Source organism: Camellia sinensis, chromosome 3 (genome assembly GCF_055761805.1).
Source record: "Camellia sinensis isolate YWXY chromosome 3, ASM5576180v1, whole genome shotgun sequence".
NCBI lineage: Eukaryota > Viridiplantae > Streptophyta > Magnoliopsida > Ericales > Theaceae > Camellia > Camellia sinensis.
The window spans coordinates 210275732-210347820 of NC_138963.1; the positions used below are offsets into that span (position 1 = coordinate 210275732).

General features: G+C 34.0%; 1 protein-coding gene, 2 long non-coding RNA genes and 2 pseudogenes across 6 annotated transcripts; 4 read left to right on the top strand and 1 right to left on the bottom strand.

Moving 5' to 3' along the window:
• The first annotated feature begins 1403 nt into the window (after nt 1-1403).
• On the top strand, nt 1404-6162 carry LOC145821262 (uncharacterized). 2 transcript variants are annotated; one of them, XR_014363286.1, is made up of 5 exons: nt 1404-1586; nt 1700-1728; nt 3416-3469; nt 4496-4746; nt 5990-6162. It is a non-coding gene; the product is annotated as an uncharacterized LOC145821262 (long non-coding RNA). The 2 variants fall into 2 exon arrangements; XR_014363285.1 differs by having other exon boundaries at nt 4583-4746.
• Nucleotides 6163-15854: 9692 nt separating this feature from the next.
• LOC145822199 (uncharacterized) lies at nt 15855-19270 on the top strand (annotated as a pseudogene).
• A 154-nt stretch (nt 19271-19424) lies between these two features.
• On the top strand, nt 19425-23354 carry LOC145822200 (uncharacterized). Its single transcript, XM_082918803.1, has 12 exons — nt 19425-19724; nt 19803-20032; nt 20215-20275; nt 20356-20472; nt 20557-20955; nt 21048-21176; nt 21263-21517; nt 21606-21682; nt 22158-22251; nt 22528-22623; nt 22716-22810; nt 23066-23354. Exons 1-11 carry the CDS (start codon nt 19425-19427, stop codon nt 22800-22802), a joined length of 1845 nt encoding a protein of 614 aa, XP_082774929.1. The 3' UTR covers nt 22803-22810; nt 23066-23354.
• A 1740-nt stretch (nt 23355-25094) lies between these two features.
• Nucleotides 25095-31411, top strand: LOC114299898 (cytochrome P450 CYP82D47-like; annotated as a pseudogene). The gene is made up of 4 exons (XR_014365185.1): nt 25095-25712; nt 26041-26042; nt 26561-26900; nt 30535-31411. The product of XR_014365185.1 is annotated as a cytochrome P450 CYP82D47-like (transcript).
• A 4586-nt stretch (nt 31412-35997) lies between these two features.
• LOC114306694 (uncharacterized) lies at nt 35998-38545 on the bottom strand. 2 transcript variants are annotated; one of them, XR_014363287.1, is made up of 4 exons: nt 38497-38545; nt 36696-36768; nt 36425-36604; nt 35998-36331 (listed from the first exon to the last, which is right to left on the bottom strand). It is a non-coding gene; the product is annotated as an uncharacterized LOC114306694 (long non-coding RNA). The 2 variants fall into 2 exon arrangements; XR_003644794.2 differs by lacking the exon at nt 38497-38545 and adding an exon at nt 37864-38000.
• Nucleotides 38546-72089: the final 33544 nt, after the last annotated feature.

Here is a 72089-nt window from a genome sequence, read left to right on the forward strand (position 1 = left end):
AAATTAGATTGATAATTTAATCACACTTAATTTGATTGAGTGTGATAATATTTATATTTTATGTCACCTTTCAATTAAGTGTGATTATATATACATTTTTTTAATCACACATTCTCATTAAAGTGTGATTACATATACACTATTACTTTTTAATCACACTTTTTAAATAAGTGTGATTATATATATATATATATATATATATATATATTTTAATCACACATTCTAATTAAAGTGTGATTATTTATATATTTTTTAATCACACCTTCTAATTAAAGTGTGATTATATATACACTACTACTTTTTAATCACACTTTTTAAATGAGTGTGATTATATATATATTTTTTAATCACACATTCTAATTAAAGTGTGATTATTTATATATATTTTTAATCACACATTCTAATTAAAGCGTGATTATATATACACTATTACTTTTTAATCACACTTTTTAAATAAGTGTGATTATTTATATATATTTTAATCACACATTCTAATTAAAGTGTGATTATTTATATATTTTTTAATCACACCTTCTAATTGAAGTGTGATTATATATACACTACTACTTTTTAATCACACTTTTTAAATAAGTGTGATTATATATATATATATTAATCACACATTCTAATTAAAGTGTGATTATTTATATATTTTTTAATCACACCTTCTAATTAAAGTGTGATTATATATACACTACTACTTTTTAATCACACTTTTTAAATGAGTGTGATTATATATATATTTTTTAATCACACATTCTAATTAAAGTGTGATTATTTATATATATTTTTAATCACACATTCTAATTAAAGTGTGATTATATATATACTATTACTTTTTAATCACACATTTTAAATAAGTGTGATTATTTATATATTTTTTAATCACACATTCTAATTAAAGTGTGATTATTTATGTATTTTTGTAATTAAAATGTGATTATATCTACATTACTACTTTTTAACCACACTTCCTAAATAGGTGTGATTGTATAAAATATTTCAAATTAATTTTTATATAAAATATACAATTTCCAAAATTTTTAATCACACTTAATCTGATTAAGTGTGATAATATTTATTTTTTATGTCATTTTCTACTTAAGTGTGATTATATATATATATATATATATATATTAATCACACTTCTAATTAAAGTCACTACAACAAAAAACACATTTTATAGCATTTTTTTATAACATTCTTTTAAAAATGCTATTAAATGTGATGCATTTGTGGCATTTTATAATAAAATAGCATCTGGTGAGAACATTTCAATTTTTATAACATTTAATATAATTTTAATAGCTTTTCATACATGTTGTGAAATATTTCATAAATTTAAGATTTTAATTACAATGTATAAATGCTATAAATAAAAATATAATGCTATCAATTATATTAAAATGAAAAGACCCAGATTTTTTGCGCTAAAATCTGGCGCCCTTATTTTTCAGCAAACCCACTCCCAAATCAGTTTCCTATTTTTTCTCTCATTGTGATGATCAACAACAATACTTCGAGGACTACTTCTTACCCTACGTTTTTGTGAAGCTTTGTGATTTTTAGTGTTTAGTTGTTTAAAGGTAATGTTCTCTCTTCTTTCCGATTTCCTTCATCAATGATTATATATATGTATTGATTACAGTTTCTATTTTTTTTGTTTATATGAAATCCTAAAAATTAATCTCAAGTACAGCCGAAAAGAGAGAATTTTGGGAACAGATTGTAAGTATTTTCTCTAATTTTTTTATATTGATTGATACATGCATGTTGTTTTTTGTGTATAATTTTTGGGCTGGATTGATTTTGCTTGTGCGTGTATATATATATATGTGGATTGGGTTTTGATTTTGCTGATTGTATGGATTGGGTTTTGATTTTGTTGATCGCAACGACGCTTGTGGAGACCTCAAAGTGTAGTCACGCAGTCCCCAAAACCATTCATCACCATTGTTAAGAATATTTCTCTCTCTCTCTCTCTCTCTCTCTCTCTCTCTCTCTCTCTCTCTCTCTACTATAAAACAGAGATGAGATACAAATCTATATGACCCAATAACCAAAACAAACTACACACAACAAAACAACTCTACATTAAGAGTCCATAGTTGCAATTCAGAAGTTTGTTCAGCATACCCATACCAGACCCACCTCTTTCAATCTTATTTATTATCTAAGTTGGTTGCTCCCCACCATTAATCATGGTGTCTGCAATTTGTTTTTTGTTTGTTTAAATCATTTGTCTCACTCTCACAGAATAAAAAAGAAAAGAAATAGAAAGAGTCATACTGGAATAAAATAGAATAGAATTGAATGATTATATTCAATTTATTATAGTGAACTACTTTGTCTTGGAGTCTTGTAAGGTTAATTAAAAAAGTGAACCATTCTCGTCTTCATCTTATTAACTTATTGTAGTGTTTGATTTCACCATAATAAAATAGAATCATCATTCATTAATTCATTTTTTTTTTATAACGGCGAATAATAATTCTATTTATAGTGCAATTTTATATTTTTTTATTGAACAAAACGTGAAAATAGGCATATATTAGAATGTTGTTGATTGTTGAATGTTGTTGATTTGTGTTCATGCTGATGTTTAGTCTGTCTTAGTTGCTGCTAATGGTTAGGGGCTGATTGCTGAATGTTGCTGATTTGTGTTCAAGGTCAGATTAGCCTTTTGGCTCAAGGCCTTTATCAAGGACTTCCTTTTTCTACACCCACAAATTTGTACCTCATTCATCTCTCTCTTTCACTCTTTCCCTACCCACTGACCTCCCTTTGAACTCACTGTTTGTAAACTAATTAATCATATACTTGTGAACTCAATGATCCTATATAAAGTGGGTTGATCACCAAGTGTTTGACAAAATTACCATGAATAATCTGCACTATGACAACAAACTATAGTTGTAAGACTAAGTTGAAAATCTACTAAAGTCATACACATGGGAGAATGTATAACCTGGGCAATTTTAAATTTTAGTTAATGAATAAGACCAAAAAAGGTTTGCCCAATTCAAAAGCTTCCTAGTAGATTTATTATATTTGTTTCTATTTCTCTGTTTGAATGTATGCATTTGCCCTCATTGAATTCTAGGACTTTATATAGATAAAAGTTGGATTAATTTTTCATGTGTTATTGTTGAATGCATTGCTTCGACTTACCAGCTTCATGTAGGGTGACTTAATTTTTTTGGAATTTTTTTCCCCTCAAAGCAAATTTGAGAATAGATTTTGTGGTTGATGGGCAGGGCACCATAAAGAGGTGTATTTCACAATCTCTCTCTCTCTCTCTCTCTCTCTCTCTCTCTCTCTCGGGAAGAGTGTAAAATGCATGTATTTTGATTCATTTACTTACACTATATTTTTCTTTTCTTGCTAATTCATTTTTCTTTATTTTTCAAACTAGCCAAAAGGTGAAGAAGTTGATGAGAAAAAGGATGAGCTGTCAAGAGCACTAGTGGTATGTAATTTGCTCCTAGCGCTTTCAGCGATATTCTTCTCTTTTTGTTAATGATATTTTCTACTTGCATAGGCTTGTGGTTTGTTTTACCTATATTCCCACAATTTCTATGCACAAACTTATTAATAGAAACACTGTTGTTGCAAAAAGTGAATTTTGATTAATTCCTGATTATATTTTCTCTTTTAGTCAAATGTCAGGGCTTTCTTTGTACGCCCTTAGAAAGTGGTTGCCTACTATAGATAAACAACAGATGTTGAGCTATTAATTACGAAAATGACTTGAAAAGTATAGTTTATGTAGCCAAAGTTAAGTAGCTTGAAGCTCTGCTAAGTTGTCTTGGTGTGTGAATTTGATTTTGTACATTATTGTCAGAAATGATAATGTTGACCTTGCCTTGTTATTGTTTATTATTTAATACTTTGTTGTTCAACTTGGATTGGAAGAGGTGTTGGATTAATAAAATAAAATAGATAATATGCATTTTGAAAACCGAACAATCCAAACAACATGTTTCAAAGTTTAATCTGTATTTGTTCATAAAATCATATTTATGTGCTGCTTAAATGCTTTTATAAACTGGGAGCAGCAAAGAAGTGTAATTTTCTTGTCATCAAAATATGTGGATAGAAAAGAAAACTTTCATTTGGTAATCATTTTAAAGCTAATAATTGTTGCTTTTCTAGATTGAGTTATTTTACATTTCCCTCTATAGTGTGGCTTTCAAAAGGGCTACAATTCTTTGCTTTTTATCAAGCTTCTTCGGTACACTAGAAAGTTATATTTCCTTCTTAGTTCTTAACCAACACCTATTTTTCACCTACAAGATGGCATTTGCTTCTACACCTCTTTTTGAGCCATTTGCCATTCCATTGTTTCTGGAAAAACTTGCTTCTTCTCTATTGTTTGCAAAGGTTGGTAAAAACAAATTGCATCTCTAGCTTTGTTCTGTAACTAGTATATTCCATCATGCTAAACTAAAACATTATCTATGTCCATTTCCTCAATGACTTTCTATGCCCACAGGTTGAGTCTTTGAGATATCTTAGCTATTGCAGCGTGACGTATGGAGCCCTATATATATCTTTGCATTGAACTCCTTGCTGCATGCAGATATTTGGTTTTGAGCTGTGAAGAAAGTTCAGTTGCTGTGTCTACACATGAGAAATGGTGCTGCACGCATCAGAGTTTTTGCTACTCATTAACTGAAGCCTTATGTTGTACCTCAGTAACAAGTACAGATAAAGACATTCAGAATGCTTATATTCACTCTGGAGGTATTTTGTGTGGCTCAACATATGGTTGATTTTATATCTGTATTTAATTGTTAACACCTTATTTGCCATCCTGATCAACATGTTTTCAACTCTTCCACAGAATGTCATTTAGCATTCAATCAAACATCCTAAAACCCTAATCATAAGGTCAAAATGGAAAGGAAGGGGAACTTGGCAAGTAGTATACATAGGATCACCCCAAACAAAACTTTTTTTGTATCAAAACATTTCAACTTGTGTAATAGAAGTAAAATATCCAAGAAAATGGAATCGTTATAATGCAATAGAAGTACACTTTATTAAGAGATAAGACAATACAAAGAGGAGTAAGGAATGCTTGATATTACAAAAGAAATAACACATTTTAAAGCGATAGGATATTACAAAAAGAAGAGTAAGCTAAAGCCCAAATGTGTCAAGAAGTCAAATCAACAAGTATGAATTAGTTAGCAAGATAACAACATAACAACTAATACAAAACTCCACAAAAACTTCTAATTAAACAACATATTACCCATCATGAAAACACTAATATTGCCATTATAAGATCCAATCTAACTTGAATAGCTTTCTAGTTTTTGTGTCTTCTACTCCCACATTTCAAGACTAGCAATCATCAATGCAGAAAAATAATCCCTCTTGTGTTGCCTTCACCAAAAAGTTGCTCAAACTTTTACCATCTCCTTAAGTTCATAACAGTCACATCTATGTCTAATTGAAAACAGGGTAATTCCTTGAGAACCAAATAATTGACAAAACTACATAAAATAAAGATTTTCAAATACATTTCATCGCATCATCATATCCATTACAAGCCACTATGTTGCCAACTCTTAAAATTTTTTGGACGAATCTGTGACACTCCACCATTTTAGAATATTTAAGAAATTTTTCAGCTTCTATCACAGAATAGCAATAAGTGAGCACATGTTTGAGCCTTTTGCAGAAAACTAAATATAAAAATACATACACATGCACACAAACATAAAGCTTGCATGTACCGGTAAAACATTCATTTTTTTTTTTTCAAAAAATTCTTAATGGCAATTCTCCTTTGCATTCACTCTGTCACTATGTATTTCCTTACATGCTTTTGAAAGGGAAATAAAGTAGAGATATAAGCATTAGGTAGAAATACTTTGTTTATTGATATAATTTTATTTTTATTTTTCCTTTTTAATGATATAGACTCCATTTTTAAACTGATTATACTTACTGTTACATGTTGATTATTGTTTTGTAGTTATTAGCTTTGGAAAGAAGATGGGACCAATAGAAGTCAGCTTGGAAGTTTGTGGGTGCAGAAAAAGGAATTTGAATGTGTCATTATGTCTTGTACATACCGACATTATGGCTTTAAGTTTTTGTTTATATCTTTCTAAACATAGTGAGAGATTGTGTTTTGGTACTTTATTAAGACAATGTTATGACAATTTTATTATTTCTTGAAATTTGTGGTGATGAGTTATTTTTCAAATGATGATAGTGTTTTGTATGTGATGGATGAAAATGTGTTTGTTGCATTTACAGGATTTAGGTTTTCAATATTGGTGTTGGAATGGATTTTTATTATATTTATAAATACTATATGATAGCATTTAAAATTGCTATCATAATGAGGAATTTATAGCATTAAAAAAATGTTATCAAAAAGTTTGTTGACATGCTTTATTATAACATTCTTAGTTAGTTATGATATAGCAAATTGTAACATTACTAGATTTCTATAAAAGCAATTTCATAGAATTAACAAACTGTTATCCTTTGGTATTTTTAGTAACTTTCAAATATTTCATAACATTCAAAAATTGTTATAATATATTTACGCTAGCATTCAACCATAACATTTGATAAATGTTATCAAAAATGATACACCTTTAATAACATGGGCAAACATAGCATTCCAACGAATGCTATTGTTTACTTTCAATAGCATTCATCGAATGCTATTAAATGTGTTTTTTGTTGTAGTGAGTGTGATTATATATACATACATATATATAGGGTAAATTACACTGACACCCCCTGAGGTTTATGTTTATTACAGTTCTCCCCTCACGTTTTGGAAATTACATCTCCCTCCCTGAAGTTTAAAGTTTCATTGCAGATTCCCCCCTCAACAATTTAATTTTTTTAAAATACTAATTTTGCCCTTACTAGGTAAATTACATTGACACCCCTTACATTGTAGAAATTACAATCCCCTCCCTAAGGTTTAAAGTAGAATTACCAATTGCCCCCTCGGTTAGTATTAGTTCGAAAAAAAATTCATTGAAAAAAAAATAATTAGAAAAAAAATTACTGGAAAAAAAATAAATTGAAAAAAAAATTGTTAGTAAAATTTGTAAATTTCTATTTAAAAACCAACATAAACTTATTTTTTGAATTTATGTTTTTTCCTCAAATTTACAAATTGAGACAACCATTTATTAATCAAAAAAATTATCAAATAAGTTTTTATAACAGTTTTTAAAATTTTTGTAAATATAAATTGAAAACTGAAAACGAAATGGTTACTAAACAGGCTTCAGATGGTAAAAATGTCGTAAAATTAACAAATAATTAATACGTTACCAATATAAGAAATGACTTATCAAAAGATTCTTAGGCTATGTATGGTTTGATTTTTAGAAAAAAAAATTTAAAAATTAAAAATTAATTTGGTTAAGAAATAAAAAATAAAAAAATAATTATCATTTTTATATAATTTTTATCTTTCGAGTGGTTAGAAATAATTTTTTACAAATTAAATTGAAACAACTATACGTATGTATATAACCTGCTGAAAAGTTAAAATGATAATTATTTTTTACCCTTGAATGATAATTATTATTATTTTTTATTTCTTAACCAAATTAATTTTTAATTTTTAAAAAGAATTTCTAAAAATCAAACCATATATATATGGTCTAAGAATCTTTTGATAAGTCATTTTTACGTTGGTAATTTATTTAATTATTTGTTAATTTTACAACATTTTTACCATCTAAAGCCTGTTTGCACCATTTCATTTTCAGTTTTCAATTTATATTTACAAAAATTTTAAAAACTGTCATAAAAACTTGTTTGATAATTTTTTTTGTTTATAAATGGTTGTCTCTGTTTGTAAATTTGAGGAAAAAAACGTAAATTCAAAAAATAAGTTTACGTTGGTTTTTAAATAGAAATTTAAAAATTTTACTAGCAAAATTTTTTTTCAATTAATTTTTTTTCAAATAATTTTTTTAGGTAAATTACACTAACGCCCCCTGAGGTTTATGTTTATTACAGTTCCTCCCTCACCTTTTAGAAATTACATCTCCCCCCTGAGGTTTAAAGTTTCATTAGAGATTTCCCCTTTTAACAATTTAATTTTTTTAAATACTAATTTTGCCCTCACTGGGTAAATTACATTGACACCCCTCACATTTTAGAAATTACAATCCCCTCCCTAAGGTTTAAAGTAGCATTACCAATTGCGCCATTGGTTAGTATTAGTTGGAAAAAAAATTCATTGAAAAAAAATTATTTGAAAAAAATTTAATTAAAAAAATTAATTGAAAAAAAAAATTTGTTAGTAAAATTTTTAAATTTCTGTTTAAAAACCAACATAAACTCATTTTTTGAATTTATGTTTTTTCCTCAAATTTACAAACTGAGATAACCATTTCTAAATCAAAAAAATTATCAAACAAATTTTTATGACAGCTTTTTAAATTTTTGTAAATATAAATTGAAAACTGAAAATAATGGTAAAAATGTCGTAAAATTAACAAATAATTAAATAAGTTACCAACATAAGAAATGACTTATCAAAAGATTCTTAGGCTATGTATGGTTTGATTTTTAGATAAAAAAATTTAAAAATTAAAAATTAATTTGGTTAAGAAATAAAAAATAAAAAATAATTATCATTTTTATATAATTTTATCTTTCAAGTTGTTAGAAATAATTTTTTACAAATTAAATTGAAACAGCCATACGTATGTATATAACTTGTCCAAAAGTTAAAATGATAATTATTTTTTACCCTTAAATGATAATTATTTTTTATTGTTTATTTCTTTACCAAATTAATTTTTAATTTTTAAAAAGAATTTTTAAAAATCAAACCATATATGGTCTAAGAATCTTTTGATAAGTCATTTCTTACATTGGTAACTTATTTAATTATTTGTTAATTTTATAACATTTTTACCATCTAAAGCCTGTTTGCTAAATCATTTCATTTTCAGTTTTCAATTTATATTTACAAAAATTTTAAAAACTATCATAAAAACTTGTTTGATAAGTTTTTTGGTTTATAAATGGTTGTCTCAGTTTGTAAATTTGAGAAAAAAACGTAAATTCAAAAAATAAGTTTACGTTGATTTTTAAACAGAAATTTAAAAATTTAACTAGCAAATTTTTTTTTCAATTAATTTTGTTTCAAATAATTTTTTTTCCAATTAATTTTTTTTGGTAAATTACATTGACACCCCCCTGAGGTTTATGTTTATTACAGTTCACCCCCTCACCTTTTGGAAATTACATCTCCTCCCTGAGATTTAAAGTTTCATTACAGATTCCCCCCTTCAGCAATTTAATTTTTTTAAATACTAATTTTTCCCTCATTGGGTAAATTACATTGACACCCCTTACATTTTAAAAATTACAATCCCCCTCTTTAAGGTTTAAAGTAGCATTACCAATTGCCCTCTTGGTTAGTATTAGTTGGAAAAAAAATTCATTGAAAAAAAAAATTAATTGGAAAAAAATTATTTGAAAAAAAAGATTAATTGAAAAAAAAATTTGTTAGTAAAGGTTTTAAATTTCTGTTTAAAAACCAACGTATGCTCATTTTTTGAATTTACGTTTTTTCCTCAAATTTACAAACTGAGACAACCATTTATAAACTAAAAAAATTATCAAACAAGTTTTTATTACACTTTTTAAAATTTTTGTAAATATAAATTGAAAACTGAAAACGAAATGGTTACCAAACAAGCTTGATGGTAAAAATGTCGTAAAATTAACAAATAATTAAATTAGTTATCAACGTAAGAAATGACTTATCAAAATATTCTTAGGCTTGTATAGTTTGATTTTTAGAATTTTTTTTTAAAATTAAAAATTAATTTAGTTAAGAAATAAAAAATAAAAAATAATTTTCATTTTAATATAATTTTTATCTTTCGAGTGGTTAGAAATAATTTTTTACAAATTTAATTGAAACAGCCATACGTATGTATATAACCTGCCCAAAAGTTAAAATGATAATTATTTTTTATTTTTTATTTCTTATTCACACTTTTTCACACTTTATTTCTAAATGTGAATATATATATATATATATATATTTATATATATATATATATTTAATCACATTTCAATTTGATTTTTATATAAAATATACTATACAATTCGCGCCTTTATTCTACCCATACCCATACCCGAGAGAGACGACTCTTCCATTCCCCATTGAATTTCACAAACACGCATGTCCCTTCTCCTTCTCCTTCTTCTTGCCTTCTGTTTCTGAAAAGAAGCCATGTTTCATCAGCTCCAAACCACCATTGAAGTTATTCACAACTCCGAACCACCATTGAAGTTACTCAAAATTGTCTTTTGAAATCAAAAACTTCTTGGAATTTGCCTTCTGTTTCTGAAACGAAGCCCTGTTTCATCAGCTCCAAACCACCATTGAAGTTATTCACAACTCCGAACCACCATTGAAGTTACTCAAAATTGTCTTTTGAAATCAAAAACTTCTTGGAATTTCTGGTGAGTTCTCTATTTTTTTATGTCCCTTCTGTGTTTATATATTTATGATTTTGGTTATTATTAGTGGAATTTTATAGATATAGGTTTTTATGCCCCTTTTGTGTGATATAGGTTATTATTAGTGGAATCTGTAGGTAAGTTTTCAATACCCCCTTTCCACGTTCAAGCTGAGTTCCTATGCCTTCATTAGACTCAAAGAACTGATGCTTCGTAACGCAAAATTCTAGATCTAAGTTGGAATGTAAGCTCTTCCTTTCCGGGAAATCTTTATTGTGAATCATCGTCAATTACTACACATTTCAGGGTGTACTCAGAGAAACAATAAATCATGCTAAAACTTGTCATGTGTGAACATTTTAGAATATGGGTGTTGAGGAAAACAATTAATTACTCCCATAAAGGACTTGCATAATAAGACAAGGAGTTGGACTAATTAATTTTCTTCTCTGTATGTGTATTTATCCTCTTGTGGTATTGGATATGGATATGTATTTGATTGGTCTTTTAACTTGTTGGGTGTATTGTATTTGTATGTATGCTAAGTATAGCGACCCCGGTCTTTTCTCTTTAAATTATTATATCCGGACTTAGGTTCTGTGGATCCTGTCATTACTTATTGGTTGTTGTTGTCCTTTAATCTCTTTGTATTTGAGGTATAGGTTGTGTTGGGCGGGTCTGTTACAGGTTGGTTGATTTTGGATGCCAATAGGTGATGCCCAGATTTTGGCCTTCACGCTCGAGCGGAAGTTTTAACGCTCGAGCGGTCCCTTCGTTGATGCTTCTCCGCTCGAGTGGGAATCTTGACGCTCGAGCGTGATTTTCCATCCCCCAGTATTTTGCTCTGCAGTTCTTCCGCTCGAGCGGTAGTTTTTACGCTCGAGCGTGATCCCTTGTTTTTGCTCCTTCGCTCGAGCGGGGAGTTTGACGCTCGAGCGGGTGCCAGCGCCTGCAAAACTTCTGGAAGGGTGCAAACGACGCTCGAGCGGCTTTCTTCACGCTCGAGCATGATTCTGTGTCTTACGCTCGAGCGGGGCTTTCTACGCTCGAGCGTAGAGTCGATTATATCAGTCCGTGATTTCACTTTTTGGATCACTTTTTGACCTACCTTTTCTTTCTTAACCTTTAAAAACCGCCATTTGAGAGTTTCCCTCTCTACTCTCACTTTCTCTCTAAGATTTGATCTATTCCTTGTGGTCTTCTACCCTAGTTCCTTTGGAAGAAAGGTAGAGCTTCGCGAGATCTTTCTTTTAATCTGAAAAAGAGAGGATTTGGAGCACTTTGGATTTTGGGTCACCATCTCCATCTTCTCTATTTTAGTTGTGATCTTCAAGGTAGGGATTTCCTACTCTATTTTATAAGCTTTGTTCTAAGTTTTGGTATTTTAAGATGTTGGGGTTACTTAGATAATTTTGGGAAAAACCCTAGTTGTATTAATTAATTAATTTGTAAAATTAATTTAAGGGAATTGGGGAATTTGGTTAAATTCATGAAATTGATGAATTCATTGATTAAATGGTGTAGTTGGATGATTTAAATCACTCACCTATTGAATTGTTGATATATTTATTTCCAGTCTAGAAATAACTGTTTTGGGCTATCGGTGGAGGATAGTCGTGATTGTTGTAGACATTGCATGTGGATTAGGAATAACTGAAACTAATCACATTGGTTAAGTCATTAATTTTGACTATTGAATTAATACTGAAAATACGTGTATTGGTTGAGCATTGCATTTGCATATTGTGTGGGAGGAGATAGGGGATGTACTCCACGGTTTAGGGGAAGATAGGGGATGGACCTCTAAACCGGATTTTCGTTTGGGAGGAGATAGGGGATGGACTCCATTAGCACCATTTTTATGTGTGCTTATTATATTGAAGTATTTTTACATGATTATTGATACATCACTAAAATGTGTATCAAATGGGAAGTATGAAGTGTTTCGATATGAGCATGAGTCTCATTTGTTTTGTTGATATTGGAAGTAATGTGAATATGATATATATAATTCACTGTTGTGAGTTTGGCCAGGTTCTGAGCCATGTTGATAATAATGGAAAGTGAAATGTGTCTTAGACATGTTTAATGATAAAATTGATTATCTTGGTTAACCATCTATTGAATGCTATGGCTTTATTCAATGCTTATATTTGGTTTAGTATTTTTCTACTGGGCTGTGGCTCACCCTTTATGGGAACATCATTTTCAGGTTCAGGTGATAAGCTACCTCCACGGACTTAGCCTGGAAGGATTTGATGTTTGGGATTTTGAAGACTTGTCTTTAGTTATATGTTTTATTTTGTTATTTTTGAAATTTCATGTAAACATTCAAGCCTAGGGCTTAACTTGTAAATGAGTTAGTACTCATCCTTTTTGTGTCCAAGTGTTAGCTTGGAAAGATGTAAGCCCTTAGGGCATTTATTTTGATGTTGTAGGATGTTACATGTGATGTTTTTCAATAAGAATACTCTGATGACTAACTCAAATGATTCGTTTTCTTTTATAAATGCATGTTAATGTTATGGTTATTATGGGTTTATTTGAGGGCGTTACACTAAGGATGTGTATTTGGTTGGCCTTCTATATATTTTGGAATTTTCTTTTCTGTTCTTCCGTCGGTTCTTAATTATAGAAACTTGCTATGCTTGGATCATTTGAAGGTTGCTATCCTTCCTACTCGAACCAGACGAATGATGATTGTCACTCTTTGCAACCAGTGGTTGAGTGCCGAAATACCGAAACTCACTACTCTATTGGCCTCTGTTAAGTGTCATTATACATATTTATTTTATAAATTTTCCTTTTCACCAAAGTAAAATTAAAATAAAAAAGGTTTGTTGTATCAACTTATCCATGTCATTTGTATCGATGGGTGTCTTGTGTCCAAGCACATGCAGCATTGCATTTAACATTGAAGTTCCAGATTAGCTGGTTACACTAGTGAACCAGAAATTCCCATTCAAATTGGATGTGTTTTACATGGCTAGAAAGGGTAGATAGAGTCATGTTTTTCTTTCTCTATTTTTTTATGGTTTGGAAGGTAATAAGTTATGAACGTTAATTTTTCTTTGTTTTTGTTAAAGGTGACTTGTTTGCTCTGCAACACTTTCAAGTACTGATTCTATAACTCTATTAATTTAGAACATTTAGCAAAAAGGCTGGAGTTGATGAAGCTTCATTTAGTATTGGTTGGTACTTTGTAGTTCTTAACTCTAACTTAGATAGTTTATGCTGTTTGGTTGAGTTTTTTAGAATTTGTTTCTAATTTTTTTTCAAAAACAAGTTCAGTTGAAAAAAATTAAAAAATAATAATTATTTTCATATGTTTTCCTATTTATGGGGCATAAATAATCTTTGAAAATTTTAATTTTTTTTAACGGTGTATTTAAAAAAAAAAAAAAAAAACAGTAGAATATGTAAGGAAAAAGTTTTGCATGTCAAAGGTGAGGCATGAGCTGTTGTGCTTGGGTGCTTAATGATTTGGTCCCATGATGAGATGGATGTAAGCAAAAATTCATTTATCTTTAACTTGGAGATTGATATATACAGAGAACAAAAATTGTCTGACCTCCCCAAAAAAATTCATTTATGAAAGGCTTGCTTTCTTAAAAAAAGAATTATTTTGTTTGGGTGAACCACATAAATCTCTTATGTTTCTTGTTTGAGTGTTTGATCTTCTTGTCCATTTTTAGATTAATTGTGTGTGTGATTGTTTACCCAAGTCGTGGAGATTGGTATTATTTATTAATTCCATAACAGAATCTTCACATGCTCATTCATGGGATCTATGTTCAACACCTTTTTTTTTGTTTTTGTTTTTCAGTTTTGCTTGAGCATGCTTGGTTGTTTATAGTCCTTGGTTTTTGAGGTAAATGAGGGAAAAAATATAAAATAATTAAAAATTATAATACCTAATAATTTTAAGATGTAAAATTGTATAGCATAGGTGCTGCTGAGTGCTATCATGCCTACCTATTTCGAAAGTTACACTCTGTGCTATTGCTCCTGCTCCTCAAATTGGTACAGCAACTATTCTTCAATTTCCTAAAAAATTGGAAACTTTTCTTTTATCTATAGAGATGAATGGAGGGAACCACAGTCTGATAAAATATTCTTCAACTATTCACATTTCTTTAACACAAGTAAATAAATTGAGATGATAAAATACCAGTGTTTTTTATTCACAAAATTTATCTGGAAAATAACTAGGAAATTTATCTCAAATCCATGAGAGATTTGGTAGAAAATTTGGTAAATCATTTGGGTTTCATAACATTTTTCTTTGGAGTTTGATTCATTTTAGATTTGGCTTGGCAACTAAGAGATATAACCTTTTAACTTATTTATTTATTTACATATTATAAGAAATTTAAAAAATACTAAAATAGTCAATTTTTACAAACAGCTCTTAGTTATTTAAATTTAGAGAGATTTGATCAAATTTTCTCATAATAAATTTTTAATACATTAAGGACATGCACAAAAAGTTTTTTTAGTAAGTCTAACAAATATCACTATTATCAGAATATTAAATTTTAAAATAATATAACTTTTGATGTAAATGTTGATTTTTAATAAAATTAATATTTTTAGAATTCTCTTATTAAGATCTATCAAATAAGATTTATGTAATTATTACTGTTAAAATTAATGTAAACAATGTTACTCTGTTTGACAGTAATATGTTACTCTATGTGATAATTACTCTATTTGAGAATAACATGTTATTTTGGTTCACAGTAACATGTTTCTCTGGCAATATTGTCCAAGAAAGGGAAAAATAGAAAAGAAAAAAAAGATATTTTATTTTGTTCTTATTCAATTATGTGTTTTCTCCTTAGAGGATTATGAAAAAAATAAATAAATTGGGTTATTCTTTTCACCAAACAATGATCCAATGAAAGGATTTCGACTAAATTACTCTTAAATCTATTCATTAATTCAGATTCAGGTATGGATAAGATAGCATTTTTGGATAAAATATGTAAACCACCACCCATGTTTAATGGATGAAAAAAAATCCTTTTGCACTCCACATTATGAGCATTTTTCTCTCCTTCATCTTGAGCTTCACCCAATCCCACCATTGTTTATACTTTACGGAATTGTTTAGACTTTATGGAATTATTATTTTTTTCTTTTTTTTGACTTTGCAATTATTCATAGATCAGATAAATTATTTGTTATAAGATCTTGTAATTTATTTATTTATTTGTTGCAAGTTTGCTTGAGGCATTTAATGTTCTATCAAAGAAATTATGCCTTAGCAATGACATTCCTTTAAGGTTATCAACTGTGTAGCCTCTAGTTTATTATTTTATATTCTAATTTCTTTGTTGGTATAGGTATTCAAAAATACATTTAAAATGGACAAATCTTGGATGTTCAAGGATAGAAGATCAAAAGACTACGAGAATGGAGTTGAACAATTTCTTAATTTTGCTATGATCCGTGCAAGTGATCTTCAATCCATACGTTGTCCTTGCAAGGTCTATGGAAACTTGAGAAGCCAACCTATTCGAGAGATTAGAAATCATCTCTTTTTCAATGGTGTTGACCAAAGTTATACCACATGGATATGGCATGGAGAAGCAATCACTAGTGGGACATCACCATGTTTAAATGAACAAGATTTTTCACAACAACAATTTGACCCGTCTCCCACAGACAATGTAGCTGAAACAATAGAAATGGTTCAAGATGCATACGATCATTGCACGGCTGATCCTGAAGTGTTTAAGAAATTACTTGAAGATGCCGAAAAACCATTGTATCCAGGTTGCACAAAGTTTACCAAGTTATCTGCATTGGTTAAACTGTATAACTTCAAAACTACGAATAGCCTATCTCACACTGGGTTTTCAGACCTACTGACGTTGTTGGGTGATATGCTGCCATTGAACAATGAAATACCATCATCCATGTATGAGGCTGGGAAGACGTTTGCTGCATTGGGAATGGGATATGAGAAAATACATGCATGTCCATATGATTGCATACTCTATAGAAAGGAGTACAAAGATGCAACTTCATGCCCTACATGTGGTACATCCAGATGGAAGTTGAAGAAGAATTCCACTGAAATAAGAAAGGATGTGCCTGCAAAAGTTTTATGGTATTTTCCACCTATCCCAAGGTTTCGAAGGATGTTTCAATCAGCAAAAATAGCGAAGGATTTGACATGGCATGCTCACGAAAGAGATTATGATGGCACAATGTGTCACCCAGCGGATTCTCCATCATGGAAGTTAGTAGACCACAAGTGGCCAGATTTCGCTGCAGAGCCAAGAAACCTTCGATTAGCTATTTCTGCAGATGGAATAAATCCACACAGTTCCCTTAGCAGTAGGTATAGTTGTTGGCCAGTTATAATGATTACCTATAATCTTCCACTGTGGTTATGTATGAAGAGGAAATTTATGATGTTATCATTGTTAATATCAGGTCCACAACAACCTGGTAATGACATTGATGTTTACTTGGCACCACTAATTGATGATTTGAAAATGTTGTGGGAGGTAGGTGTTGAAGCTTATGATGCTTATAAAGAAGAACACTTCAGGCTGAAGGCTATATTGTTGTGGACAATTAACGACTTTCCAGCATTAGGTAATTTGAGCGGTTGTACTGTAAAGGGATATTATGCTTGTCCAATTTGCAGTGAAGGAACATGTTCTCACAGATTAAAATATGGTAAGAAGAACACGTATGTTGGCCATAGAAAATTTCTTCCACGCTATCATCCATATCGGAGGCAAAAAAAAGGCTTTTAATGGTGAGCAAGAGTTTGGATTAGCCCCAATACCGTTAACTGGGGAGGAGATATTAAATACGGTTGAAGGGCTTGTAACCATATGGGGAAAGAAAAATAAAAAAGCGTTACATGTTGGTGGTACAAAATGTTGGAAGAAGAAATCATTACTCTTTGATCTTGAATATTGGAAGTACTTACATGTTCGACATAATTTGGATGTTATGCATATTGAGAAGAATGTGTGTGAGAGCCTCATTGGTACGTTACTTAATATTCCAGGAAAAACAAAGGATGGAATTAATTCTCGCCTTGATCTTGTAGAAATGGGTTTGCGTGAAGAATTGGCACCACAAATTGGGGAGAAGCGAACATACTTGCCTCCAGCATGTTACACATTGTCTAAGGAGGAGAAAAGAAGAGTATGTACAACATTATTGGAATTGAAGGTTCCAGAAGGATACTCTTCAAATTTGGGAAGTCGTGTATCAATGCAAGATTTGAAACTTTATGGTCTAAAATCACATGATTGTCATGTATTGATGCAACAGTTACTACCTGTGGCAATACGATCTGTGTTACCTAAGCATGTGAGACATGCCATTATCAGGTTATGTTTCTTTTTCAATTCTATTTGTAGCAAAGTGGTGGATGTGGGAAAATTAGATGAGATTCAAAAAGAGCTTGTGGTCACATTGTGTTTGCTTGAAAAGTACTTGCCACCTTCGTTCTTTGATATCATGGTGCATTTGACAGTGCATCTTGTTAGAGAAGTTCGACTTTGTGGACCAGTTCACTTTAGATGGATGTACCAATTTGAGAGGTTCATGAAGATCTTAAAGGGTTATGTTCGTAATCGTAATTGTCCTGAAGGTTGCATTGCTGAAAGTTACATTGTAGAAGAAGCTGTTGAGTTTTGTGCAGAGTACTTATCTGGAGTGGATGCAATCGGGATTCCTTCTAATAGGAACATGACAGTTGATGATGATATAGAAATTGGAAGGCCTTTATCAAGTGGTTATGTTGTTACTGTTGATCGTAATGAATGGGAGCAAGCACATCGTTATGTGTTAGAAAATACAAGTGACATTCAACCATACATTGAGTAAGAATATTTCATGTACATTTTTGTATAATTGTATTCTCACAAGTTAGAGATTTATCTCATAATATATTGCTTTATTGATGATTTGATAGGGAGCATATGGCTTGGTTGAAGCTAAAATCTCATCGTCAATCACAAAGTCAAAAATGGCTACAAATTGAGCATAATAAAACATTTATGTATTGGCTTCGTGAAAAGGTATTGGGGTAATTCAACATTTATCTTTTTCTAATAGCAAATATTATTAAGAAAAAGTTACCTAACTATTCAACCATATACAGGTCTCAAAGGAATTAAGTGGCCAAAATAATATCTCAAATAACCTGAAGTGGATAGCACAAGGACCTCGATTGGATGTTATAAAATTCCCTGGCTATATCATCAATGGTTGCCGTTATCACACAAAAGATCGGGATAACTCACGAGTTAGCCAAAACAGTGGAGTTAGTTTAGTGGCAACAACAATGCATGTGACAGGTTACAAGGATAAGAACCCAGTGTTTACTGATATGAGTTACTATGGAGTTATTATTGAGATATGGCAACTTGACTACAATATGTTCAAGATTCCGGTATTTAAGTGTGATTGGGTTGACAACACAAAGGGAATTAGAGTGGATGAGTTGGGTTTCACATTAGTTGAGTTAGGGAGGATAGGCCATAAAGACGATCCCTTCATTTTGGCTTCCCAAGCTAAGCAAGTTTTTTATGTACAAGATCAACTTGATCCGAGATGGTCAGTTGTGCTAGAACCTCCTCAAAAACAATATTCTTGTGAAAAGGATGATGAGTTCAATGATTTTTGTATAGAACATCATGGCTTTACAAAAGTTTTGCCAGAAGTTGAATCATTAGATGTGGTTGATGATTCTATGTCATCTTACATGCGAGGAGATTGTGAGGGAACTTGGCTCGATAATCCATGATGAAAAAAAAAATGTCTTTGTAAGAATGTATGTCTAAGTATTGTATTTTCATGTTAAAATGTTTGACTTATATTCATTTTCTTCATGTCTTTATATTTAATTGTCTAACTATTTGACATTTTTTCTTAAATTTTTATTTTATTTTATTCACAGGATGGATACTTCTCATGTCCTGCCTACTGATGGAGAGGATGCATGGTTACCAGCAACAGAACCAACATCTAATAAAAGAAAAGGCAGAGGTTCGACAACATTACCGGATGTCATAAAGGATAGGAGTTCTGGTGTACGAAAAGCCATTGACTATAACGAGAATGGTCAATTGATTGGAAACAATTCAATCAAATGTTCAAGCTATCATGGGGTGTTGGCTCGCACAATGATTCCGATATGCTATAAAGACTGGTTTGAGGTGCCAGCTGAACTGAAAGAAAAATTATGGAGTTGTGTGGAGGTAAGTAAGACACTTAAACATGTATTTAAGTGCAATCAAAATTAGAATTTTATAACGTTATATTTTTTGACTACTTAGTTGACATACAAAGTGGATGAAAGAAGTAAGAAAAATGTGTTATCTTCAATTTGTTCAAAATGGAGGACATTCAAGAAAGAACTTACCAAGTACATACGTGAAAACAAGTCCAATCCTGAGATCATATCAAACCCACCAGCAATTTATGGATTCATTGAACAAAGACATTGGGACTCATTTCTTGTAAGGCGACTATCAGAAGAGTTTGAGGTAAAAATAATCAAACTTTAGTTATTTAAAATGTCAGTATTAAATGCTAGACCCATCAAACTTCGTATTGTAATCTTGTAAATTTTATGTTTTATTTTATGACTTATTCACCTAAAAAAAATATTAAATGCTATACATTTGGATTAATTTTGTGTGTTACATTTTCAAAGATTTTGAGCCAGGTTTAAAAATGGAGACGAAGTCAAAATAAGTATAACCATAGAATTAGTCGAAAGGGCTATGCTCGCTTTCAAGAAGACTATGTAAGTAGTTATAAATTTTATTATTTAATAACAATTTTGATATCATTATTTTGAAAAATTGATGTATGTTTAATTGACAGAAACGTATGACCGGATCTACTGAAGATTTGGACAGAAGCATTCTATGGAAAAAGGCTCGTCAAAATAAAAATGGAGAATATGATGACAAGACAATTATGGAACAAGCTGCGAGAATTGTAAGATATTTGTATGTACTGATTGCATTTATTTTATATTATCTTGACTGTTCATCTTTCTTATATAGTAATGTATTATTCTAGGATGAGTTGACCAAACAAAAAAGTGATGGGAGTTTAAAGATTGAAGGATGCAATGACATTCTGACTATGGCATTGGGTACTCCTGAATCTTCTAGTCGAGTAAGGGGTGTAGGAAATTCTGTCACACCTAGCACCTACTTTCACTTGCCTAGACGTGGGAATCAATTACATTGGGAGAAGAAGTGTAATGATCTTGAGGCAGTGGTGGTACAATTGCAAGCTAGGCTTACTGCAATGGAACAACAAATACCATATACACCAGAATCTGAAAATGTTAGTTCAAACATCTTAAGAAGTGGTTATGAAGGAAATTTTCAGCCTAATTTTCTCTTAACAGAAAACAGAGTAAGAACTAAGGATGACATTCCACCCCAAGCTCTTACCCAAAAGATTATAAAGGTGTGTAGCATTTAGAACACCTAAAGTTATATTTTCTAATACTGTTAGTAATTTTATTAGTGCTTTTGTTGTTATCTGTGTGTTTGTTATAGAGCAAATGTTCAAACACATTGAAAAGTGGTGGTAGAGGCAATTTTCAGCATGATTCTTTATTAGAAGAAAATATGGTGAGAACTAAGGACGACATTCCACCTCAAGATCCTAAACAAAATAAGAGAAAGGTGTGTAGTTTTTATCTATTGATGTTATAATTTCTAATATCGCTAGTGATATTATTAGAAGTTACATTTTTAACTTTGTGTTATAGGGCAAACCATGTAAACTTGCGATAGGTTCCATTGAAAATATTGTTGCTCATGGTACGGTGTATGAGAGAATTGAACACAATGAAGCCATTCATACGGTGCCATTAGGAGAATCCAATGTACGTGTGTCTATTGAAGTTGTTATTCAAAAAGATGCCCCTCTTCCTATACCTATCCCAGATGAGATGCTTATTGTTGGAGAAGCAGTGGGATTTTTTGTTGCTTGGCCCAAAAATCTTGTATTGGTCGGTGATGAGGTAAAATATTTAAACTTAAAAACTTTATTACAATTTCTTAAAGTTAAAGTTGACTTATATTTGTTTATTTTGAAAATTTTAAACTTAGGGAGCTTCAATTAATGTTGAATGTGGAAAATATCAAGAGTCCATTCAATCTTTTGTTTCATTAGTTGAGCATATCAAGTATGATGAAGCCATAGACATTCCACTAGAGAGACATATTTGGGGAGGAGATCAATATCCAACTTCAAAGAGTAGATATGGAGTACATATGTCATGTAAAAGAATTATCTGTTACATGTATCATGTTGTACATAAGGTAAGGAAATTTGCTACATCAATAGTTATTTCTGCAGATTTTATGAATTACGAATTTAATTAAAATTTGTTTATTTTATTAGTCATCTCCATCAAGTGTTGAAGGCTTCCAATTGGAGGAAACAATTTGTATTTGTTAACCCTTGTGTCGTTAGTGGAAAAACTATGGCCGGGGAGAAATCAAAATCAGTGTTGCTTGCAAGAAGATTAGAGGAGGCTATGCTAGAACAATTGGTTTTAATTCCTTATAATATTGGATAATTATCTAAAACTATTTATTTCATGTGTTCAAATGATAATAAACTTATTAAGCTTATACTTGTGACTTGTTCAATTGTAGGTACCATTGGATATTGTTAGTCATTGATCTAACATTGATGATTGTGTACTTACTTGATCCGATTAATTCTAAAATAAACACAAGCTCTGAAATTGTAATAAACACGTAAGTTTGGCTAGTTCGTACATTTTTAAGCAATTTGAGTTACTCTAAAAATATTTTGACATTTGGAATTTCTTTTGTAAAGTGCTTTGAAAATTTATGAAACTATCCAAAAGAGGAGGAGGACCAATCCAGTTTAGAAAGTAGTTCAGGTAATCAATATCATTTTCTCTAATTTTATCATACTTATATTATGCTAATGATTGTTTAGCTTGATCATGACACTTTATATATAGTTTCTAATAATAATAAAAATGCTTTTATATAGTCCCCGCAACAACCTACAAACGTGGAATGTGGGTTTTATGTAATGCGGTATATGAAAGACCTCATTAGAGATCAAAGCATCCTAAGAAAACAAAATGTGAGATAAATTCTAAACTTTTATTACGATTATATTCATGATACTTGTACATCTTCTTCATTATCAAATTGTTTGTAAATAACCTCTTGTAGTTCAATGGAAAAAAGACTTACACGGAAACTGAACTTGATGAAGTGCGAGTTGAATGGATTAATTTCGTACTAAAGAATATGAGTTGAAATCCAATGTAAGTATGATATAATTTCCATTCTTTAAATTACTAATCAACAATTTCTTTAGTTGTATAATCACTTCAAGATTTCATTTTAGATTTGTTGATTTTATGTATATTTGATTTTATGACTTTAAAATATCTGCTCATACATTGAAGATTTTCATTTTGGATTTATTGATTCTATGTATATGTCATATTTATATATGGTAATCCAAATATTTTATATTAGTAACAATCAAAGTTGTTATTCCTTTTCTATTGATGCAGGAGATGAAGAGTCAGTGTGATGAGAAAATGTTCGATTTTGTCTTTTGTAAGTCTCTACAAAAATATTAAGTTTATTCATATGCTTCTAGCGGTTTCTGAATTAATTTGTGTTTTTATTTTTCAGGTCAGAAATTTATTGGAGAAATGCAAAATGTGGTCAAAGAATTCAACAACTTAGTTTTTTCAAGTTTTTTTTTTTTTTTTTTTAATATATGTAAGCACAGTTAAAAACTTTTTACTAATTCTTTGGTATATACTTTTTGAACATTTAACTTTTATTTATGAAATATATGACGTTATTCCATTCCATATTTGGTTGTGATTCAAAATATAGTATATAGTGTGTATTACATTCTTCAAATGCATATAACATGTGACTTTATCTGATTATTAATCACGTGTTTTATTAGATATTAATCACACTCAAAATCTGTGATCTAAATGTTTATTATCACAGGTTTTATTAGTTATTAATCACACTTAAAAGATGTGATCTAAATGTTATTAATCACACTTAAAAGATGTGATCTAAATATTTTTAATCACACTTAAAAGGTGTGATCCAAATGATATTAATCACACTTAAAATGTGTGATCTAAATATTTTTAATCACACTTAAAAGGTGTGATCTAAATGTTATTAATCACACTTAAAAGGTGTGATCTAAATATTATCAATCACACTTAAAAGGGGTGATCTAAATGTTTTTAATCACACTTAAAAGGTGTGATCTAAATGTTATCAATCACACTTAAAAGGTGTGATCTAAATCTTATCAATCACACTTAAAAGGTGTGATCTAAATGTTATCAATCACACTTAAAAGGTGTGATCTAAATGTTTTTAATCACACTTAAAAGGTGTGATCTAAATCTTATCAATCACACTTAAAAGGTGTGATCTAAATCTTATTAATCACACTTAAAAGGTGTGATCTAAATGTTTTTAATCACACTTAAAAGGTGTGATCTAAATGTTATTAATCACACTTAAAAAGTGTGATTAAAAATGACCCCTTTTAATCACACTCCCAAAGATCACACTTTAATAAAACTAAAAATGTGTGATTAAATAACAAACATCACACAAAAAAAGTGTGATCTTTATCTATTTTTGTAGTAGTGGAGAGAATGAGGAGGGTGATGGAGAGAATGGATTTGAGAGAGAGAGTTAATCTGATTTAGGTTGTTGGGTTGTGATGATGATGAACAATGGAAGCCATTGTTGATCTGTAAAAAAACCTTCAAAAAATCTGATTTTTTTTTTTTCAAAATACTCACCAAAACGACGTCGTTTTGGTGAGTTTTATTCTGAGCCGTTCGATCAACTACTTTAGGAGATCACTCCAGAGAATTCACTCTAGAGGATCCGCTCGCAAGAAAAATATATATATAATTTAATTAATGTTATTTTAGAGCTTCCGTTTTAAAATTTTAAAACATTTTTCTATATTAAATAAGGAAACTTATCTAGTAAGATATTTTTTGATGGACGATTATATTATAAATTAAATTTGGATAATATGAAATTTATTTATATAATAATTTACACCATTGATAATTATAAATAATTTTTAAATGATTAAGTTTGAATTCCTAATATCACTATATATATATATATTGTGAAACTAGAAAATTCTCTTATATGGATTGTAGAGATCCAACGAAGAGATGAGTTTTGTCTCATAAATCTGCAAAGATAAGTATGGTTAGCGCCACCCAACCAAGGTTGCCGGCGGAAGACATTTCGATGATAAAGTTAACAACTTGAAGCAAATAGAGAAAATGATGGATTGAAGAGAGTGAGTGTACTGTGTGGTGCAAAGATATAATGCATACCTTCATTCCACGAGATGCCCTTTTATAGATGGAGGTGAAATATTTACTTGATGGAATCCGTATTTAGATTTGGGCCATTGATAATAAGGTAGTATTTTTTTGGGCCACCACATATATGTTTATATATATATAGATAGATAGATATAGTTAGTAGAAAACCTAAAACCCAAAACAAATCCAATTGCTATAAGCTGCCATGGATGTTCTTAATATCTCAGTAACAAACACTTCCATAGCTTTAGCCTTTACTTCAGTCCTACTTCTCTACTATTTACTACACAGATCTAAAACTTCCAAGGAAATTTCACCCCCAGAAGCTGGTGGTGCATGGCCGATACTAGGCCACCTCCACCTCCTCGGAGGCTCTCAACTACCCCACAAAACCTTACCTTCCATGTCCGACAAATACGGACCGATTTTCACCATCCGCCTTGGCCTACACCGAGCTGTGGTGGTGAGCAATTGGGAGATAGCCAAAGAATGCTTCACCACCCACGACATAGCGGTCTCGTCTCGCCCCAAATTCATCGCCGCTGAACACCTCCGCTACCACTACGCCATGTTCGGGTTCTCCCCATACGGCTCATACTGGCGCGAGCTCCGCAAGATAATCTTGCTCGAGCTCGTCTGTCACCGGCGGCTCGAGGGGTTCAAGCACGTCCGAGTCTCCTAAACCGACACCACCATTAAAGAGCTTCTCAGGGTATGGAGAGAAAAGAGAGATAGCTCAGGGAAGATTATGGTGGAGATGAAGCAGTGGTTTGCGGACTTGACTCTCAACGTGGTGGTTAGAATGGTCGCCAAAGAGGTATTGATATTGATATTGATTGACGCAAATAAAACGTTAACAGTTGTAAAATCGCACACCCAAACAAAAAATAGATTTTGCAGAGTAAGAAAACAAATGAATGAAAAAACTTAAAATTGTGTTTGGTCGGAGAATTTATACAGAAATTTGAAAAGCGAGAGGAAAAAATATTGTGAAATTAGATGAAAAATCGACGGTAGCGTTTGGTAGAGTTTTGTAAATGTGATTTGAGAGTATGAGTTGTATTTTGAGTTTGTGTGTTGTGGAATTATGATTTGAGTGTAGAAAATTTGTTTGGTAAAGAGTTTTGAAAATAGTTTTGGAAAAGAGGTTTGATTTGAGTGGAGAATTATTGATGTGACATTTGATATGTGATACAAAAATTTACAACTCATAACTAAACATACAACTCAAAATTATTTTAAAGCACATAAAAAATTTAAAAATTTTTAGAAAATATTTGTCCCGATTATGTAAATCAATTGCAAAAATAAAAAAAATAAAAAAAATCTGGAAATCAGCCGGACATCCGGGTGGACATCCGGGTGGTCTACCGGGTGGTCTACCGGGTGGACAAAAAAGGCGCCTGTGCATCAGAGTTCTCTCTGCAGAGGGTAGAAAATTGATTTGAAAACGAAACCAAACATCATGCTCCAACACACGGGTAGAAAACTGATTACAGAGCACAACCAAACAGAGCCGTATTTTATTTATTATTTCTTTTAATTTTTGAAATTCTTTTCCAAATCTCCTAATTAAAAAGTAAAATCTTAATCTTAAATAATAATTCTATTTAAATACTAAAGAATAAAATAAAATTTTTAAATTTTAAATTTCAATCTACATAGGTATTTTCGTAGTGATAGTGATGGTGGTGATAATGAGGAGGAGGCGCGGCGGTGTCCGAAGGCGTTTAGGAATTTCTTCAAGTATTTGGGGCTGTTTTTGGTGTCTGATGCATTACCATTTCTGAGGTGGTTGGACTTGGGTGGACATGAAAAGGCCATGAAAGAAACTGCGAAGGAAATGGACTGTCTTGTGGGGGGATGGTTGGTGGAGCACCGTCGGAAGAGAGATTCCAGTGAGTCTAACGGCGAGCAGGACTTCATGGGCGTGATGCTGTCAACTCTTGAAGACACTGACCTTGCTGGATACAATGTTGACGTCATCAACAAGGCCACCTGCTTGGTAAGTTTTCTTCCTCTGGGCCAGGCTCGTTGGACTGGACCGGTGTAGTGGAGATTCGTGGACTTGTGACCCATTTTTTGGTATATATCATTAATTACAAAATTAAATTGATCTGGTTAATATTGTTATTTTATTTATTTTTATAAATAGTAACAAAGTATGCTTTTTCAAATGGATTGTTTATTTATCAGAAAATAAATATTATAAAGGTGCATAATTACGATTACCAAGTTATTTGTTTTAATATATAATTTACACACATATATTTATGCAATAAATAATTATATTATTAAAATATGATCGATATTGTAAAAGTGTGTTATAAAGTATTTATAATTTTAAAATCTTTTTAATTTATGCAATAAAGGCATAGGTTGACAAGACCCTAAATCGTTATACATGCATATATATATATATATATATTTTAATTTTGAATTTAAAATAAAGGAGAAGGCTCTCTCCAGTTGAGAAACCCAATTAGTTGGTGTTATTGGACCTTCGTGGGTTCACCACAAAGCCCATATCGATGATCCAAGCCAATCAATATGTAAAGATTGTTAAGTCCATCATTTTGCAAAAAATTACATTAATTTTATATCGATAGATATTAGATCAAATCATATTAGTATCAATAATTTATTTTAAAAATCATACTTACCGTTGACACAAATATAATCTAATCAAGTAGCAATTGATATAATTAACATAATTTTTTCCTGTGATGAAGTACTCGATAAATTCTACACATTCAACAATTTAGATTATTGATACGAGTTCTATAATAGGTGTATAGAGGTCCAACAACATCTTCCAATCCTATTTCAACCGGAGAGAAACCCAACATAAAATAAAAGCATGTCAATATGATTGCTTCATAATCATCCATCATGAAATGAAGAGGATTCATATCCTTTTTAATGCAATTAGATGTTACTAATTTATCGGTCTTTTTTTTTTTTCTAGAGTTAAAAATCTTCAGATCTTGAACTTTTTTTTTTTTAACATGAAATATAAAATAGAAGATTATTTTCATATGTAATTTATTCAAATAATAATATTTTATTTTATATTATAAAAAAAAATGTTTTTCTTTTTGAACTAAAGAAATTTTAGGTAAGGGGGGCCCTCGTTACAAAGTTTCAATGTTCTTCTCTAGTTATAAATAAATAAAAATCAAGGGGAATTCGGTGCTTATCCTTGCTTTATTTTCCACAATAAATAATCAACCACTACACAAGAGGTAATTATTCAGTAATTTCGAAATATAAAAATATGTCATTTCATAATATTGTAATTGGTGAAGGTGTATAGGTGAGGTATTCTACTGGGTGATTGGAGAACATAAAATAACATATTAAATGATAATTGGTTAAAGAGTATAGATACGTGACATTTCAGAAATATAGAATAATTTCCCTTATACAAGACCAGTAAAGGGTTTTTAGTGAGAAATCTAGTTGGCCTATAAGGATCAAATTATTTTGTCAAATTTTCTATTCACACATAATTATCTTTTATGACACTTGTTAACAAGTGTCCTATGGGTATTGCTTAATATTAAGAAGTATGTAAAAATTCTCTTAAAAAATATAAAAATATTAAAAAAGTATCTCAAATTCAGTAAAATTACATTCAAATTAATGAAAAATGTATTAGCCCTGTTTGGTAGGGCTTATTTCCAGCTTGTTTCAGCTTTTAGCTTAATTTAAGCTATTTTTATGTGTTTGGTTCAGCTTAACAATACAGCTTATAGCTTTTTGTAAGTCAAAAATCAACTTATTCTTTGAGTGGGGGAGGAGAAGCTTAATTTATAAGTCAAAAATCAGCTTATGTTCACAGCTATAAGTTATAAACTGTTAGGCTATAAGTTATAATCACTTTCCCACAGCTCTACCAAACGGGGTCATTGTATTATATAAACATTTTATCTTTTAACTTGTGTCCTAAGGCCATGTTTGATTCACACAACTAATAATGCAGGTATTAATAATCTCATCAAATTAATGTGGTATTCACTATCCAATTGGATTAGTAGGATAAATTATCCCCTTGCCTATTGTTTGATTTGAATTGGATAAGAAAACATATGAGGGTAAAAGAGTCTTTTTATTTTATTTCCCAACTCAGGATATATAATCTCACCCGTAGCCCATTACACTACAAGAAAAAGCACCTTTGACGACTAAATTTTTAGTCGCCAAAAGTCTGTTTTTAGTCGCCGAAAGTCCAGTTTTTACTTTCAGCGACTAATTTTTTTAGTTGCCCGTTTTATCGCGTATATATGGTCGCCGGAGGTATAGGCGACTAAAATTTTTTTATTCAGCAAAAAATAACTCTTTAGCGACCAACAATTTAGTCGCCAATAGTGATTTACACTTTTTAAAATCACACATTTAGCGACTAATCTTTTAGTCGCCAATAGTCCATGAATCGCCGACTAAACCAACTTTTGGCAACTAAAATTTTAGTCGCCAAAGGTGCTTCCGTGAAAAAAAAAAAAAAAAAAAAAAAAAAAAAAAAAAAAAAAAAAAACACCAACTTTTTTGTTTTTTCTGAGATTCGAACCGCCAACCTCTCCTACATTCTAAACCTTTAGCAGCACATTCTCACCACTAAGCCACTACAACACCACATGAATATATATGCAACATATATTATTTATATACTATATTGACCCGTATTAATATCTAGCTATATATATAAATAATTATTTTATTCAATATAATTTATGTAAAAAATAAATTATTTACTAAAAAAAATTAGATCACTTTTGGCGACTAAATCTATTTTTTAGTCGCCAATTGTATAGTTTTGGCTACTAATTATATTTTAGTCGCTAAAAAAATGTATTCCCGCCAAAAAACCTCCACTTTTGGCAACTAAACTGAAATTTAGTCGCCAAAACCTCTACTTTGGGCGACTAAACTGCATTTTAGTCGGCAATTCTTGACTTTTAGCTACTAAATTTTTTTTAGTAGCCAAAAAGCTTCACTTTTGGCTACAAAATTGATTTTTGTAGGTAAAACACGTATAATCGGCGACCAAACTATTTTTTAGTCGCCAAAACCTATACTTTTGGCTACTAAATGTTTTTAGTCGCCAAAAACATTCTCTTTTGGCTACTAAAATTTTTTTAGTCGCTAAAACCCCTATATTCGGTGACTAAACTGAGTTTTAGTCGCTAAAACCCCTACATTTGGCTATTAAACTGTTTTAGTCGCTTTTGGCGACTAATTCCATTTTAGTCGCCAATTCTGCTACTTTCAGCGACGAAAAATCCATTTTTAGTCGCGAAATTTGCTTTTTCTTGTAGTGTTCCTAATAATCTTACAAATTTGTTAGATTAATTATTCATTGGATTAATAATCCTGAAACAAAATTTCAAAACAAACATAAGATTATTGAGCCCACAAATTAATTATCTTAATCTTATACTCTAATCTGTAAATCAAACATGCCCTAAAGGCACTTGTTAGCAAGATCAATACTTTGTTAACACATTAATTAATTTTTTGGTCATTCCAAGTTGAACTTGTCAAACACAACCAAGTTTCAAACAATCATCACACTTAACACTACTCAAATTGCCTATGGGCACTGCCTTTTAATTTGCTAATTGTTGCTGGCTTTGTAGGGTTTGATCACTGGAGGTGCCGATACAATTGCAGTAATGCTGACGTGGGCACTCTCATTACTAATGAACAATAGCCACGTATTAAAGAAAGCTCAAGAAGAATTGGACATCCACATCGGTAAGGAAAGGCAAATGGACGAATCAGACATCGGAGAATTAGTATATCTCCACGCCATAGTTAAAGAGACATTAAGGTCATACCCAGCAGGCCCACTATCAGGCCCAAGAGAATTCACAGAAGATTGCATTATTGGTGGATACCATGTCTCCAAAGGCACACGGCTAACTCTGAATTTATGGAAGCTCCAAAGGGACCCAACTATATGGCCAGAGCCATCGGACTTTCGACCGGAGAGGTTCGTTACAAGCCACAAAGATGTTGATGTCAAGGGTCAGCATTTGGAGTTGATCCCCTTTGGAGCTGGAAGAAGGGTGTGCCCTGGAACATTATTCGGTATCCAAATGTTGCACTTGGTGCTAGCTAGGTTACTCCATGGCTTCGAGCTTTCGACTCCATCCAATGCACTAATTGATATGACTGAGAGCACTGGACTAACAAATCTCAAAGTCACTCCATTTGAAGTACTTGTCACCCCTCGTTTATCTTCTAATCTTTATTAATAGCTTGTCAAATATTTAAAACAATAATGTTATTATGTACACAAAATATCGTCCCAAAAAAAAAAAAAAAAAATCAATGTATAGTTTAAATTCATTTTTGATGTAAGTGATACTCAAAATGAATCTAAATTTCATATTGATTTTTATGTGCATATTGCTTTGTGTGTGTGTGTTTTTTTTTTTTTTTCAGGTCATGTAAATTTAGCGAATTTAAAATGCTATGTGAAATTAACAACCTGTGGTCCTTGCTAGTTTAGAGCAGTGCCAATTGCATGTGATTAGAATAGGGCAATTATCAGGAGAGAATTAGGAGAAAACTATGAGGGATTTATGGCTCATCCGTTTTTGTGAAAAATTATATTTATCATTAATATTTTTAAAATATATATCTTATTATATAAATAAAATAATTCCCAAGTATAAAAGATGTGTATCACATTCTTTTACCAACTTACATTCTTTTTTTATTTTCTACCAAGTATAAAAAATATATATCTTTTTTTTATTTATTTTTTATTTTTAATCTTATTAGAAATGACTTCTATAATATTTGAATTTTTTTTATGTGTATATATATAATAATAAAATAATTTATCTTTAACTCCGATGATAAAATTTTGATTCTGTCCCTGGTGGTAATATCTTTTTTTATTCTACATAATTGGATTTTGTAAACGTTGAAAGTAAGGTAAAAGATTTACTAATTTGTTTGTTTGTTTGTTCTTGTATTTGTATTTGTATTTGTATTGTTTTTTTTTTTTTATGACCAAAAAACTAACTAAAGGTTTACGAGCAAGGCAAGTAAATTTAGTAACTTATCCAATGTTTTGTGCATTTCTTATTCTTAATCTTTTCTATTATAGATTTTTTATTTTTATATTTGAAAAAATCTCCAACACAAATACGCAAATATTTCTTATTTTATATCCTATCAATTATAACCACATCTTACATTTCATGCAAGTGTCAATCAGAAAATGAATTGGCCTTTTATTGTCTTAAAATGAAACTCTACGGGGGTTAGCCAATTGAAAGAATTACTTTATATCATCTCACTTTTCCTTCTCTCTAGTACCAATGCGGATCAAAGTTGGAATTGAAAACACTACAACAAAATGTACTTTTGGCGATTAATTTTGGTGACTAAAAAAAATTTAGTCGCCAAAAGTTGTGGAATTGGCGACCAAAAATTATGTTAGTCGGCAAAAGCACAATATTTAGCTACTAAATTTTTTTAGTTGGATATGTTGATTATTGGCGACTAAAAAAAATTTAGTCGCTAAAAATGCTACAATTGGCGACTAAAAAATATTTTAGTCGTTGTATAGTTAGTTTTAGCTACTAAAATTATTTAGTAATCGAATGAAAAACAAAAATTTACTTTTTACTTTTGCCGACTAAAAGTTTGGTCGCCAAAAATTTATTTTCAGCGACTAAAATAATTTTTAGTCGCCAAAGAACTAAAATATTTGGAGGGAGGCATTTCAAATTTTGAAGGGATTTATAAAATATTTTTAGCAACTAAAAATTATTTTAGTCGCCAGTAACTTATTCTTTTCCCATTTTTTTTGCACTAAATTGAATTTGTTTCTGTGAAGGAGCTCTCTCTCTTCCCTATTTGTGGGTCATCAATCTTAATCTCTCAAGCCGCTCTGTATGTCCTTGCTACCATCGTCGACACCACCAGTTGTCTTTGCCGGCACATCTGACTGTAGGTGTCACAACCCAAACTCGCCCTTAAGGGTTTAGCATCGTAACCGGCCAGTAATCCGTGATTACCAAAAGCCTACTTAACAGTAATGATAATAATACAGTATAAAGGGGGCTGGCGGAAGCCAATCAAAAATAAGATGATGTCCAATGAGCTGTGGGGACCTGAATGGAAATAAACTTTCATGCACACAGCCGTATTCACAATCACTTATACCAAAAATACATATATAAGACAATATGCAAGTCAGGGACGTAATCCCATCATCATAAACTGTATAATCAAGAGTCTTAAACATTCTTTACATTAGCAGAGACAAAATGGTGAATTTGAATCACCCAAAAAGCCTTGACTCGTGCAAGTTCGAAACCTCGCTATGAGGCATAATGGCTGGCTTGACAAAACGTGGGCTCGGGTCGACACCTCTAGCTTTGATCCGGTGCCTGGCCACCTACATATGCAGTAAACCGTAAGCTACAACCCAGTGAATAATGAATGTGTAAAGGGGTTAAGAATGAATGTCCTTTCAGAGTCTAAAACAGCCATTTGTATCCGTAGCTCAGTTATTCATTCAATGTCATATCATTCATTTAGAAATCATAGTAGTCATACATGGTACATCCAACAGCAAAACAGTACAGTAGGTCTTAATAGACCAAACAGTTAGTTGATGGCCTTCAGTACGGTAACAGTAGTTCCACGAATAGGAACTGATAGAGATCTCTGTAACAGTAGCAGTAACAGTAACAGTAACAGTCAGTTGCTATGGATGCCACGAGTACAGTTCATAAAATAGGACAAACATTCATTTGGTAAACAATATCATTTCGGAAAACAATACAGTCAATCGTTCAGAAAATAATTATAAATGAACATAGCTTTACAACATTGTTACTCACAGATAACAGGGCTGTAAACAGGCTATTTAACTTCCTTGAGGTGTGTCACCTACACAGTTATAGAATGAACGTATACTAAATTACACACCCGGAATTGATAACTTAGTCCTTTCTACTTGTTTGGTGTGGTTCTACTTTATTATCCTCATTATGATGTCTTAATCATGGCCTAAGAATGCCTAGGATGGAAAGAGAATGCAAAAATGTACTTCAAAATATCTTCAAAACTTGCTGAAAATAGGGGTCTCGCTCGAGCAGACATACCGAATGTGAGTGGTCATTCGAGCGCACACTCCTTCGCTCGAGCGGTCTGCAAAATGTGAAATAGTTCTGGTTGCGTGCAATTTTCGCTCGACGGTTGCTCGACACTCGCTCGAGCGTGAGACACAGGTCCTCGCTCAAGCGCAAGTCTTGTCGCTCGAGCATGCTTCCAAACACGCAAACTTCTGAGAGCATGCAATTTAAGCTCGAGCCAACCTTTTGTCACTCGAGTAGAAGTGTGAAAATAAAGGTGGTCGCTTGAGCGTGGAATCCTTCACTTGAGCGTGGAAGCAAAATTCTGGGTTTTCCAGATTTGCTCCCAAAGTTCAAAACATGAATTCAACACTCCAAAACTCATCTTTTTGGGCCAAAATTCTGGAAAACACTTAGAAACTCATAACACATCATGATTTAAAGATTATTTCATAAAATCAAAGCCCAAAAGCATGCCAATTGTACACAAATTCTACTTAAACTTTATGAATGTTTCAAGAATATAGCATGCATGAATTCTCTTGAACTCCACTACTTCAAAACATGATCAAAGTTGGCAAATTGATAGAAAACATGACGACTTTCTACAATTAAGCTCAATCTATGACATGCATGAGAGAACTCTTAGCAAACATGCTCCAAATGTAATGAAATGAACATGCATACATGGATTAATCTTTCTTCCTGCTTCTTAAGCTTAATTCCTACATCTCATAGCTCAATTCACTTGAATTCATAGATGAATCAACTTAATTTCAAGACTAGAGACTTGACTTCTTACCTTGGATGTTCAATTTGGACCTTAGGTGGTAAATTCTTAAGCTAGATGATCAAATCTCCAAGGCTTCTTCTTCTCTCCTAGCAACTCCTCTTATTTGAATTCAATTCTCAAGTCTAGGGCCCAAATCTTCCTACTCTCTCCCTATCTCACATTTGATCATCAAATTAGGGAGAAAAGAGGCATAAAGTTGAACTAGTGGGGTTATTAAAATGACTCACTAAGTGGTAGATAACAAAGTTAATCGAATGGCATTAAATTAATCTAATTTAATCGTTCCGAACCTAATTTTAATTAAACCTACCATAAAATTCTATAAATCCTAATTAACATATAAATCAAGTCAATTTCTGAATCGGTTGCCGATAAGGCCTTCAATTCACAAATTGAAACCAAAACATGAACAGATCTTCCTACATCAAATAGATAAAAATGCATTTAAAACAACACACTCATGTAATTAATTTAGGATTTCGTCTTAACTAGTTACTTAGCACGCTTAATCATGAATTAGGGTTAATCATGAGTCAGGGTTGTCACAGTCTTGTCCCCTTAAAATAGTTTGGTCCTCCAAACTTGAATTACCTTCATTTTGGAAGAACACACTACAAAAAAATTGATTTTTTGCGACGGTAAAATGCCGTCGCAAATACTCAAAATGCCGTCTCAAAAGGTTTTTTGCGACGGTAAGTGGCCTTTTGCGACGGCACGTGGGGGGTCGCAACAGAGGGGGTTGCAAAAGGGCTTTAGCGACGGTATAACGCCGTCGCCTTTGGTTTGCGACGGCAAAGAAGCCTTTTTGCGACGGAAAAATGCCGTCGCCATTAACCGTGAAAATCTGACTTTTTTTTGAGACGGCACTGTTTTGCCGTTGCTAAAAGGGATATTTGCGACAGCACAAGTACCGTCGCTAAAAGGTTATTTGAGACAGCACTTGTTGCCGTCGCTAAAGTTCTATTGGCGACAGCAAATTACACCGTCGCTAAAAGTCATCATTTTCAACCAAATACCTTATCTTTTGCGACAGCATTACTGCCGTCGCAAAAAACCCCTATTTGAGACGGTGAATAGGCTGCCGTCTCAAAAAAATAATAATAAAATAAAATAAAAAATAATTTATATATCATATTAGATAGATATATGTGCATGTGACCAATTGAGCACTCAATCTTGTGATGTAAATCAGTCAAGCATGAGTATTCTAAAGAACAATTTATATTAGTAAAAAAACTTGTCCCAAAAATATTATAGAAGCAAGAACAGGGCCGCATGCACTACAGGCAATGTATATAACCATCTGTCATTGTCTATCCTTATTTTTTACAGCACAACAGAGCTTCTTTTCCAAGCTATTTTTCTTGTACTCATCTCTAACTACCACTTAACACAAACACTAAACTGAGTATAACCCCTGTAGCAACAACATGAAGAATACAGTCCTTGCACTTCACATATCTGATACAGACCAAAGATATGCTTCGCTTTCCGTGGCCCGTTTCTCGGGCGTCCTTTTAAAGATTTCCTTTTCAAACCCTACAAAACAAATGGAGAGTAAAATATAAGCTGAAGGCATTTTGGGGGCAAAAAATACATCTAACTGAAGAAAAGAGGTGCAAGTAAACAAACCATTACTACAATCGACCCCATCCCAGTGTCTCCCTGGTCTGATGGCATACCGGTTTGGAGGAGCATCTAATCCTCTTTTTAACCAGCTGTGACTAGGAATGTCTTGAGGGACTATAAACCCTGATTCTTTCATCTTATCATCATCTCCTAGGTCTGATAGAACAAGCTCAGGATACTTTTCTGAAACATTGAGGAACAATTCAAAAATCAGTACAAATTTTGGCATTTCAGCAAACTAGAGTCTACACGCACGCAAGTCACTACTAGTTACCTTGACCAAATGTGCCATAGGATCACCCCATCTAACTCTCACCTTATACATTCTGTCATGTTCTGGATCATCTCTGCAATACAAAGGATGTGTACACATAATAAGTAAGGTAATTGAAAAGAAACCATCATTTTCTAGTGATTTGACAGACAGACAGAAGATATAATAAAATAATGCATCAGATCAGATCAAGAAACTTTACATTAGATGCTCCATAGTCAACAAATGACATCAAAACCAAAAAAGATCGGATGATATGTGTACCAAGTGCTTTACATCATCGAAGAAGTCATATTATATATATCAAACTAAGATTATGAGGGCGTAGCTATGAAGCACGGGTACGGGTACGAGTACTAGTACGTTTATACAGTAAAATTTTTAAAAAATAGAGTACGGGTACGGCTTGGTACACCTGTAAAAAAAATATATTTATTTTTAATTTAAATGATTCAATTTGTTAAGGTCCAACCTACAATTAACATTTAATGTCAAAAGTAAAGGTATAAAGCAAAATTGAATGCCAATATATTAAATAACTTACAAACCATAGTTTAATTTTAAAATCATAGAAGTTTAGTAAGAAGAAAATATTGTTTTAATTGAGGTACGGTATGGTTATATACTAAATATGTCATGGTATGTCAAAAATTAAGAAAAAATTTAAGTGCACGTTTTGTGTACCGGTACATATGTAGAAGTACATAAGAGATAGTACGGCATGCTTTTTTGAAGTACCATGTTTTATAGGGGCATAGCAATGAAGTGTCATATGAGAATCCCTCACTAGAAAATAATTACTAACTATTACTTCAAACAAAACATGCATAAAAGGCCATCACAGATATGAAGCTTAGCTTCACCAGTTACCTTCTTTTTACTCCTTTCCTTCCCCCTTTTTTTTTATCCTACTAATAATATCTTGTTTGCATAGCTAATAAGTCGACCGACCTATGATTCCCTCCATATAAATAAATAAATAGCACTCTTCATAGAGAAACAACAAGAAGCAATTTCAGAATCAAACCCTTAAAAAAAATTCACAAGCAATTTCAGACAACAACAACAATCAAGCAAGCAATCAATTTCAACGCAATCAAGCAATTTCCAACAAATTTTAAGAGCAACCAAGCAATTTAAAACGAATTTTGAACCCCAAAAGAAATACCTGGATTTCGACCTTGTTTCGATTTCAGACGAGGGATCGTACAGGGGGTCCGTGATGAGTGATGAAGATCGAGAGAGTGATAGAGAGAGAGACGACTGATTTGTGAGTGATCCCAACATTCAAGAGAGAGAGAGAGAAAGAGGTTTAAGGTAGGAGAGCGATCGGTGATGAGAGAGAGAGAGAGAGGGAGAGAGAGAGAGGTACCTGGGATGCTGAAAGTGGAGAGGTACTAGCACTTATATATAAGTTACGGCTTGCGAGTGATTGGATGAGAGAGAGTTGGGATCATAACAGATAATTTCAGTCTTCATCTCAGTCGTTGGATTATGCATTATTTATATATTTAAATAATATAAATATAAATCATAGTAAAATTTATTTATATATCAATAATACTAAGCTAATTATAGATAATATATTTATATAATAGTAGTGATAGATATTAATAACATCATTTTTATAAGTAATAATGCTACATGCACAACTTTATAGAAACGTGCGCAGAAAAATCAATGTGTGTTTCAAATTCATCTTACTTGGCAACACATTTACTTTTTTGTGCTATTTTTTTTTAAGAATTATGATTAGGACTCTGCTTGGTTAGTAATAATAAATTCGAAATCAATAACTCACCTCTACAATGCATGTCCCACAAGTTCCTCCTCCCCCACAATTTAGCAGAGGTCTGGACTGAAAATTCAAAACACATAAACCATACTTTCAGTGTATCACTTTGAATAAATTGACAAGCAAAATTGATATAATGAACTAAAAAGACAAAATGGACACGAGGCAAATTATAGGAACAGTGGGTATAATTAATCATTTTTTTTTTCACTTTCAAAAGAAAACAATTGAGCCTTTCTTCACTTTCAAAACTTGTTAATGTAGTTGCAGAATGTGAAAAGAGAGAGGGGGGCTTACTTACATATGGTCCATACAATTCACTATTAGAATCCAACATAATGTCCCTAAGTTTCTGCCCACCACAAGCTACTCGAAAGTGCACATCCGGTGTTCCATCAGGAAGAAATCAGATTTCCTCATGTCTAAGTCCCCAAACTACTCATGTGAATGCACTAGTCATAAACTTCAAGAATTTAGTCAAATCAGCAAAATTTAAACCAAAAGGTTTAACACAGATTGGTCTACACACAGGTAGAGTAGAGGGACAAGAACCCTAGTGATCAAAGGTCATATCTCCTAGACCTATAGTCATAATATGAAAGGAATTAAATCCTAACTGAAATTATAAAGAAATGTAGACATACAGAGAAAGTCACATATGAGTTTACTTAGGTCAACTCAATGTTCATAACTTTAATGTTCATAACTCCATCCTGAATCCCAACTTCAATGTTCATACTGAGGTCAATTAATGCTTATTACATAATCTCCAAGTCACATATGAGCAAAACTAAAATATTACACTACAATCTATAAATGTGAATCCATTTAATGCACTATCATAAAACAAGTATACTCATTACCGTCAAAGTGGACAAATAAATTACGCAAGTGGAAGTAAATTTGTCTCTTTGCTTGTACAATTTCGATACTATTTCACCGCCAGGTCCATGTCCTAATTTTGAATTTGCCATATTTAGGATTTAGTGCGTCGGCAATTTATGTAGACAAAACACGGTTGATGTCCAGGTTAGAGTATAGCTCGAGTTTCCAAGCATTCAAGATTCAAGATCTTCAAAGATAACACAGCGTGTTCCAATATCGTCACAAGTAAAATTTCATAAGCATATTGCATTAGTTTACGACACATTTTTAATACCTAAAATGACCTTAGTTTGCCCACTTTTTAGTCCTTTATGTGTTCAATACTTATTGATGGATAATGATATGAAATTAATAAATAATATAATTATATGCACTGGCAAAACAACAATATATGAAGAGTAAGAACACAGATCAGCAAGCAAACAGTTCAATAATGGGGGATATCTGAACTAAAAGTTTAATGAGAACCTTCCAGATCAGGATATTTATGGCAGCTTTTCCAAATGTTTAGTTTTACTTCCTTCAGCAGAAGATATTACTTCCTTCGGCAGAAGATATTTTATAACCTAATTCAATACTAAAAATTAAATGCATTAAGTAAAAATCAATTAAATCCATTTGATAAATATGAAAGAATATTAGTTCGACCGAACTATTAGTTCAACTTTCATTTTTCCAACTAAATATTGAATTATCCATTCTGTTAGATATAGAGTTCAATCCCATAAGTTATAAAATGCCACTGTCTAATCAATTAACTACACACTTCTAAATACAATAAAGATGTTCATGCATTAGCAGATTTGGCTAAAATGCTAACATAGGAACAACAACACTAATGGATAAAGAAATCTGCTCTTCAAAGCTAATTAAACTAAATCCTGGCAACACCAAAATATCATCAGAGTTTAGAAGATAAAGCAAGACATTGAAGCAAAAGGGCAACGAAATACCCTTGTCCAAAACCATATAACAACGTAAAACAACATTGAAACGAACACTGAGAGAGAGTATATACATATTTAGCAAAAAAAAAGGGTATGGAAAGTGAAAAACAGAGCTAGATCTGAACTAATCGAGCAATGAAAAACCCTAATCTATAATCGGCCTCACAACAGGGTTGCTCTGACGCCGCTCGCCGTCGATCGCGAGAGAGAGAGAGACAGAGACGCTTACCTGTGTGGGAGTCGATCGGTGCAGAGATGCAAAACCAGAGAGTGAGTGTGAGACTGATGAGATGAGAGAGTGAGGGAGACAGATCAGATCAGATCAGAGAGATATATATCTGATATATATATATATATATATAAAACAAAAAAAATCAACGATCGGGAGAGAGAGAGACAGAGATTGAGAGAGTGTACCTGTGAAGTAGATTGATCGGCTGTGCGATGATGATCGGTGCAGAAAGTTTCTACGTTGAATGATCGGCTGCCAGAAACGAGAGAGTGAGAAAGAGAGACAGTGAGATGGTGAGTGAGTGATGGTGAGACTGAGAGAGAGAGAGAGAGAGAGAGAGGGAGCCGATTATAGATTAGGGTTTTTTTCTTTTGTTTTGTTTGTTATAGGTGAGTGAGATGGTGAGTGAGAGATGGACGGTTAGATTTGAAAGAGGGAAAAAAAAAATGATTTTTTTTTTAATTTTTTTATGAATTTTTTTCTTTTTGAATTTTTTTTTTCTAATTTTCATTACAAATGAATATTTAAATAATAAAAAGATTTTTTTTTTCGTAACGGAGGATGTCATTGCTAAAAAAAATTATTTTTTATTAAAATAATTTTTTTATAGTTAATGAATTTTTATTTTTATTTTTATTTTTTCATTTAGTAAGGTTAAAAATTTATTTGTTTCATATTTATTTTAATGAATATAAAATTATTATTATTTTTTTATTTGGTAGAAGTAGGGATAATATTTTCCATTAAAATAAAGTTAATTTTTCCATTAAAATAGAGAGAAGATAAATGAGCGAGAGAGATAGAGAGAAGAGAGATGAGCGAGAGATAAAGAGAGAAAGAGAAAGAGAAAGAGACAGAGACAGAGACAAAGACAAAGACTGACAGATAGAGAAGAGTGATAAGTGAGAGAGAGAAGAGAGGTAATATTTTGTGGTAGAGGAGAGGAAGCGGCAGTAGTGGTGAAGGTGGTGGATAAGAGACGGTGGTGGTGGTGGTGGTGGTGATGGCGAAGAAGATTAGTGGTGAAGTTGTGGTAGTGGTAGAATAGATGGAGTGGCAGTGGTGAAAGAGAGGTAATGGTAGTAGTAGTAGTAGTGGCAATAGTGGTAGTGGTGGTAGTGGAGTGGTGGCGATGGTAGTAATAATGGTAGTCGTAAAGGTGAAATGGCGACCGTGGTAGCAGTGGTGGTAGTGAAATGGCATTTGTAGTAGTGGTCAAAGTGGTAGAGGAGATGAGTGGTAAGAGAAAGAGATAAGTGAGAGACACAGAGAGAGAGAGATAAAAGAGATAGAGAGAAGAGAGCTGGACGAGAGACACAGAGAAAAGAGAGAGACAGACAGACAGAGAAGAGTGATGAGTGAGAGAGAGAAAGAGAAGAATGACAGAGACACAGAGAGAAAGAGAGAGACGGACAGACAGACAGAGAAAAGTGATGAGTGAGAGAAAGAGATAGACAGAAAAGAGAGACAGAGACACATAGAGAAAGGGAGAGACAGACAGACAGAGAAAAGTGATGAGTAAGAGAGGGAAAGAGAAGAGAGACAGAGACAGAGAGATAGGAAGATGAAAAAATGGGTGAAAAGAGAAATGTTCAAAAGAGTAAGGCGACGTCGTTTATAGTAGATCGATAAATCGAGAATGAGCTCGATAAATAGAGAAGATGGGAGTAAGAGAACGAGCAAGACGAACATAGTGAGGGAGAAATAGACAAATAGACAAGTAGAGAGAGAGAGAAGAGTGATGAGTGAGAGAGAGACATGGAGAGAGAGAGATAGAAAAAGAGAGAGAAACAAGAGATGAGCGAGAGATAGACAAAAAGAAAAAGAAATAGAACGAAAAGAGATGAGCGAGAGAGAGACACAGAAAAAGAGAGAGACAGAGAGATAAGAGAAATAAGCGAGAGAGATAGAGAGAGAGAGAGAGAGAGAGAGAGAAGAAATGAGAGAGATAGAGAGAATAGAGATGAGCGAGAGAAAACAGATGTGAGAGATAGAGAGAAGAGAGATAGACGAGAGACACAGAGAGAAAATGAGAGAGAGAAACAGACAGACAGAGAAAAAAGAGTGATGAGTGAAAAAGATAAAGATAAGAGATAGAGATAGAGACAGAGAGACAAGAAGATGAAAAAATGAATGAAAAGAGAAATGTTATATCAAAAGAGTAAGACGATATTGTTTTTTTTAATTTTTTTTTGCGACAGAAAAAAGTACTAGAATTTATTCAAACCATTTTGTGACTGTATATATATGAAGCTGTCTCAAAACCACAATCACTATGCTAGGTTAGAGTTTTCCAAAAACTCTTTTGAGAAAATTATACTTTCTTGTTTTCCGTGTTATATTGTTTTTACTGAATTTTTTTAATATTTTAAGTTTTTTTTTTAATTTTTAGACACACCTAACATAAATACACCTAAAAATTTTAAAAATTGTAAAAAAAATCTTTTAAAAATTCACTAAACACCAAAAATACAATAATTCAATACATTTTTTTTTTTGTATTTTTATATATTTATTAATTTTTAAAAATATTTTTCATAATTTTTTTTTAGATACATCTAAGTAAGGTGTATCTAAAAAAAATATTTAAAAATTTAAAAATATTCACTAAAAACAAAAAAAAAAAACACAAAAGTCACTTTTTGCGACGGCAGAAAATGCCGTCTCAAAAAAGCAGAACATTTGCGACGGCACAATTTGCCGTCTCAAAAAATGAGAGTATTTGCAATGGTATTTTCTGCCGTCGCAAATACTCTCATTTTTTGAGACGGCAAATAATGCCGTCGCAAATGCTCTGCTTTTTTGAAACGGCAAATGGTGCCGTCACAAATACTCTGCTTTTTTGAGACGGCAAATGGTGCCGTCACAAATACTCTGCTTTTTTGAGACGGCATTTTTTGCCGTCGCAAAAAGTGACTTTTTGAGACGGCAAGTGTGCCGTCGCAAATAGTTCCGTCTCATAAACTCACTTTTCTTGTAGTGACACCGGATTCAAAGGGAACAATTCAGGATATCTTTTCATCATATCGTCTTTCCTTTCCCAAGTTGCGTAAACACCACCATGATTTTGCCAATCCACTTTCACTAACGGGATTTCTTTATTTTTCAACTTCTTGATTCGTCGGTTTACAATCTGAATAGGCCGTTCTTCGTAAGTGTAGTCGTCACTCGACACCATATGGATAGGCTCAATAACATGAAAACGATCCTGGAGATAGTCCCATAACATCGAAACATGAAAGACATTATGCATATGTTCCATTTCGAGAGGGAATGCTACTTGATATGCCACTGAATTAATCTTTTCAATGATTTCATACGGCCCAACATACCTCGGTGCTAGCTTGCCCTTGGTTCCAAAACGAGTCTGTCCTTTCATTGGTGTCACTTTAATAAAGACATGATCACCCACTTCATATTCCCTGTCTTGTCTTCGTACATCTACATAGCTTTTCTGTCGACTTTGTGTAGTTTTCAATCTTTGTTGAATTAATTTTACATTTTCTGTTGTTTCATGTACAATCTCAAGCCCAAGTAAAGGCCCATTTCCAACTTCTGCCCAGCAAATAGGTGACAAACATTTCCTACCATATAATGCCTCGAAAGGCGCCATGCCAATGCTCAAATGAAAGCTATTATTGTAGGCAAATTCAGCTAGAGGTAAATGAGTTTCCCAATTCCCTTGAAAATTAAGCACACACATACGTAACATGTCTTCCAGTGTTTGGATTGTTCTTTCTGACTGGCCATCGATCTGAGGATGATATGCACTACTCAATCTCAATTCGGTACCAAATGCCATTTGCAGACTCTACCAAAATCTTGATGTGGACTTTGAGTCCCTATCAGAAACAACGGACACAGGCACTCCATGCAATCTAACAATCTCATTAATGTAAATTGTAGCCAATTTATCTACATTATAGATTGTTTTGATGGGTAAAAAGTGTGCAAATTTAGTCAAATGATTCACAATAACCCAAATTGAGTCCATACCTCTATTGGAACGAGGTAGTCCAACAATGAAATCCATGGTAATATGCTCCCATTTCTACTCTGGTATTGGCAAAGGTTAAAGCAACCCTGCGGGTCGTTGATATTCAGCTTTGACTTGTTGGCATTGTAAGCATTTTGACACAAACTCAGCAATTTCTCTTTTCATTCCTGGCCACCAGAAGTTAAGCTTCAAGTCTAGGTACATTTTTACATTTCCTAGATGAATAGAAAGTTTTGAACTATGGGCTTCTTGAAGAACTCACTTTTTCACGTCAACATCATTTGGTGCGCACAATCTACCTTGAAATTTCAGCACACCATGTTCAAAAACAAATCTCGGCCTCAGTTTGGATTCCCGTTCATCAATAATCTTCTTCAAAAAGTCATCTTGTTGTTGTTTCTCTTTAATCTCCTCAATAAGTGCCGATTGAGCAGATATAGCAGCCAATGTCCCACCTTGTTCTCGCGAAGCAATTTCAACCTCAAATTTCTCAAGGTCATGCAGCAATTCTCTTTGCCCGGTAAGTAAGCATGCCAAATTCCCAATTAATTTCCAACTGAGTGTATCAGCAACTGTGTTAGCTCTTCCCGGATGATACAAGATTTGTAAATCATAATCTTTTATTAATTCTAGCTATCTCTGTTGTCTCATGTTCAACTCTTTCTGTGTAAAGAAATATTTTAAGCTCTTGTGATCCGTATATACCTCCCATGTTGCCCCATACAAGTAGCGGCGCCAAATTTTTAATGCAAATACTACTGTAGCAAGCTCCAGATCATGAGTTGGATAATTCCTTTCATATGGCCCTAGTTGTCGGGATATGCAATGACTTTACCATTCTGCATCAATACACACCCTAAACCCTTATAAAAAGTATCAGTAAAAATAGTAAATCCATCCGTACCTGAGGATAAGGTGAGAACCGGTGCAGTCACAAGTCGAGTCTTTAATTCTTGAAAGGCTGATTCTCTTTGATCGGTCCAGTCAAATGGTAATCCTTTTTTAGTCAACTGAGTTAATGGCAAAACAATTTTAGAAAAATCTTTCACGAATCTTCGATAGTACCTAGTCAAACCCAAGAAACTTCGGACTTCGGTAACGTTAGTCGGTCTAGGCCAACTCACCACTGCTTCAATCTTTTGTGGGTCAACTGATATGCCATCTTTACTGATCACATGGCCCAAAAACATAACACTATCAAGCTAGAATTCACACTTTGTCAGTTTCGCATACAATTTCTTCTCTCTCAAGGTTTGTAAAGCAATTCTCAAATGATGTTCGTGTTCCTCTTTACTTTTGGAATAAATCAAGATATCATCTATAAAAAACAACCACAAATTCATCGAGGAATGGTTTGAAAATTCTGTTCATGAGATCCATAAATGCAGCAGGCACATTAGTACCTACGAAAGGCATAACAAGAAATTGATAATGTCCATACCTTGTTCGAAAAGCAGTCTTTTCAATGTCCTCAACCTTAACTTTCAATTGATGGTACCCGGATCAAAGGTCAATTTTGGAAAAGACTTGAGCACCTTGCAGTTGGTCAAATAAATTATCAATGCGAGGCAACGGATACTTGTTTTTCAATGTCACCTTATTTAGCTCACGATAATTAGTGCAAAGCCTCAATGAACCATCCTTCTTCTTTATAAATAAAACTGGAGCGCCCCATGGTGACCTGCTAGGTCTGATAAACCTCTTGTCTAACAACTCTTGTAATTGTATTTTCAACTCTTTCAATTCAGTAGGTGTCGTTCTATACAGAGCTTTGGAAATTGGTTGTGTACCCAGTATCACCTTAATAGTGAACTCAATCTCCCTGTCAATCAAATTGCCTGGCAAATCATCTGGAAAAACATCTGGAAATTCTCTAACTATAGGAATACTGTCCACATTAGCTTTAGTATCAACAAGTACAGTCAGTACATAACATAAATATCCTTTACACCCCTTTTTAATCAATTTGGATGCTTTCATAGATGAAGTCAAGTATGGGGGAGGTGCAACACCAACCCCATTAAAACTAAATTCAGGCAATCCCGGTGGACGAAAAATAACTTGCTTTGTCACACAGTCAATGAAGGCATGATATTTTGTTAACCAATCCATTCCCAAAATTACATCAAAATGATCGAGATTCAGAGGGAACAAATCAACATATAAAAGCACATCCCCAATAACAATCTCACACGCAGGATACACATAAGCACAAGTCATAGATCCCCCAGTAGGTGAAGGTATAGCTAATAAATAGTTCATGGGTTCCAGTGGTCTATTTAATTTTCGCGAAAAAACATGCGAGACAAACGAATGTGTAGACCCTAAATCAATCAGAATATAAGCATTTTGAGCACAAATTAAAAGTATACCTGACACAACTGCCTCAGTATTCTGCATGTCTCCTGGTACAAGTGCAAACACCCGGCCTTACCTCAAAGGTTCCTTTCTGGTAGCTTTGGGATTTGGTTTTGGTGTAACAATTAATGCTGCAGCACTTGTTATAAGTCTACTAGTGTCTTGAGATGTGAGAGGACAATCTTTAACCATGTGGCCCACCTTGCCACACCTATAACATGCCCCAGAAATTTTGTAACAAACCCCTTTATGTCTTCTGCCACATTCTGCACAAGGTGATATGGAATTATTTCCTTGACTGGAGCTACTTGTTGACCCTATATTTTGCTTTTTGTTTAATGAGTTGTTCCAGCCCTTTTTGAAACCGAAACTTTGTCTCTTGCCCCGCCATTCAGTCACCAGTGCCTTAGACTATTTCAATGTTGCAACATTTGTCTCAGCTATAATTGTTCGGTCAAGGACATCCACATACTTGAGTAATTTCAAGACATTAATTCGATCAAGTATTTCCACATTAAGCCCACCTTCAAACTTTCTAGCCTTTTTATAGTCGATATCCACCATGTGTGGTGCGTATCGGGCGAGCTTGGTGAACTTAGATTCATATTCAGCTACTGACATGGTGCCCTGCTTCAGTTGTTCAAATTTAGTCACTTTGCGGTCTCGGAGACACTGAGGGAAATATTTCTCATAAAAAGCTTCTTTAAACTGAGCCCAAGTCACAGCATTGTTTGTATCACGAATAAGCATCCACCACCGTCTAGCCTCTTCTTGTAAAGTAAAAGTAGCCAATAACACTTTATGTGCCTCTGTACATGGAAATACTTCAAACAGTTTTTCAGTTTCTAGGACTCCTGCTTTGGCCTTCAATGGCTCAAGACCTCCCTAGAATGTTGGTGGCTTCATTTTGTTAAATTTTTGTGTCAAAGCAATCACATCGTCATTGGCTTTTGGTTCTGGCTGCACTGGTGGGGATGGGGGTAGGGGCTGTTGGTTCTGTTGTGGTCTTAGTGCCTCAGTCAATAATTCAACCATTCTTTCCAATCTTGCAATTCACATTTCAGATGATTCAGGTTGATCTGCATTCCTTGCATTCTCCATTGCACTATATACAACACAGTAATAATAAACATAGGAAAAATAGCTTACTTATGCACATTAGCACATATACACATATCATGACCACACACACATTCTTATGCTCATGCAATGCCCTAATTACTTTTCTAGGACATGTTGTAGCTCATTTGGACACATATGTGTGGTATAACTGGTGCTCTGACACCACTCTATCACGATCCAAACCTGCCCCTAAGGGTTTAGTATCGTAACTGGCCAGTAATCCGTGATTACCAAAGGCCTGCGTAACAGTAATGACAATAATACAGTATAAAGGAGGCTGGCAGAAGCCAATAAAAAATAAGATGATGTCCAATGAGCTGTGGGGACCTGAATGGAAATAAACTTTCATGCATACAGTCGTATTCAGAATCACTTATACCAAAAATACATATATAAGACAATATGCAAGCCAGGGACGTAATCCTATCATCATAAATTGTATAACCAAGAGTCTTAAACATTCTTTACATTAGCAGAGACAAAATGGTGAATTTGAATCACCCAAAAAGCCTTGACTCGTGCAAGTTCGAAACCTCGCTATGAGGCATAATGGCTGGCTTGACAAAATGTGGGCTCGGGTCAACACCTCTAGCTTTGATCCGGTGTCTGGCCACCTACATATACAATAAACTGTGAGCTACAGCCCAGTGAATAACGAATGTGTAAAGGGGTTAAGAATGAATGTCCTTTCAGAGTCTAAAATAGTCATTTGTATCCGTAGCTTAGTTATTCATTCAATGTTAGATCATTCATTTTGAAATCATAGCAGTCATACGTGGTACATCCAATAGCAAAACAGTACAATAGGTCTTAATAGACCAAATAGTCATTTGATGGCCATCAATACGGTAACAATAGTTCCAAGAATAGAAACTGACAGAGATCTCTATAACAGTAGCAGTAACAGTAACATTAACAGGAACAGTCAGTTGCTATGGATGCCACGAGTACAGTTCATAAAATATGACAAACATTCATTCGGTAAACAATATCATTTCGAAAAACAGTACAGTCAATCGTTCAGAAAATAATTATAAATGAACATAGCTTTACAACATTGTTACTCATAGATAACGGGGCTGTAAGCAGGCTATTCAGCTTCCTTGAGGTGCATAACCTACATAGTTACAGAATGAACGTATACTAAATTACACACCCGGAATTGATAACTTAGTCCTTTCTACTTGTTTGGTGTGGTTCTACTTTATTATCCTCATTATGATGTCTTAATCATGGCCTAAGAATGCCTAGGATGGAAAGAGGATGCAAAAATGTACTTGAAAATGTTCTTCAAAACTTGCTGAAAACAGGGGTCTCGCTCGAGCGTAGCTTTCTTCGCTCGAGCGGACATACCGAATGTAAGTGGTCGCTCGAGCGCACACTCTTTCACTCGAGCAGTCTACAAAATGTGAAATAGTTCTGGTTGTGTGCAATTTCCGTTCGACAGTCGCTCGATGCTCGCTCAAGCGTGAGACACAGGTCCTCGCTCGAGCGTAAGTCTTGTCACTCGAGCGTGCTTCCAAACACGCAAACTTCTGAGAGCATGCAATTTACGCTCGAGCCAACCTTTTGTCGCTCAAGCAGAAGTGTGAAAATAAAGGTGGCTCGAGCGTGGAAGCAAAATTTTGGGTTTTCCAGATTTCCTCCCAAAGTTCAAAACACGAATTCAACACTCCAAAACTCATCCTTTTGGGCCAAAATTCTGGAAAACACTTAGAAACTCATAACACATCATGATTTAAAGATCATTTCATAAAATCAAAGCACAAAAGCATGCCAATTGTACACAAATTCAACTTAAACTTTATGAATGCTTCAAGAATATAACATGCATGAATTCTCTTGAACTCCACCACTTCAAAACATGATCAAACTTGGCAAATTGATAGAAAACATGATGACTTCCTACAATTAAGCTCAATCTATGACATGCATGAGAGATCTCTTAGCGAACATGCTCCAAATGTATTGAAATGAACATGCATGCATGGATTAATCTTTCTTCCTACTTCTTAAGTTTAATTCTTACATCTCATAGCTCAATTCACTTGAATTCATAGATTAATCAACTTAATTTCAAGGCTAGAGACTTGACTTCTTACCTTCGATGTTCAATTTGGACCTTAGGTGGTAAATTCTTGAGCTAGATGATCAAATCTCTAAGGTTTCTTCTTCTCTCCTAGCAACTCCTCTTATTTGAATTCAATTCTCAAGTCCATGGCCCAAATCTTCCTACTCTCTCCCCCTCTCATGTTTGATCACCAAATTAGGGAGAAAAGAGGCATAAAGTTGAACTAGTGGGGTTAGTAAAATGAGTCACTAAGTGGTAGATTGCAAAGTTAATCAAATAACATTAAATTAATCTAATTTAATCGTTTCGAACCAAATTTTAATTTAACCTACCACAAAATTCTATAAATCCTAATTAACATATAAATCAAGTCAATTTCTGAGTCGGTTGCCGATAAGGCCTTCAATTCACAAATCGAAACCAAAATATGAACAGATCTTCCTACATCAAACAGATAAAAATGGATTTAAAACAACACACTCATGTAATTAATTTAGGATTTCGTCTTAACCAGTTACTTAGCACGCTTAATCATGAATTAGCGTTAATCATAAGTCGGGGTTGTCACAGTAGGCCTTGTGGTGGTGAAGCCAGAGAGCAACTCATTACTAGCGGCTGGACTGGGGCTATGACTAGGGCTCCACACCGATCGAGCCGCACCGGTTTGATTAATTTGATGGTGGATTGGAGCTAGTAGAGCCTCCACTGCTGGCTTCTCGGCTTTGTTCACTTCTATTAGAGGTGGGCTTGATGTTGAGGCAACGACGGCTTCATTTGGAGGAGTGAATTCCTCAATTAAAGAATCTCGGATAGGTCCATCTAAAATTACATTTTTTCTGACCAATTTTGCCGACTAACTTTTATTTAATTATTTCAAGTTTTCATTTGGCAACTAAATTAAAATTTGGTAGGCAGAGGTTTGGAGTTTTGCCAACTAATATTTTTTAGTTGCCAAAATAGGATTTTCTGTGACCAAAATTGAAATTTGGTGGGCAAAAGTGGGAATAAAAATAATTTAACGACTAAAGTAATTTGGTCGCAGATAATAAAATGACGCCATTTTGATTGTTATTCAAGTAAATTCAAGGACAATACCGACCAAACAGTTTTGTGGGGAAAAATTGCCCTATATCAGCAGGGTGAATTTTTCAAACTCTTTATACAGTATATATCGCACACCACTTCTCATATGCACCTTAATCTATGATTCTCTTGTTCGATTGCAGTCACCAAAGTCGTCTGTATTGCTTCTTCGAGCAAGCATCAACGGCGCTTCGAGAAGTACTTGGGCCCTTATTGTTAGGTATGTATTCTCTCTCTCTTCCTCTCTCTCTTTCTCTCTCTCTCTCTCTCTCTCTCTCTCTCTCTCTCTCTCTCTCTCTCTTTCGCTCTCTTAATCTTTGTATTTGTGTTCCCTTACTTCTTTTACTGACATAGTTGTTCTCTATTTTCACACCTAACAAAACCACCATCGCCATTTTTCTACTACGACTAGGGGTGCTCGCGGATCGGATTTGTGTGGTTTGCGGTTCAGTTTTGACCCACCCGCAACTATGCGGTTTGGGGAAATGTCAAACTACAATCGCCCCTAGTGCAGTTTGCAGTTTGTGGTTTGTGCAAATAGGGTTTGCGGTTTGAATTTTTTCCTTTAAAAATTAATTTTTAAGTTTTTTTTCCATTTTGTAAATATTTATTTTGGGTCATTTTCTTCCAATTTTGTAAAATGTTTCAACATTAATAATTAATGAATTAAAGCTTACAAAATTAAAAACACAACAAAATCAATTTCTAACACAAGCAAATCATTTAAAATCCTAAAATCATTCAAAATTTATCTACTACCCAACAATACAATTAAAGTAAAATCATTCACAATCCTAAGCTGTCACAACCCAAACTCGCTCCTATAAGTTTAGCGTCGTAACTGGCCAGTAATCCTTAAATTACCAAAAGCCTCTCAATAGAGTGACATATAATTAGGGGTTGCAGAAGCAATATACAAAAATGTACATAGTCCATTGAGCTGTGAAGACATACATGAGACTGATAATCTTAAACTTTTACAAACATACGTGTGACATCAAAAGATACAGTAGTTGCACGTCACCCCATGTACTGTACATATAAACAGAAATTTTGTCCGTAAATAAAATCAAAAGAAACAAAGTCCTAAATATTCACAAAAACGTGGCCACAAGCCTTGACATGATTTGGAACCTCCTTAGGAGGCACAAAGGGTGGCTGATAAACTCAAAACTCTTCAGGCATCATCTTAAGCCTGGTAGCGCGCTTGGTCACCTACATAAATAATATAAATAGTGAGCGGAAGCTTAGTGAGTAATAACAGAGTAAAGGATTAAATGAATGATGTCCCATAATTAATTCAGAAACCAGAGTTCATATCGAAGACAGGTTCACATTAGTATTCTTATTCAGAGCATATACAGAAATCAGAGTTCATGCTTAACCTTACATGGCTTATTCGTTAGCAGTAACAGATCTCATACAGAACATCAAATGTCATACTTGTCAATTTCATAAGGATCCTCCGTACTAGGAACGGATAACTTGTCAGTTCCATAAAGGAACTTCTAGCCGGGTACAGATAACTTGTCAGATCCATAAATGAACCTCCGGTCCGGGTACAGATAGCATACTTGAATCACATAATTAATGTCACAAATATTTGTCAGAATTGGACAATCATTCATAGTGCAAAACTTAACATTTCATAAAACAGCTCTTATTTCACATACAGAAAATAATTTAACTTGAACATAGCTTTACTATACTCACAGATAATAGATGAATCTAAGTAAACGGACAGAGTAGGCAATTCAGATATCTTGTGGTGTGTGACCTACACAGATACAGAACGAATACGTACTGAATTACACACCCAGAATAATAGTTCTTTTTTGTCTTGGTGTGTTTCTACTTCTTATCCCTATTATGGTGTCTTAATCTTGGCCTAGGAATGCCTATAATGCAATGAGGATACTAAAATGTACTTGAAAACACTTAATAAAAATTGCTGAAAACAAGGGTCTCGCTCGAGCATAACTTTCTTCGCTCGAGCAGACATGCAACATGTGAGTGGTCGTTCGAGCGCAGATTTTCTCGCTCGAGCAGTCTGTAAACTTTGCAAAAGTATTGGTTATGTGATTTTCACGCTTGATGGACACTCGACGGTCGCTTGAGTGTGAAACTCAGATACTCGCTCGAGCGCAACTCTTGTCACTTGAGCGGTCTGCAAAAACATGAAACTTCTGGGAACTTGCATTTCACGCTCAAGCCATCTTTTGGTCACTCGAGCGGAAGCGCAAGATCACAGAGTGGTCGCTCGAGTGCAGGTTATATTGCTTAAGCAGAAGGTGCAAATTCTGGAATTTTCAGATTGCACTCCCAAGCTACAAACTCGAATTACACACTTCAAAACGCATCTTTTTGGGCCAAAATTCCAAAAAACATGCCTAAACTTGAAAATCATTGAGAATTAAAGATTATTTCATGAAATTAAGGTTCATAAGCTTGTCAATTGAGTGAACTCAAACTTGAATTGTGAAAACATAACATGAATATGACATGCATGTATTGCTTTGACTTCAAAACTTCCAAAACATAATCTAATGACACAAAATGACATGGAACTTGTTGAATTCTCAAAACTAAGGTGAATCAGTAACATGCATGAGGAGATTCTTGGAAAACAACTTCAAAATGTTATGAAAGATGCACACATGCATGGTTTGAGTTCACTTCTTCAATTCTAACTTAATTCTTGAATCATCCAACTTAATTCTTTAGAGTTCATATCCTACACATCATAATTGTACAATCTAAGAGTTGAATTCTTACCTAGGCTTCCCAAGATGTGTGCTAGAGGCTCAATTCTTGAGTTTCCAAGTCCAATGTCTACAATTCTTAGCAATTCTCACATCTTCTAGCTTTGATCCCAAATTCCTTCCTTCTCTCACACTTTCTCATGTTTTTCTCTGTAGAGTGAGGGTGATAGGAGAGTGTTTAGTGAACATGAGTTCACATGGCCTTATATAGGCTTAATTAGTGGCTTAATTAAGTTATTGATTAAGTTAATCAATTGGACATTAATTATTCAAATTTAATCGTTTCGAATCGACTTTCAATCAAACCTACCATAAAATTCTAAAAATTCTAACTAACACAGAAATCAAGCCAATTTCATGATTTGATGCCGATAAGGCCTTCAATTTGTAGAACGAAACAGAAACGGAAACAGATATTTCTACGATAAATAGATATAAGCACAATAAGGCAACACACACATGCAATTAATTTGGAATTTCACCTTAATTACTAATTAGGCTTATTTAACCATGAATTAACATAAGTCAGAGGTCGGGGTTGTTACATAAGCTAAATCACCAATCTCATTCTCCAACTACTTTCTCAACATTCTCCATCTATGTACTACTACTTAATAATACAAAATTAAAGTAAAATCATTTAAAATCCTAAACATACCTAAAAGTAATTCTTCATTAACTATTACATTCATCCAAAATGCAATAATAAAATGAAAAATAAAATAAAATAAAATTGTTGTCAAACAAACTTCATTAACTATTACATTCATCCAAAATGCAATAAAAAAAATAAAATAAAATTGTTGTCAAATAAAATAAAAATATTTGCAACACAATATTTCCAACTGCATCATCATGAATCACATCCAAGTTCCCAAAATTTCAATTCCACGGTTGATGAACCCTGCACAAAAACAAACTGAAAAATAAAAAATTTAATCTTCAATCTTCATAATTCCTTTGACAAAAAAAGTATAAAAGAATAAAGTAATGAAAAGATAAACAAATGTCTATATATTGCATCTCAATATAGTAAGAAAATGTATTGAGTATATGAAAGATTTACCAATGAGCAAATAGATTAGAGTTCAATTATAGTATTAGTATCAACATTATAAGTTGAACTTGAAGATGAGCTTGACTCCAAAGTACCTAATTAAGAGTCAACAAGAGAAGATCAATAAAACTTACATTAGAAAATAAACAATACAAATAAAAATGAAGATAAATAGATTCTCACATTACCCGAGTCATATTGCTCAAATTCCTCCACATCATCTATCGCCTTTCGAAGAGAAATTGGAAGGTTGCTTCGAAGCCAATTTTGAGTACATACAAGAGCTTCAACCATAGAAGGCGAGAGTGAACTATGAAATAAGTCAAGAATACGCCCCCCCCCCCGGGCGAGTACTAAAAGTCGACTCCGACGCAACGGTAGAAATAGGCATCGCCAACACATCCCTTGCAAGTTGCGATAGCACTATATATTTGGTTGCATTCACCTTCCAATAATCCAAAGTCTCAAATGTTTGATTCTTTGCAGTGCATCGCCCCTCTAAATAGAAATTAAATTGGGAGTCAACCAAAGAATACGGATCATCATCATCATTTTCCACCATATTCACAACTTCATTCACACTTGAAAGTTTCTCATTTGAAGGATAAAGTGTGACATAATGACTATACAAACGACTCAAACAATCTTTAACCATGTCTACCATATCTTTCACCTTCTTATTATCTCCAAGAAATAAATTTGAAAAGTAAAACTCCACGTATGTCATCTTTTTGGTAGGATCAAGAACAACCGCAGCATACAATAACAAATTGATCTTACTTCCATCCCCCCAATACTTGCTAAACTTTTGTTTCATAGTCTTTGCCGTTGTGCTCAAAGTATTATCCTCCTCCAAAATTAATTAGTTAATTTTGCTTTCAATAACAAACATTTCTTTGTAAAAAGCATTGGAAGTAACAAAGAGAGACCCCGAAAACTTCTTAGTTGCAAGATAAAATAATTTTAGAAACCTCAAAAACAATCTACATTTTTTTCAATCCAACACATTAGGACTTCTTCTTATGCCACCATCAACATCCTTGAAATAAGGTTCAAAATTGGAATCCACAAACTTCAAGCGGTTAAAAGCCTTCTCATACTTTTTTGCTGCCTCTAACATCAAATAGGTAGAGTTCCACCTAGTTGGTACATCTAGGCATACAAGAGCTTTTGAATCAAGTTTGAGTGTGGCTGCACACTTCTTAAAAGCATCATGCCTATGAAGAGAACACCTCACATATCTCACTGCAAGTCTAATGTTGGCAATAGAATCGTCCATTTTTTTCACATCACTCACAACGAGATTAAGAATATGTACACAACAACTCATGTGAATTAACTCATGTTGCAAAATAGTCCCCTTCTAATCTTTGGTTATTGTTTTTAAATATTGAATGGTAAGATTATTAGAACTAGCATTATCAATTGTTAAGGTGAATATGCTATCAATGTTCCACTCAATCAAACACAACTCAATTTTCCTACCCAATGTTTCTCCTTTGTGATCTTCAACTTGTTGAAAATTTATGATTCTTTTTTTAAGTTTCCAGTTATCATCAATGAAATGAGCAATCAAACACATGTAACACAAATTCTAAATAAATGTCCAAGTGTCCGTAGTAAAGCAAATTCTACAACCCTTCATGGCCTTCTTTAACTAATCTCTTTCATTTTTGAATATGTTAAGTACTTCTCTAGATATGGTATGACGAGAGAGAATTGTTGTGAATTTCGGTTACATGACATTACAAAATCTTCTAAACCCAACTCCCTCCACAAATCTAAATGACAACTCATCAATGACAACCATCTCTGCAAAAAATATTTTACAAGCATCAAAATTAAAAGTTGTTGCTACAACCTTAACACCATCTTCATTTTGTTTCGGTTTAAGCTTTAATGTTTGTTGACCATCTCTATCCCTATTTGGATATTCTTTACAATTGGGTGTATGACTCCTCAAATTGCTAGTCCCATGAATTCTAGAGTCAGCCAAATACTCTTTCTTACAATATTTGCATACGGCTCTACACTTCCTATTGATCCCCATAACCCTTGTCAAAATGATCCCAAACTGTGGATGGTGCTCTCCCTCCTCCACCCTTACTCTTTCGCTTTGGGGATCTAGGAGGCTTAGGTTGAGGTTCAGGTTCGGGTTCGGCTAAGGGGGGATTCATTTGAGAATTAGAGGATTCCGGAGGTAAAGATTGATTACGGGAGATTGAACACTATCCTTCATCTAAACTGGATTAAAAAAATTACAAATTCAATTTCAATAACATAGCAGATTACAGATTCAATTACAATAAAATTGAATAACAGATAAAATTACAATAACACAGATTCAATCAGAGATTGAATATCAAATTTTATTCCAAATAGAAATGAACAGATAAGCTCCAATCAGAAATGAACAGATTTAATTCCAAACAGCAATGAACAAATTTAATTCCAAACTGAAACAATAAAAAATCATTTTACAAAATAGAACAGAAAGTATGTGGCAATGTATCTAGAATTAAGAATATTAATAGATTCCCTCCAAGTGTTGTAATTTTTCAATAGTAATAAACAGATTTAATTCCAGATTTTTCTTTTCATTCATGAACAGATTTTTGTTTTCATTCATAAACAGACTATTTCTTTTCATTTTCTCAGCATCCGAACAGCAAACAACATTGATTCATACATACAGAGGAGAGGCAGAGACTGGGAGAGGCTTACCTAAGAGCTGCCGGAGACAGAGACAGATCGACGCTAGTTCTGGTTGATCGGCGCTAGTTCTGGTCGATCAGGGAAGAGAGAGAGAGAGAGAGAGAGAGAGAGAGAGATGGAAGAATAAGAGAGATGGAAAAACAAGAATGAGAAAGAAGATGAGAGCTGGGCACAAAACATATTAGGATTAGGGTTTAGTTTGTTTAGGCAAAACAAAAATAGCTACGATAGGGACACAGAGAGAGAGAGAGACAGAGACAGAGAAGAAAGTAACCTAAGAGTTGCTGGAGACGGATACGGAGACAGAGACAGATCGGTGCTAGTTCTGGTCGATTGGGGAGAGAGAGAGAGAGATGGAAGAATAAGAGTTGAGCTGCAAGATTAGGGTTTTTTTTTGTTCGGGCAAAACAGAAATAGATAAGATAGATAGATCTAGATGATGAATGAACGGTCCATTTTAAAAAAAAAAAATTATATTTGGCTAATGTAGACGCGCGCTTGGGCTTCATGCTACAGTTCGAACTCAATTGTCACGGTTCTTAATTTGATCTCACAATGTGCGATGTGAGATTGATGAATCACCAAAGAGTCCAAATCCGGCAAATCATTTTAGAAAACAGATTTTTAAGAAAGAAGTGCCAAACATGGAATGCTTTGCCAGATACAGAGTTGCCACCTAAATATTTTATTTTGGGAGAATTTAGGAAACCCTGACTCATGCCTAAGTCAACATGTCCATCATCACCAAAGTTGCCTCGGCTTGGGAACTTGGGTACAATTGGGGAAGGTCATCTATGAGCACCCCCGCTCGCCCGATCAAAGACCGGCCTTTACTAAGCATGATATCTTATTTTTGAAAACACATGCATTCTTATTCTGGTTAATTAGCTAGAATTATTATGTGATACGCACAACACACAAGTATAGACTAGATCGCCTAATTTGGAACAAAGCATTGCATATCCGTTTATTTGGAAATAGTTTGAAGTTTGCTACTCGCGAGTAGGCTAAAACACGGATTTCAATGAATCGTTCCAATTCAAGTAATCCAACCTTCACCCACAGGCATTCAGGCAGTTATATCACATAAGCAATTAGCCTCATGGCAAGCATGCTGTCATGTTAACACTCACATACATGCAAGATGCTAAAGCGTAAACACTTACAGTGTACTCCGAGCCAAAACAAGAAACTACTTGGTAATCAATGCATGATCCTAGTTCATGTTAGAATAGCTAATGCAACGCATGCAAAATGCGACTAGAATAGGCTCGACTAATCTAAAATGGCACATGAGATGCAACAACCCAATACATGTATTCAAGTAGGAATTGAAATACAATGCAGTTAGTATGATACGCTGAGCTCGGTGCATGCAAAACAGATAAATAATGCAAACATGCATAGCATAAGGATGCTGAATGAAATATGCCCTAAAACTAACCATCGTAAGCGGTTAAGTAAAAGGGAGAAAGAAATGGGGGTTGGAAGACATGCATCACACACATGCACGCTTATTACAAGATTGTGCCCTCTCGATGGAGGGACCAAAAGAATAATGCAAATCATCTAATTAACTAACTAACAAGTTAATTAATTATTACACAACACTTAACTAATTAAATGAATCAATTAAGCTATGAAAACAGTAAAACAGCCTCGGGAAGAAGGATGCATGCATGTTCGGCCGACTTCGCTCGAAAATCCATTGCCATGCCACATGTTGCCTCTATTTGCACTGCTTTGCACCTCTGAAAACTGCACAAGTCTCAAGGATGCTTCTAAACCACTCCCTAAGTGTTGTGGGAGTTCACCGGCCAAAATATAGGATCATTGCCAAGATAAAAAGGTCATCGACCAAAAGTATGGCTCTCGGCCAAATGTTTGTAGTCAACCGGCATTGAAGATGACCGATCGGCCATATCTTCCTGCAGAATGCTGTTTTACTATAGCAGAGGACAAACAAAGCATGACAATGCATTTTCAAGACAATGCATGCACAACCACCCTCCCTATCATGTCATGAGCTCAAGGGAGTATGGTTCTCGACCCTAGGGCCATTAATCACGCATTTCAATGCATGATGGCCAAAGGTGCCAAGTGTGCAATTTATATCAAATGAAATGCACACAACACATAAGGGGCCTCAACCTCTATCATGCTTCATCAAGAGGCAAGGGATGCATGCATAATGCTATGCAACCTAGGCATGCAAGCAAGCTAATGCAACATGAGCATGCAAGTAAGCAATGTGCAATAGACATACAACCTAAACAAGAAAACATGCAAGGCATGTAACAACAATGCTGATGACAAACATGCAACAACATGTGAGGCAAACATGTGACAACATGTAAAGGGACAAGTATATTTAGACCAATGTAATACATAAACGATGAACTTAACAAAGTAACATAATCATGCAAGCGTTACAATGTAATAGGCATGCAACAACAATACCAATGACAAGCATGTAACAACATGCAATAGGCCAAGTATGCAACAACGTGCAAGGCAAGCATGCAACAACATGTGAAAATGAACTTAAACTAACATGGACGGCTCTAAAACATGCCCAAATCAGCGGCCAAAATGCTAAGAAATGAGGGACAAAAGCATATACAAGCATGCATACTAATTGGCCTATCACCTAGGCATAAAGACACAACTTTTAAGAATACTTAAAAGGGTGAAAAATATGCAAGTGTGACAACACTACATGCTCTAAAATGATGTTAGAAATGATGCCAAATCACACATATAATCATAATCATAGCATGCATAAGGCTTAAAGCCTAAGACTAGCAAAGAGACTTGAACCAAAGCTACACAATACAAAGAGCATATGGCAAGTATAACAAAAAACAATCCTAAATCATGTCAAAATGAGCCTAAAACATGCAATGGCCAAGGCCAAAACATGCTAGAAAGGTGGGCTCAAAACAAGGAGCGTGCAAGGCTACAAAAGGGGTGTTACACTACACCTATCAAAACCGAACATGGTATGATTTAAGCAACCAAAATCAGAGTTATGGCATGTTAGAACAAGACCAAAAACACATTGAAATGGCATCCTAGAGGCCTAAACATGGAGGCATACACAATGGTCCATTCATGAGGCATAAGACATTAACTCTTTCAAACATTAAAGGAGTGATAAGTGCAAGTGTACAAGAATACTATATGGACTGAAATAACATAACAAGTGATGTCAAATCACTGAAATGACCCAAGTAAAGCATGCTAGTGACTTAGACACTCAAAGCTAACAAGCTAGGATGCCTTATGGCTATACAAAGCATGGCATAAATGATCAAAACAACATAAATCAAACCTTAAACATGGTAAAACATGAACAAAGTCTTCTCAATGCTAAGCCAAAAGCATGCTAAAATGACATGTTAAAGCATGAGACACATTAGGTTATTTCATGAAAATGCACTACAAGTGCATGGAGCATGCAAGGAGCTATTAAACCAAACCCTAATAGAGGTATGACATAGTAAAACAAGCCCAAGAACATGCTGAAATGGACACAACATAGGCTAGAAAGACATGCTCAAACATGAAGCATATAAAGCTAGTGTGTGTGATTTACACTACAAGTGTATGGTACATGAAAAATGCCACTAAACCAACCTTAGACAGAGGTAAAGCATGGCAAAGTAACACCAAATACTTGCTGAAATGAAGCTAAGACAAGCTTAACAAATATGCTACCTACATAAGCCATTTATGCAAGCATACAAGACAACAAGGAAAGGAGATGACCCTCTCCTATTTAGGACTCCAAAACCACCTTCCCACCACTGAAAATCTTCTGGATTTCAATGGTAGAAAGGTCATGCAAAGCTAAGAACAAAAGCCAAAAGGGATGGCCTAAAACAAGGCCTAACAAGGCCTTGGAGGGGGTAAACAACCCCAAACCAAGAAGAGACCTTAAACAAAGGTCTAAAACAAGTAAAAACAGAACTTTTATCAGTTAATAGCTAAGCTTAAAACAATAAGTAAGAAGGCTAAAAGCTTAAGCAAGAATGGGGCATTAAAAGCAAATCTGCTCACCCTTGAAGAACACCTCCAAGAACACAACACCAGCAAGTTTCTCTGATCAAAATCACCTCAAGAACCCTAACATCTACTACTTAGGACCTCAGCAACCAAGGATGGTGTTCTACTAGGTGCTTTAGTGCAAAAGTATGAACAAAACAACCTTTAAGGCACAAACACACACACAAACATGTGAAGAGAGGGAGATATAGAGATAGATAGATAGACACAACTCTCTAACCCTAAATTTTCAGAACCCTTGAGGAGGGAGGAGATGGTTCTCTCTTATAGAGAACTAAATTCAAAGCTTCTAGGAGAAGCTAAGCTAAGGGGCAAATCCCTCCATACACGTGTATGGAGGGAGTGAATTGTACATGCCAGCTGTGACAGCTGGCATAAAATATCTGCATAAAGCAGACGAAGAGGGTTCAGCCAGAAAACATGGCTGATCAACCAACACAAGAGCCGATCGACCAAAAAGAGTGCCGATCGGCCAACACTTTTGGCCGATGGTAAGAAAACAAGGCCGATGGCTTCATGCCTTGACCGATGGGTTGAGGGGATGGCAAACAAGCCACCCTCTTCCCTTAGAAGCAAAAATACAAGTGTTTGGTCCACAACCAAGCACAAAACAGACAAGTTAAGAGATCTTGAGGCAAGGCGCGCGGCCGAGACCTTCGAGACCTCAAAACGAACACGAGCATGGATGATCATTGAGTGTTCAAACTATGACGTCCGAGTCTTGATAACGGTCAAAAATGAGGTGTCTACAGCTAAGTGCAGACGGGTTGTGGCGGGTGCAGGTCAAAACCACAACCCACCCGCAACCCGAAAATATTATATATTTCAAACCGCACCCTACCCTATTCAATTTGCGAAACCACTCATACATGTGTGGTTCAGGTCGGGTAAGGCGGGTTGTGCAGGTCGGATAACCTTATGCCCAGCCCTAGCTACGACCAGTTCGCCTATCTTCAAACAACCCCGAGATCAGGTATGGGTCCTCTCTCTCTCTGTCACTCAATTTCTCTTTTTTCTTTTGTTTTCCCTAAATTTCAAAACCCTAATGAGTGGGTGTTTGAAGTGATGGCCTCAAATCATACTCTCCAGACAATACAAAAAATAAAAACTGATATGTATATATATATATATATATATGTATATTCTTGTTTGTTCTGGTTGTATATACCATATTTGCTTTATATAATTTGGAAATCATACTCTCTAGAAAATGCAAAGGAATTTTATGTATCGCTGTTTGTATGATCTGGGTTATCCTTGGATAGCATGATCAATAATTTTGTGTATCACATATAGTGAAATGTTTCTGTAATTTAAATTTATGACACTTGAGTCACAATGAAATAATTTTATTCTCAGACTCACACAAATTATAATGGCAAAAATCATATAATCATGGACGTGTTTGAAGTGATATTAACATAATTAAAAGGATTGCCTAAAAACATCCTTTTATTCCTCTTGACCAAGCATTTTCATTTCAGTTACATTAAGGTTTTGTTACATATATTAAAAAAATTGACAAAAAATCAACAGGTCAAAATTGTCAAAATTTAATCATTTTCTTTAAGTTGGATTAAATCTGACCGACAATTAGCTATCTTGGGACTAAGGCCCAATGATGCTATGATAACCCTACAGAACACCCTTTTTTGATGTTTAAAAAAAAAAAAAAAAACTTTTATTACACAATGCTAAATTATAGCTCGACGCTCTTTTGTGCTCCAATGCCTTGTTTGGGTTTGGACATGACCCATTAAAGATGGCCGGCCCACTTTTTAGGTTTATGGAGCTATACATTTCATGGGCCGATACTGCACTGCCGATCTGCTCTATATGGGCTAGGTGTAATGTGAACTTTTGAACTTTTTTAGGGTTCGTTTGAGATGTGAGTTGATTTTTTGGCTTTTTGACTTTTTTGCTATTTTGGTCTAGGGGTAAAAAAAGCTTCGTTTGGAATAGGCTTTTTAACTTTTTTGACTTTTATGAAAGAAAAAATGAAATGATTATAGTTTAAATCTAATATTTTGTTTTATTGAGTTAAAAAGCATATTTTGTCTTTTTGTGGCTAAAATAGCCAAAAAATAAGGAAGTCTAGCATGTCAAACAAAGGCTTAATGGATTGTAGAGAAGTTCCATTTCGGAATTTTTTCTTTTTAATAAAAATAAATTTTATGGATAATTTACTCATATGGTCTACAAAACAAACAATTTGGATCACTTAGGCCTCGTTTGAGAACTGGCCTCTTTAGTAACTTTTTGACTTTTTAGTTAAAATATGATGTAAAAAAAAACTAATATGTTTGGGATGACTTTTTAATTTTTTTATGAAAAGATGTGCAAAAAGTAGGAAAAAAAATAAAATTTTTGATTTTTTGGTATAGATTGTTGGCTTTTTAATTTTTTTAGTATCTTTTTGACTTTTTAGTTAAAATCACTATTTGCAAAACGAGGCCTAAATAGGATTTGTGGTGAATTTCACAAGTTTAACTATGTCATACTAGATTTCAAATATATATTTTGTTTTTAAAAGGGCATTGTTATTCAGGCTCAAAAATTAGACTCACTTTTTAAATTCAATGTGTCAAGAAAATGATTTATTGATAATTAAATATTTTCTAATTTTTAATCAATTATTTTCTTGACATATCGTTGAATTTTTATATTATTTTTATTTTCAAAATTATTTTTAAAGCAATTTTTGGGATTAATAATTTTTTTGTATTCAAAAAGTCAAGTATCATATGAATAAATTTAAATATACAAAAACTAATCATACAAAATATACTAGAATGAAAAATAATTTTTAAATTTGAATATTAATTTTATAAAACTTATCTATTCGTGTGTATTTCTGCACACGTCAGTTTCTAGATTAGTATTAGTAGGAGTTCCCAATGTCAAGCAACTTCCTTAGTTTAATTCGAGTGATTTGACATCTCCTGCATGCGACAATCTTGAAGTCTAGCAATAATGTCTAGGGGTGGCGTGCTGTGGATTGGTTCATATTAGAGTAGAAGTAGGATCAATTCATCATCTACCATTTTTAAAAAAATAAAATTAGTTCAATCCGTTTAAAATGTGAAATTAATCTGAATTAATTCATTTAAATATGAATTGAATCAGTTTAAAATTATGAATTTATATAATTAAATAATAAAAAAATATAAAATATTTTAATTTCATAAAAACATAAATATAATATCATATTAGTTTCACAATAATAACATATATTTTTATAATAGTGACTGACTTTTTTAGAATTTAAACAATCACAAAAAAATTAGTTTCGTCATAAATATTTAGATCATTACAAATTAAAACTAAAGATTAATAAACAAAAGCAATAAAAGAATATATTATATGGGGTTAGATTTAGGTTTAGGTTTTATATAGAATAATAAAAAATATTATGCCGGGAAAGTATATAATATAAATATTGGCTATTTGTGTATGGTCCGAATCGTTTCTAACCTGAAATCATGACCAATCCATAAATTATGAATTTTTAATTTTTCAATCCGAAATTAAACTGAAACTAAAAAAATCAATCCAAATCCACTCATTTAAACTAGACGGATCAAATTATGGTAAATTCTGCAGTCAGCCCTATTCAAGTCCAGAATTGGCTGCAACATTTGTCCTACGCTGGAAAATCAAGTGAATATGGACAAAAAAAAAAAAAAATAAAAAAAAATATGTGCGTTGTTGATCATTTCAAACTTGGTCACTTCTTTAGCAATAAAAAATAATGAATATGAAAGAAATCAAAGACATATTGGAGAGGATATATATGCTTTGGGTCTGGCTTTCATCCACTTTTAGATCAAATTAGAGAGTATTGTTAAGTTTATGAGAGTTTATTAGGGATCTTGTTTCGATAATCTGAACTATTTAATATGTAAAACTCGTCGAGTATTATATATTTATAACAAATCACGTTGATCAGATATTGATAGTTATCTCATCGGATCAGTTTTCTATCAACTATTTATTTTTTCACCTTTTATTTTTTTATTATACAAAACTGATTTGATCACGTAATTATCGATATCCGATCAATGTGATTTTCTACAGACATGTATTACTCGATGAGTTTTACACATTAAACGGTTTGGATTATCGAAATAGAACCCATAGTGGGCCTCCACGGGCCCAACAACACCCTTCAATCTGATCTGAGAAGGGAGATGGCATTGTTATCTCATCGGATCAGTTTTCTATAAATCATTTATTTTTTCACATTTCATTTTTTTATTATACAAAACTAATTTGATTACGTAACTATCGATATCCGATTAATGTAATTTTTTATAAACATATCGTACTCGATAAGTTTTACACATTAAACGGTTAGAATTATCGAAAAATGACCTGTAATGAGCCTGACAAGCCCAACAACACCCGTCAATTTAATCTGGGACAGGAAGGATGGCAGTGCCATATATATTTTTTATTTATTTATTATCATTGCTGTCATTTTACAAACAAAAAGGATACCACAATTGAGTGACCAAGTTAATTGATTTGAAAAAAATAAATAAAAAACCAATAAAGTCAGCGAGGCAATCAATTTTAATCTTTTAGAATAATTTTACTTCTCAATTTGGATAATTAAAATAATTTAAAATATTTAAATATTTAAATCAGTAAATCGCATGTGATCAACTAATATGATTAAGTTATAGTAGAAGTTGACGAGGGTTCGAATCCTTTCCCGTTTGTCCTGTTCATAGACTTGGCGATGGCCTCTCTCCTATGGTTTCTTAGCTCATAAACTTAACAATGACTAAGGGTGTAATAATGACCTGGTCCGATTTATTTGGATTTTGTGGGCTTGCGATTTTTTAGCGAGCTGGGCTAGGCTGGCCCGTGGGCTAAAATGTGGGGCTCAAGCCCAAGCCCACTCATAATAGGGCCTAGGGCCGGGCCGGGCCTAGTCGGGTTTTTTTTAATAATGGAAATAAAAAATTTTTAAAAAAAATTATACTAAAGTATTTTAATTACGATTAATGAGATATTTTGTTTGGCTATGTAATGTTTTATAGTGATATTTAAATTTAATTATATATGACTTGTTTTTTTTAATTGTGAACTTGTAACTAAAAAAGTATGCAATTATGTAATTTTTTTTTCTTTCGAAATGAATAATTTTATATATATGAAATTGAAACTTTCAATATTACAATATTAAATTATTTATATAACATTTATTGAATGAATAATTTTTATTTCAAAATGAAATAAAATATTACAAAATTTGATATTATTAAATAAATTAGGTGTAGATTACTGATGATGGTATAGCAATTGCATCACTATAGGTCAAGTACATCCCAACTAGGTTGGCACCTACTAGCCTAGCAATCATTTGCATTATACTCCACCTCAATAATCTAATACAAAACAAAAAAACAAAAACCAAGAAAAAACCGAAATGAAATGAAATAGTAAAAAATAAATTGTTGATCAATCGACAGACATTTCAGTCGCGTTGCTCGATGATATGTCATCCAAATCATATTGAATTCGCTCATTTTCACTAAAATTGTCTTCTTGTAAGCGCGTGCATATGATCCTTGGATATCATCAATGCCTCAACCATTTCGGGTGAAAGCTTGCTCCTGTAGTCACTCAGTACCCGTCCACCTGCACTAAAAGCTGTTTCTGAAGCAACTGTAGAAATAGGAACGGTTAGCATATCACGGGCCATTTGTGAAAGCACAGGCCACATAGATTCATTTTGTTTCCACCATTCCAAAATGTCAAAATTATCGGAATCATCCACTGACGGGCTTTCTAAATAACGTTGTAGTTCAGAACTACTTACACTTGTATGTTGAGATATTCTTCTATTTTTTATTGTTGTGAAAATACTTAATCTCCCGCCTCGAGACTGTTGGACTGCTAGTGTAGTCTGTGTAGGTGTATTTATAGATGCAGATGCAGCTGCAGCTGCAGCTGCCCTATATTATTGAAATAATCTGTTGCATGTTTGCATAATAGGGGCAAACTGTATTTGATCATCGAAAACACGCTCTAAAAATTCTTATAAACCAACTTCTTTACACCTAGGATCAATTATTATAGCTAAACCTAATAGATGAGGCAAAGGATGAAAATATTTATCAAATTTTTCTTTCATTGAAGTAATAATAGTTACATATAGTTCATTACCCATATATTTTATGAAAATTTTAATTATTTATGCTAGCATATGTAAAAGAAATGGTGAAGTAGGAATATGTACGGGAAAGAAATAAACCTTCTCGTATAATCCTGTTGACCAAGTCTACTCTCCTCCGTACGTCGTCGCTTTATCACCTGAAAACACAAACGTGAGCTAGCCGGCGGGTGTGTGCCGGAAACCTCTCCGATGTCTAAGTCAGTAAGCTTGACAAATAGACAAAAGCTCTGTGTATTCAGAAAGCAGAGTTGTGTGTTACCTCTCCAAAGGTGATGTTTGTGAGCTTTTATAGGTTTCGTGTGACACAATCCTAGTAGGACTTCTACTCCTCCATGCAGAGTCCTCCTAGGATTCATACTCCTAAAGGATAATGCTTATCCTCTAACACCCCCCTCACTGCTTAAACCAAGTGAGATAGTTTTTACCATGGCCGAACTCCAACATGACCGAAATAAGCATTGCTATGCTGAGCCGTAGAGTAGGCCGAATTATCCTTAGTTTGGTTCTTCCCTTTTACTGCTCTTACGTCGGCTTCTCATGAACAACCCATGGCATAATTAGACCGAGCTACCGAGTAGCAAGGTTCTGTCCGTCCTATCCACAATACGCCATGACCGGACTAACTTTGAGACCGGCCTAGCTCTAAGTCGCTTCCGGACCGGAGTAACTTTATTTCTCTCTTGGGCCGGAGTAATATTTACCTCTCTTGGGCCGGAGTAACTTTACGGCCTTTTCACCCAGCCCTTCGTACTTTGGGCCATAATGACCATCTTATAGCTCGGTCCAATTTTCACCAAAATTACCCTCTCAATTGCCCCTTAATTCCATCTGCACAACATGATTGGGATTACCCGTCTATCAACCGGGCCGAAGTTTTTAAGCCTTTCCAGCCAAGCTAAAACCCTTAGCCTTTCCAGCCGAGCTAAAACTCTTAAGCCTTCCAGCCGAGCTAATTTTACACCGGGTTCTGCTTGTCCGGTCAAAACTTCTCCTCAATCACAGCAACTGAATCGTTTCTCCTTCCTGGGACACGTGGCACGCACTGATTGATTAAGGACGGCTGTCACGCCGTCTTCGTACTTCGTGAAATTTGAACAGTCCCGCCTTTTTTTTTTCCTTTACCTAAAACGAGTCTCATCATTTCAACACACTTTACAACTCCTCTCTCTCAGCCTCCATTACTTGTTCATTTTCTAAGCTCGTGTTTTGCTGCCTTTTGCCTCCATTTTCAGTTTCTTGCTTCTTCTTCTGGTTAGTATTGCACCTTTACTTTGTTTTCATATGTTGCTTTCTGTGTTTTTGCAAAGCATTTTCTTCCATTTTGCTTTGCTCAGTACTCTTATGGAAAAAACTTAACCATAGAGCATATGACTATATGAAATATCCTGTAGAAAACTGGTTTTTGATCCAAAATCATGATGCAACCGAACTAGGATACTGTTTTAAGCTAGGTAAAAGTCTAGTCAGCGTACAGCCGGACTAACACTTGATGTTTACACCAGTAGCTTTGAATAAGACAAACCACTTCTTGTTAGACCTTAGCCGAGGTAACCAACCGAACTAGGTTTGCACTTAGCATACCGAGATACCTAAACTCCAACCGATCTGGGCTTTTGGGGCTAAACCAGCTTTCTTAGTTTTTTTAGATGGAACTCAGAAAGCTACCCCTAGGCGATCAACCAGTCAAACAGAACCGTTTCCTTAACCGATATATCTAGACGCTTGCCGAGTTCGAACTAGCAAAGCCCTGCTCAAACCGAGCTACAAATCACCTTGCAGAAACCGAGTTAGAACCAGTAGCATCCACATAGCCGAAGTAGGGCTCCTATTTTTTGTACTTTTATTTTGTAGCACGGTCCGATGATCTGTGCTTAACCCCTTTGTTTTTTACTTTGCAGACTTAGGTTGCCCAGGCACTCCTCTGCGCGCTCAATTGAGCTACTGAGAACAATTTTTGGACCGAACTTAATTTATTCGTAATTTATACAATAAATGGGGAAGTATAGGTATCTAGTAGACAGTCCGGGCGGTCTAGCCGAATTCAGAAAAGACTACAATATACCCGATGACGTCCACCTAATTTTAGCCGAAAAAGATGTCATTCCTTGGGGTGATGAAGGCTTTGTCCCCTTCACCCTCTTATCCATAATCGAAACCGGACTACGATTTCCAGTCCAACCTTTAATTTGCGAGTTTCTTAGGCAAACTAGACTATGCCCTACCCAACTATCCACCAATTCATACCGCATAATAATGGGAATAGCCGAACTAAACCGGCACCCCGGTCTCAACCTTGGTCTGGCCGAAATCTTTCACCAATACTCCATTGGTTCGAAGGAAGACGGCTGGGTATACTATCTCAGAATACGCCGCCGTCGTGAGAAAATAATAAAAAACACACCGGATAAAGACTTAAACGACGACGATTTTTTCTGGATGTCTGGGAATTTTGAGGATCGTCAAGCCCAGATTCCTGGCCGACGTATAAACTGGAAAAAAGGAGAACCTGGTAAATTTACTTCGGTTTTCTTGCGTGCTATTTTATATTTCGGTTTTTTTAATTTTTCAACCAGACTAACAGTTCTTCTTTCGCAGATTCTGCCCACCTCCATTCTTTATATAGCTACCCCAATCTAGCGACTTTGCGCGCCGCACTACGGTATCCAGAATGTAGTTGGGCTAAGCTATTAAAGTTCGAGCCGACCTATCGATACAGCGGCCGCCGAAAAGCGAGAGTGACCGACTTTCTGCTTGAGGAGGCCCCAGAACCGGACCCAACCTTGCCAGAAATCAGACTAATCCCACTAACTGCTGAAGAGGAAATGGCTAAAAGGAACAGAGTAAGGGCGCTTCTAACCGAAACTAACAGACCCGAAGTACCGCCACCAAGCCAAACGCAGCCTGCCGTTGTGGCCCTCCCTTCTCAACAGCTTTCTTCATCATGCCCCTCTAAGCGCGCCCGATCTACTCCGACCGAACAACAGCTTGTGGATGAGGACGAATCCATCCCTCCACCAAGTCCTCAACCCATTCTTCAACCGGAGCAATCTGACCGAGCTGACTCTTCCAAATGGGCTCCAAATCTCGCCTTTCAAGACCGAAATATCCAGGAGACTGACTCGGTCATTGCTGAGAAGGATCACTTGATGGCTTTCAATCTAGCCAAGAGTGTTTGCCTTCCGAAAGATATGGAGCACCACAACAAGCAACTAAACACCGAGCTGAAGGCCATCCGGTCTTCAACAAAATCAATGATCCTGGTAAGTGGCTCTCCCTTTTCTTTGTCTAACTTTTCCCAACTGTCAGTCCGGCTAAAGAGAGTTATTACTCTTTTGTAGGCCATTCAGAAAGAACAATATTGCACATAAGAAAGTGCTGGAGCTCCGCAAGACAACCAGGCCTGCCATGGTGGAAGCCGAGGCAAAGACAGCCGAGCTTGAGCGAGCCAAAAAGCAGATAGCCGAGCTACAGTTCGAGAACGGTCGCTTGACCGGACTTGTTAGCTCGGCTGAAGCTGAAAAACAAAAAATTGCAGTAACGGTGAAAGATAAATATTTGCGCGAGTTGGCCAAACTCGAAGGCAAAAAAGACGCCGAAATAGCCGATCTGAAGAAGAAGGTCGGTGATGCCAATGCCCAAGGTTTCAAAGAGGCGAAGGGCCTCTACATTCCGCAATGCGAGGGGGCAAAGGACTTATTCTTTAAGTGTGGCTGGAGGAGTGTTGTGGAACAGCTCGGCTGTGGGCCTGAAACCGAGGTCTACAATGCTCCGCAGTACTTCATTCCGGCCTCACTAGCGGAATATGCTGCTTCGGTCCAAGAACAATTTTTGCAGGATTCAGATGATGAAGACGATGAAAACGAACAAACTGTTACTCCGGTAGTCAATGAGCAAGTCAACGATCAATCAGCTTGGTTGGAGGCAATAGTTGAAGACCTGACTGTTGAGCCATTGACTGATATCGTTCTACCAGTTGCTACTGAGACTGATCTTCCATCTGCAACCGGTGTTCAAGTTGATATTGACGCCGAAATTGAAGACCTTTTCAGTTGATTTTGTACTTTTCTTCTTTGTTACTTTTTGCTTCTTGTAACCGGGCTATGGCCCCTCCTTTG

What these genes read in the sequence shown, in the direction of transcription:
- LOC145822200 (XM_082918803.1), top strand. Translation starts at nt 19,425, where the DNA reads ATGGATACTTCTCATGTCCTGCCTACTGATGGAGAGGATGCATGGTTA. An exon ending in TTACCCAAAAGATTATAAAG is followed by an intron (nt 20,956 to 21,047) that starts GTGTGTAGCATT and finishes TGTTTGTTATAG; the next exon opens with AGCAAATGTTCAAACACATT. An exon ending in GCATCCTAAGAAAACAAAAT is followed by an intron (nt 22,624 to 22,715) that starts GTGAGATAAATT and finishes AACCTCTTGTAG; the next exon opens with TTCAATGGAAAAAAGACTTA.